Raw genomic sequence first — 64580 nt, forward strand, 5'->3', positions numbered from 1 at the left:
TTCCTTCCTTCCTTCCCTTCCTTCCTTCCTTCCTCTCCTTCCTTCCTCTTCCTTTCCTTCCTTCCTTCCTTCCTCCTCCCTCCCTCCCTCCCTCCCCTCCCTCCCTCCTCTCCCTCCCTCCCTCCCTCCCTCCCTTCCTCCCTTCCTCCCTTCCTCCTTCCTCCCTTCCTCCCTTCCTCCCTCCCTTCCCAATTTTCCCCTTCCCCTTTCCTCCCCTCTGCCTCCCTTCTCCCTTCCCTTCCCATTCCCTTCCCTTCCCTTCCCTTCCCTTCCCTTCCTTCCCTTCCCTTCCCTTCCCTTCCCCTTCCCTTCCCTTCCCCTTCCCTTCCCCTTCCCTTTCCCTTCCCCTTCCCTTTCCCTTCCCTTCCCTTCCTTCCCTTCCCTTCCTTCCCTTCCCTTCCCTTCCCTTCCTCCCTCCCCCTCCCCTCCCCTCCCCTCCCTCCCCTCCCCTCCCCTCCCCTCCCCTCCCTCCCCTCCCCTCCCCTCCTTCCTCCTATTTCCCTTTCTCCATTAAGAAAGGTGTGTGTTGGGGGTACACAACTCTACGAAGATGAGCTCACTCGCACGGCGCTGGAGAGGTAGAAAGTGTTTGCTGCTGACCCCTGTGCACGCCTGGATAATCGCACTTTTCCATTTCAGACAATGCATTTCAATATTCCAGTCGTGTGCCTTTGTCCATTTGTATAAAGAAAAGAGAGCTGAATGACAGGTCCTGTTAGCCTGCATGAACAGATACCAATAAACCCTCCCAAAACCTGGACCTTAAAAAAAAAGAGAGAGAGAAGAAGGAGAGAGAGGGAGAGTGCCACATGCCCATTTGGGCCTCCGGCTTATTATTAAGACACCTTCGCTTCTTAAACACTTAAAAGCAAACCAAATTAAATGGTAATTAAAGGCAAGTTACACCCTCTCCTATCTCCGGGCTTATCATTTGTGGAAGCTAGCCATCAGCAGAGCCAAACCCGGCGGGAAGTGCCATTCGGGTTGGCATCTCCTCGGGGGGGCGGGTGGTTCCCCCCCACGAGCCTCCCCGGCAGCGTGCGGCCCCCTCCGGGCGCGGATCCGCACTGAGTGGTGGGGCCGAGAGCCGCTACCTGGGGACGCGGGGCTGCTCGGGCATCGCTCCTCTCCGCTCCTGGAAACTCCTCGGAGCGGTGTCCCTAAATCAAGGAGTAACGTAACCCTTCTATTTTTTTTTTTTTTTGTATTTTTTTTTTGCCACCCAGTGCATTTCCACCACTCAGAGTTAATCAGCCCCGAGAAACGAAGGGAAAAGCGCTGTCAATGGTCTTGTATTCCCCTTTCTGTAATTTTTCCTCCTCCTGTAGAGATCAATGTAATTCCGTCGGTCTGTATGTAATTTTACGTCTAATTCCATACAATATGCCTCTGCGGTGATGCTCGTGGTCTCACCCTCGTTTTATGGTTGAAAACGCTATTTAAAGAAGCCTGTAAGATAGCATATCAGGCAGATGTAAAAGCAGGTTGGAGTGTGGGGTGGACTTAAATTCAATGTAAATGCAAGAGTAAAAAAAAAAAAAAAAAAGAAGAAGAAGAAAGAAAGAACACCCCAAGCTAAAACAAATCACATCGTTTCCAGTTAGAAAAGAAAAAGAAAAAATACATTTAAACAGACACACATACAAATGTGCAATCTTAAGATTCTGGTCAGTATTTAAAAACAGTATAATCAACAGGAAGGAGCACTTACCTATTGAAAAGGACGATTTAATAATATCTATTAATATATATTAGCTTTGTGTCTTCCCAATAAAATGTATACAAAATAGCCCCTTGCGATCAGATTAGCTCCCATATTAGCCTGGGTAAGAAAAAGCATTCTAAAGAGTGGAGGAAAAATGTATAAAAATGTTGAAAGAACCTACAGTTCCTTATTAGGCGAAGATACAATATTTATTCCTTGTCTCCTGGGATGAAGCTCCTCTATCTATTGTCCTCCCAGTTCTCAGTGCTGATGCTTAATTTTCAAAACTTCTATATTACCAAGGGACCTACGACATCAGCCAAAGAAATACCCAGCAAGATCAAAATCTGATCCAGGGAGCAGCTTTTGTGCAGAGGGAAAATTTTGTTCCTACAGGTTTTTAAGGAGGTGCATGGAAAAGCGAGAGATCTGATCTATGCAGATACATTGCAAATTCTCTCTGTCTGTAGAGATTTTTTCTAAAAAAAAAAAAAAAAAAAAAGAAAGAGCGGGGAGATACATGAACTTCGGATTTTTCACATTTCATTTTATTTTTTAATTTTTTTAATTTGGAGAGGGGGATTTTACGGAGAGTTTGGTGGCTTTTTTTTTTTTTTTTTTGGCTTTTTTTTTTCCTCTTTCTCTCCTTTTATTTTTTTATTTTTTATTTTTTTTATTTTTTTTTCCCGGAGAACCAAAAAAATGTCAACTACCTTTCCAGGTCTCGTCCACGATGCAGAGGTATTTTGTGCGTGTGAGTGTGTGTGTGTGTGTGTGTGTGTGTGTGAGCGCGCGTGTGGGGCTGTGCGTGTGCGTGTCTGTGTGTGTGCATCTGTGTGTGTGTATGCATGTGCTCGTGTGGTTGTTTCCTTTCCTTCCCTTCTTTTTTTTTTTTTTTTTTTTAAATCCATATTGGACCGTTACGTTTAATTATAATCCGGCTTCAGAGATAACTTAAAGAAGTATAGAGAGAAAATTCGTTATGACATCTGTCGCCAGAAAGGGCAACTCATTACCACGTTAAAACCGTTGCCAGAACGAAAATCAGAATAATACCCCTAATAATATAATGAAGTGGAGAGAAATCACTCACCAGCTCGCCAGGAATGGGGAGTTCTCGCTAAAAAAAAAACAGGACTCCCCTTTTCTTTCGAAGCACGGGAAAAGGAGGAGGAGGGGGGGTGGGGGGGGGGATTTGGGATCTGATTCGTTATTTTAAAAAGAAAGAAAAATAGGGGTTCAAAAAAAAAAAAAAAAGAAGAAGAAGAAGAAGAAGGGAAGGAAGGAAGAAAGGAAGGCAAGCAGGCGGCAATGCTTTCTTTACCCTGTAACATAGGGACGGGACTTGTGTGTGTTCTCGGTAGTTTCCTCTGTTTGATGAGTTTTTGTGTCAGCCCCAGATATTACAGCTGTGATCAGGAGGTGGACGGACGGACGGACGGACGGATGGATGGATGGATGGATGGATGGATGGATGGATGGATGGAGGGGTGGATAGAGGGTTGGATGGACAGATACAGCTTCTTTATTTCAGCGCGCAGATCCCTTTCGCGTAGCGGTATTAAGGGCAGGCTGGGCTCTTTCTGGTTTTTGAACAGACCTTTATGGCACCAGCCCAAGGTAGGGAAAGGATCTTTTGTTGCTGGGGGTTACAGCTTGCGGGCTGAGGCGCTTCCGCAGGGGGAGAAGCTATGCAGGACAGCGTGCTTGAAAGAACCGCAGGCTGGGGTTTTAAAATGACAAACCTCCAGTTTTGGGGTCTTCTTTTCACTTCTTCCTTTCAGATACGTCATGACGGATCAAACAGTTACCGTTTGATGCAGCTTGGATGCCTGGAGTCCGTGCCAACTCGACCGTCGCCTATTCTCCTCGTCTCCTCTCACTTACTCTACCACGGGCACCGAGTTCGCCTCCCCGTACTTCTCCACTAACCACCAGTACACCCCACTGCACCACCAGTCCTTCCACTACGAGTTCCAACACAGCCACCCGGCAGTCAACCCCGACGCTTACTCCTTGAACTCTCTCCACCACTCCCAGCAATATTACCAGCAGATCCACCATGGGGAACCCACTGATTTTATCAACCTGCACAATGCGCGGGCGCTCAAGTCCTCCTGCTTGGACGAGCAGAGGAGAGAGTTGGGGTGCTTAGATGCTTACCGCCGCCACGACCTGTCTCTTATGAGCCATGGGTCCCAATATGGGATGCATCCAGATCAAAGACTCCTGCCAGGACCAAGCCTCGGGCTTGCAGCCTCGGGAGCAGACGATTTGCAGGTAAATAGCATGCGATCTCCTTTCGAGGCACCTTCTTCTCCCCTCCCCCTGCCCTGGTCCCCCCCTCACCCTCCCCATTTTCCTCTGCTCAGAGCAGCTCTCATGTAGCTCATATAGCTCATACAAAGGAGGGAAGCTTCATCCCAAAACCCGATGCGGAGCCCGTCCCCTCCAGAAGAGTAGAAGCAAAATGTGGAAACAAAAAAACAAAAAACAAACAAATAAAAAAAACCAAGCGGACTTCCTTGGCCTAACAAACAAACAAAAAAAAAAACCCAAAACAAAACAAAACAACAAAAAAAAAAACCCGCTCTGCGTGTAGGCTGAAAGAGTGCGACTCGTCCGGAGAGTCGTGTGTGTGTGTGCATGCGTGTGCGTGTGTCAGCTCTAACCAAAAGCACCGGCAACACAAACCAAACCGAATCAAAGCCACCTTGCCGCTTTTCCTCAACTTTTCCTTTCCTTCGGTGAAAGGAAGCGTTCAAACAACTTGCACCGGTAGGGCAGGTAGATGCGGTGAGGAATGGATGCAAGAGAAAAAGGGGGAAAAAGCAGGAGAGGGAAAAAAAGGTCGCTTTCCGACGTACATACAAAGAACTCCGAGGCATGAGGTAGGGGAGAAAGAAATGGGAGCAAACGTTCGTCAGAAATATTCAGTAGGTTAAAAATTCCCGATCTATTTGTTATTAGGGAGAGAGAGAGAAGCGTATGAAGTTGCTCTCTAACGATCTATTTAGTCATTCATCTGCTCCCCCTCTGACCGGCACCTTAAGTCACCAAAAATATCTATATCTATATATTTTAACCTCAGCTTTATCCGCTCAGACATCCTTTTCCCTCGAACTAAAAATTCAGCTCCGTTAAATGAAGCTGATACCGAAATGAACATTGTTTCCAAAATTGCCAACAACGCCCTCCTGTATATGACACCCAATTCGAAAACTCCCCCAGATCAAAAGCAAACCTTCCTTCCTCCGACGAGCTGAGGAACTAAAAGTCCCCAAACAGCGGAGAGAGACAAATAGGACCGTATTTACTGTACTTACTTTTCCCCCAAATCTGGCTTCCAGTCATACAAAGCTCACTATGTTGTCCTTTCCAAAAATACGCAGCGGTCAAAAACCCGAAGTCTGTAAGATTAAGAAAGGCTTATTTTCTTCTCTTAAAAATCAAACAAACGGCCATCACCACCTATAACAACAAAAACAATCCCAGAAACTCTATTTACATTGGAGAGAAGAAAAAAAAATCTTTTCTTTCCTTTTTTTTTTTTTTTTTTTTGAAAGGAGGAAAACAATCCAACGACCCAACAACAAAGAACATTATCTTGTATCTCCGAGAAGGAAACCCCTAACTATTTAAACCTGACTTTCTCCATTAAAATTCACTATATAATTTTATCCTCTCTGGTCTTTTTTTGTTTTGTTTTGTTTTGTTTTGTTTACATTTTTCACAAGGATCTCCTTATGTTACCCCCCTTAAAAAAAAAAAGAAAAAAAGAAAAAAAAAAACCTGCCATTCACTTCTCAGCCCAACTAAAACCTATTTACTCCTTTTTATAACCACGTCTGCTGCTGATTTTTTTGTATCTGTACAAATTTTTTTTCATTGGTAGGCACAAAGCCTTGTATTTTTCAAAAGAGGGGATTAGGAACGTTTGCAAGACAGCAGACAATGCCTAAGTCCCGGGCAAAAAAGCACCATAGTTTATCCAATTTTCGACTTAGTGCCATTCAACTGGTCATTTATGCAATGTCATCCGACCAAACAACATGTTTCCCTTAAAAAAAAAAAAAGCGAGAGAGAGAGAGAGAGAGAGAGAGAAGTTGGTTAAGCTGATGGAGGCACATTCTTTGTTGTTGTTGTTGATTTAAAGAAGAAAAAAAAATAAGCAGAATTTCTTTCGGAAACACTGCTCTTTCGATCACACTTTATTTGAGCATAAATATCCTCATTTCCCCATTTAACGTCTTAGTAGCTAACCTTTGCTTTATTTTTCCTCCTCCCTCTTTTCCCGAGCAGATGAGGGAAGCGTATTAGGGTATCGAAAAGCCTGAGCGGTGAGAAGTTGGAAATATTAATATTTATCTTTATGATTTAGCGGATTCAGAACAAACTTAGGCACTCGCGAGTATCACCTTGGGCTTGTGGGAAGCTTTTTGGGGACGGGCAGAAACAGGACTAAACACAGACCTTTTTAAACCAAAACTGTAGCATAACCAGTCTTCTCTCTTTCCTCTTGGTCTTTCTTTTTAAAACGTTCATCAGCATATGCCTCATTTCAGATGCAACAAATGTAAATATACTTTTCCCTGAACAGAATTTTAAGTGAATGTCCAATAGTTTCGAGGGCGGTTTAAGTCAGCCTAACAGATGCAAACAGTCTTGGAGCTGGAGTGGCATCTTTCAGTGCCCTAAAAAGATTTTCCATGGGCAACAAAGAAAACTGTCACACCTTTTCCCATCACCGCTTTAATTTATGCTCAGTCGCCAAGTTTTTTTCATATTGATTTCATAATCACTTTAAGGCAGAACACTTAAAATAAAAAAGAGCCTTGAAAAGGAAGGTCTTACAGGGCCAGCGCCAATATGGTGAAAGTGGGGGAGAGAGCCAGGACTGTAAAGGTTGTTTTGTAAAGTGGGGTTTTTATTATGCACCGACTCTCTCCGCATTTACTTAACTCTTCACGGGCTGTTGAGTAGGTTAACACCCTTAAAGGCCTCTTTCATGTCCAATACCTCGTTTGTTTGTAGAGGAAAATGCGTCTTTAACACATTTCCACTGGGCAAAGATTTAGGTTTGGTTTGTTGTGTTTTTTTTAACCCCCAACATAAGGAAAACCCAAAGAAAACTCAACCTTTTCAAGTCTTTTATGATTCCAATAAAAATATTTATTAAGAAGGGCGAAGATCCCCACATAATAAGACTCATAACAGAGGAATAAAGAAGTGAGATCTCTTCAGATGTGCACCAGAAGCCGTAGACAGGCTATTGGAAAGCTCTTCATGCAACACTCACACATGGGTGCCTGTGTTTGTGCGCACAGATGCATATTCATCCCCACCTATATGCAGACACACGCACTCGATTCCTCAGTCCTATTGTTACACTCATACGACTTTGTATAGCCAGAAAAGCTCAGTAGGTCTTCTGTAGCTCGTGCTCTTTGTGTACTTCCGAGTGCACTTTCTGAGCCGGTATATTTCTGTCACTAAACATACATTCGAATATAGTAGTGTATATGTATATAAATATATGCATAAATGCTATTTATAATGTATGTCTGTGCGTGCAAATGTAGAATATGAGCACAGTATTCTTGCAAGAGTCCTTGTTTGTCCCTCTATTCTGCTCGTGTAACTGCCCATTTACTTCCCAAATGCAGAAGGAAATCCTATTTAAATAGAAGTAAAAGTCATAATTGCTTTGCATTTCGTGGGGTAGGGACAGGCTGCTGGATGTTGATGTGATTTCTCCAGACCACTTGAGTTGGATGAGAAAAACTATGTTTTCCTAGCTCATCCTAACTATTGTTCTTGAGCAAATTGTGTAACAACACAAAAGCTAAGCGATTCGTCTCTGTGTTTCTGTATCTCATTTCTTTCTTTTCTTTCTTTTTTCTTTTATTTTTCCTCTTACTTAAGAGCTCAGTGGAGGCCCAATGTGGACTTGTACTGAATGGACAAGGAGGTGTGATAAGAAGAGGTAAGATGCTACAAATAATTGCGTCTACCAATATTTGAAAGTTGAAACCCTCTCAATTCCTCTCTTCTTCCCTCGTCCGATGTTTAGTTAGTTTTTACTGCCGAAATAGTGAGCAATTGTCCCAAATACGTTCAAAGTAGCTTAGAGCACTTCACAATTCACAGTCCATTTGCACTTTACACGTGATTTGTTCATCAGTAGCTTTCGGATACTCCCGTTGAATGCAGGGCTTTCTTGACTCATTCTCTCATTCCCCATTTAACCGAATTGATCCCTGATAATGAGTTTGAGAAACGTGCTCCCTGGAGCCGGATTTTTAAATAGGCAGTTTCATCTCGTATGGGGAAAGGAAGCTTTTTGGAAACGTCGTTTCAATAGCGCTATGGATCGGTGTGGAACTCGCTTGTGACAGTGTGACTTCGTTTGATAACCATTTGTCAATGAAAGTATCTAAAGTCTAAGTTAGAAGAAAGATTCGAATTCTTGCTAAATACTCATTTCGTCAAACATTTGCGGGATCTGAATGTTCTGGGTGTTTTTTTTTTGTTGTTGTTGTTGTTATTGTTATCACTTATCTTGAAAAGAAACAATAGCAGTCTAAAGGCTTGACGTGGGAACACATTCCAACAAGCCTAAAATCATGCTTTTGTTCATAGTATAGAAGAAATTTTAGAGCCGGAGGGAGTACACTTTGTGACTCAGCCTCTTGGAAAATGCGTTTCTTGTCCCACTATTGTCCTTTGGCAGATATACATATATATTTAGGAGATATTTTAGACGATGTTATACTGCGGTGACAGAACTGACTTTAGCCACTGCTTCCTTCGGCAAACTTTACGCTGAAACAACAGTCGCAAGTGTGCAGAGAGTGAGTGCGCATCGAGAAAGGGCATACACGCCGTTATATCCTTGTGTGAAAGAGAGCCTGACCGAGGACTCAGCAGCATGATTTCGGGGTATGCTCGACTCACGATGGCTGGGACCAGGGAGGAAAAGGACGAGGCAGAGTAGGGTCGCTTTGCCTGGCGGAGAGCCGGGTAGCGGAGGGGCCGGTCCAGCGGCAGCGGCCGGAACGCGGTGGTGCTGAAGGGACAGCTCCCGTCGCTCCGCCCGCCCCGCCTCGCCCCGCCGCGGTCGGAGTAGGGCTTGGGTGGAGGGATTGAGGGGTCTGAGGGGAAAGGGGGACGCAGAGTTCCCCATCCCCTTCCCGGAGAGTGCTGGTGGGTTTGTAAACTCTTGACCAACTCCTGCTGTCGGTGCTTAGGTCTTCGTCTCTCGGATTAATTATTTTCGGATTTGATCTGAGAGTTGATCTTCGAGAAGCAGAGATCGTTAGCTGGAAGAAAGACTGAGTTCCCGTCAGCTGGGGTTTGAGTCTGGAGTGTTTGACGGTGGTTTTTATTTCCCAGTTGAAGGGCGGCACAAATCTCAACTCAGCTCTGCTCCCATTTATTCAGTTTTCCAGCTCCTGTTAAAAAGATTCCAATTACCTGTGCAGATGATTGTAGTCAAGTCTCTCTCTTCCCCTCTCTCTTGCTCTCTTTCTTTTTCAAGCGACCAAATTATTCAAGGATTTAAAGATTGATAGTAAAGGAAATCCAGCATGAAAATGCAAGATTTTCTTTACCCTGATCTGAGTGCTGAACTACTATTGCACTGCTATCTATCTCTTGGCATATTCGGGGAAGATATCAAAGGCAAAAGTATAAGTTTCAAATGTATATTAAAAATACATAATAAATATTTTGTCCAACTTCAAAAAAAGCGATAGGTGTTACTGGTAATCAAAACATCCTGCACCTAAGCGCTATACAGTATCCCATATAAATAAATCACACTTCTTTCTGGTAATACATCAATAAGAATATATTAACTCAAGAGTGGCTTCCCTAATATTTTAAACATCTCGTGTCAGATTTTCTATTTTATTTTTGTCACTAAAATATACATATATTTTTTAAAGGTTGCTTTTGAATGTTTTGGATGCAATAGCAAAAAGGAAAGGGGAAAAAGACAGAAGGAAAAGAAGGAAAGAGACAGGGAAGAAAGAGAAGAAGGGAGTTAGAAAGAGAGGGAGAGAGACAGAGATAGATGGATAGAAAGAAAAAGAAGAAAGAAAGAAAGAAAGAAAGAAAGAAAGAAAGAAAGAAAGAAAGAAAGAAAGAAAGAAAGAAAGAAAGAAAGAAAGAAAGAAAGAAAGAAAGAAAGAAAGAAAGAAAGAAAGAAAGAAAGAAAGAAAGAAAGAAAGAAAGAAAGAAAGAAAGAAAGAAAGAAAGAAAGAAAGAAAGAAAGAAAAAGAAAGAAAGAAAGAAAAAGAAAACTTCTCATGTTCTTTCCTATGGGAATACCCTATACCGTAGTTTTTCCAGAAAAAAGAAAAAAGCAATCTCTAAGAAGTCCTGGTATTAATACTGATAGGAATGACAAACATCACAAACACGGTTCTTCCCTGCTTCCATCTCTGGCTGCCATTACATATATCATCTGCCTTTTAGATTGTTTAGTGCAGTGATATGGTGTTTGCTTTTAATGAGGCTCGGAAAGTAAAAGATTTTTGCAAGGCTTAGGTGCTGGTGAGCTAATTACTAGCTAGAGAAAATATTTGCCACCGATTCCAGGGCAGAGATCCCCATGCTATCACTTTCAGTTAATGGTGTGCAGGATTTAGCCCGGAGCTTCCCTGCTCTAACCATCAGAACCAATAATCTTTACTTTTCCTACTGCTCGTGTATCGATAGCTTCTCTAGCCTCAGGCAGTGGCTTTGATATGTTAATATTTCTGAGTACCAAATTCTGCAGAGATCATATTAATGTTGTACATACAGAGTGGAGCTTTGCCTTAAAGTTGAATATTCAGATCGCTCGTTTCAAAAGAAATCACTTGAAGAAATGAAGCTTCTATTTACAGGAGTCGTCTGTGTTTTTTAATCATTAAAAAAATCCCTCCCCTCTTATACTGTCCTATTAATCGTCTCAGGCTTTTATTACACACCCATTCCCTTTTAATTCCTCTCTAGGTTGCCATTTTAAAAGCAGAAGAATAAGATTTCTGTTTGATTTCTCTTTCTTTCTCCTGCTCTTTCTCTCTCTGCCCCATTTTTTTCTTTCCGGTTTTTTTTTTTTTCCTATTTTCTTTTTCTTTTGATAGAGGCTTCTTTTTCAAACGCCCTCCAAACCCTCTTCCACACCCATCCCTTCCCATCCCTCGGACATGAAGTGTATGAAGGCTTGGTGTCCTCACCTCCATATATTTGGATTAAAAAGACAACACGGTGACATTTGGCCTGCATCGTTTTATGAAATCGAGATGGCAAACTCCAAAAAAAGCTCTTGTTTCGCTTTGTGATCATCCATCGTTCCTGCCCCAGGCTAATTTCAGAAGCTTAAATACTGCTATCGCCTCTGGGCCATGAAGAGAGAAGGGCCAACCTATCGGCAATAGCTCTTTTTCGATTGCCCTTGGCAACATAAAATACAAAATACTTTGAATCAAAACATTTTTGGGGAATTAATATGATCTGAACTCTGCACGTTTTAAGAGATCTTGAGTTTGTCAAATCGCTTAGAGGTGACTGACATCCTAATGCATTAATGCCTAGCTTAGGTACAACCCTCAGATCTTATTTGATTAGATAGAAAATAAAAACAAAAATAAAAGTAAAAGGAAAGAAAGAAAGAATAGAGAAGAAAAAAGGAAGAAAAATAAGAAGAAAGAAAGAAAAAAAAATAAACCAATCCTCTTAAAATCTCAAGCATCAGTCACCACGAAGTCCGCCAATAAAATCCGGGGAACGACGCTCCCCTTTCTTTCCTCTGCCTTTCATGTACTCAGTCGTGGTATCGCCTCTCATTTGAATGGCACTCGCTTAGCCTTGATCCTGTCCCCTCGCCTGATTTTAATTTTTGACGCTCCAAAATTCCTCTTAATGACTCAGACCTTAAGGGCGAGACTTGGGGAAGAGGCTGGAGGAGGAAAATGAAGGCGGGCACTGAGTGCTTTACAACCACTCCCACGGAGAGTCTTCTCCCCTTCCACCTTGGGCATAGACGAGAGGGCGAGAGGAGAGTACTGAGGTGCCGCCACAATCTCATCCAGGCATCTCGGAGTAGGCAAGGTGCAGGAATGAGCAGAGGGGACGCACCTCATTGCTACCCTCCGCACTGGCAATCTGGAGTTGTCAGGCCAGTCTCCGACCCCAGAAGGGTGCCTAAGGGGTCCCTGGCCGCCCCCCCATCACCTCCTGACCCCGCAGCCTGCATGTGTCTGGCCCCACAAGCTCCCAGCCCGTCTGACAGAGACGGAGCTCCGGGCTCAGAGGATGGTGTCCTGGACCCTAGGCAGGGCAGATCCCCTCATTGTCTTCCCTTTGTCGTCCTCTTCCTTCCCTTTTCCCGGCTCTTCTGAACCTTACAAGAGCCTCGGGACCCCCGTAATAGCCCACTATTGTGCTCAGATCCTAATGCACTGTCATTAGCACTGTTGTCTTTTTTCTCCTCTTTTCTTCTCAATTCCAAGGGCCAATTTAAATCGCATTAAAATCCTAAATAGCTGGCTTAATTAATGGCTCTCTCGGCTCCAGCTGAGATAATCTCCAGCCGACTAAAACCACCGCCTTCCCCAAACCGGGCGGTGAGTTTCAGCTCTCGGGGAGTTTCGGGCCGGGGAAGGGGACGAGGGGGGATGAGCACAGAGCTCTGCCCGGACCCCGAGCGTTTCGCCGGCGGATCCCTAAGGAAAGGGTCCTGCTGGGATCAAGACCTTTGGAACAACTGTGGGGAGGGGATGCGAGCATAGGTGTTGGTTTGTTGGTAGTTGGGTATTGTTTTTGTTGTTGAAGTTTTGTTTTTCCTTTTGTTTTCCCTTCTCTTTTGATCTGTAAAGGAATTGTTGCTGGCTGTGGGCAGCCCGTGGTACAGAACACATCCGTTGCGGGGGTCGTGTTGGTTTGTTTTTTTTTCCCTTTAGCTCCACTCTGAGCTCGGGGCTGTTGTAATCTGCACAGTCCCAGCTTGGCTTTCTCTAAAACGTAGCACACAGAGTTTCCTTCAAAGAACCCCGGTATCTTCCAGACTCAGGGCATAAGATGTGGAGAAGCACTCTTGCACACACACACACTTACACAGGCTCAAACTGCCGAAGTACCCCTCACACATCCCCACTGAGGGTGCAACCACTCCCTCCCTCTACACTCTCTCCCTCTCATACAGAAACACATCACTGTTTTCCCAAAGTGATGATAAGTTCTTAGGGGTTGTGTATATGAAGGAAGAATTGAAGTAGATCTCTGTTCTTCTGCTTTTAAATGCTCTATGGGTCATACAAATGCTGCTACACTTACAGAATCATAGACTCACCAAGGTTAGAAAAGACATCCAAGATCATCCAGACCAACCATCCACATACTACCAACATTTCCCCACTAAACCTTGTCCCTCAGTACAACATCTAAACTTGCTCGAGCCCTGAGTGGCTGAGACTTCAGATTTTGCATCTTTATACAATATTCAAAGCTGACTTCCCGGACAAATCTCTCTTATTTATATTATTGTGTTTTGCATAGAAATTCCTTGCTTTTCCCAATGTTGTCTGCATTTAAAACTCTTAATACTCTTTGCAAGCTTAAAAGTCGTATGTGGGTAAGAAGCTGGTCTTAAAAACTACTGATCATCTCCTCAATCCTACTGCTAGTCTATATATGTAGCGTACATATTTATATATGTATACATATATTCATGTATAAATATGCATATAATATGTATATATGTACATAATTTAATATACATACTACATTGTTTAGCGCATGCAGGCATGTGTGTGTTCCCTTAGCAGAAACATTGTAGTGGGAGATACAATCTCAGAGCTGCTCGTGCTGCACTATGTGATGCAAAGTTTATACACATAAGTGAAATAAAGAAACAGAAAAAATGAATAATTTGGTGGAAAAAAATCTACTACATTTTCTTCCTGACGTATGTTGATGAGTCCTAAAATGTTGAGCATTTAGGTCCTGAGTTTAATGATCGGATCATTTGAGGATAATTTGGGGAACATTTACAAGGCTTATAGGCCTTGGGGAGATGAACATTGGATTAAATAATGCTGAGAAGGCCCTGCACAGTTTGCTGCTTGCTAGGGGAAAAAAAAATAGAAAAAAAGAAAAAGGCTGAGGAAAGATAGGTTTTAACATCTTCATTTTGTAACATACTGTAAACCTGCTAGAATTTCAGACCTGAAATACAGTATAAGCTGCAGACTGCCATGAACAGCACCTGTAGATATAAATAATAAACTAATAAAAGGCATAGTGCATAATTAATATTTTATGTAAGACTAATCATTGGGCACTCATGCATGCCTATGCTTAATAACTTACAAAAGCATACACACAAATTTATCCTGAAAAACAAAATAAACAATACTTCTGCATTTTTGTCATTAGTATATTATGATGTTTCTTCCCATTGCTGCATGAGATTTATGAATGAATATCTTGGAGAAGGGGACTACCACTTCTTGAATGAATATGTGTCATATGGCATCTGTTATGATTAACAGATAAGATATAATGTAGCAGAATGCAATTGTGTACATATAAAAATATGGACACATTTAACAAATGTCTGTATCTGAAGTGCAAAAAATCAGTCAGTAACATCAACATTAGTCTCTCATTAGTAATAGAAAATGATTAAGCAAATGAGAATATGGATTTGTCAATGAGAAGCTGCACAAATGCTTGACTCTGAGGGCATCAGGGAGACTTACCCTCATCAGATGCCCAAGTGCATTAATAAACCCAAATTAATCTCATTCTAACAACCCTACTGTCCTGTTTGTCTATACTAAATGAAACCTACAATCAAAACAAACCAAGCTTCTTATTTTTCTTGATTTAGCAGGATTTTCATTACATCAACAAGATTAGAGTATGTAGCTCTTGGGTTAGAACATGTCTCTTTTGTTATTCACACTGTCATCTCCACAACTCTTTGTCAGTGTGTGCTGGCATTTTGCACCAACTATTTGATGGGGATACAGGAATAAGAAAGGAAAACCCTCTCCAAAATGCTTGCTGTGATTATCTTTTTCAGTAACACTTAGCCTTTTTTTGTGTTTTTTTTTTTCATTCTAGATGTAGGTAACAAAGCAAAAGAGCACTTTTCATATAACCAGCCAGCTACAAAAGAATGATGATACAAATTAGTGTAGGCTCTCCTTCCTCCGCTCTCTTAGAACATTTGAAATTAATTTGGATGCATTGTAGCCAAGGAGATTCAGTATGAAGCAGAACCAGGTCTGGGATCTTTCTCCACATGTTGTTTGCTGCACAAAGTGTAACTTTTCCTCTCCCATCCTTTTCCTTTCAAAGCAACTGTATTGGTTGAAATCCACAATAGCATGACAGATCGGAGGGTAAAATTCTGTCAAGAGGAAGTAACTGAATACAGCTGGATAAAAGCCTTGAAGACAGTGGTGTGTGCCTGAAAGTTTCCCTTCTTTTTATTTCCCAGATCTATCAGTTGTAATATAACATATCATGCCTTCATCTAAATAGTGTCTTGCTAGTGCATAACCTCCAGCTGTATCTAGTGCAGTACCTTGTGGCAACAGATGATGTGGGACCATATATTCACTATGGAGATATAATCACTGTAGGGATAAACAATTGTCCTATAAAGAGTCATTTTACCATTCAAAGGCTCAATTCACATTATGCCCATAGCAGGAAATTGTAGAGATGATCTACTAGACAGTTCTACCAGTTCCAGTATTCTTTCTCCTGGCCTTGTATCAGGATCACTTGTGCAGGCAAACTCAGGAAGCAACGGACAGTTTTCCTTTCTTTATGTACACTACCAGGCAGATTTGTTTGTCTTGATTGTGTGCTGGGCTGTTCTCCTGATGAACTGACAACTTCCTATGTATCCTAGCACCAAAATATAGTCTGTAAAGACCTCTAACGAAGTTAAAATCTGCCAAGAAGAATCTCCAGGTTGAACTGCCAGCTTCCTAAAATACATTATTTACGTTTTATTTCTGAGGACATTTATTTCTTCAGCTAGTAGCTGTTAGCATCCCAGATCTCTAACACGGTGTTGCCACAAGACCATCTGAGTGACTGAGCAAGGACTGTTCCTGCCAACAGCACCCACAGCAGCACTGTGTTGATGGGAAGGAAAAGTTTGCTGTTGTCAGTGGTGTTCAGTGCAACATGAACATACTTTGTCCTCCCCTCATTGAGCTGTACTTGCTCACAATATCGTTCCTCCATTCTAACATACGATTGGAGTATGGAGGAAGGAAGAGGCTCAGTGGTGTGCATTTGAAAGGAATAGCCCTTTGTCTTTAAGTGCAGTTGCACCTCGTCTTTCCTTTCACTTCCTAGCATCATCACTCACAGTCACCCCTTTTTCTGTTTACCATCTGATGTAAAGACCAGGATTTTATCCATCTCTTCTCCATGGTGCTGCCTGTGGGAGGAGAGCCTTACTTTTAAAACTGCATGCAGTTTATAGTCAAGACATAGCTTTGTCTGGAAAGCACCATGCTGCTCTCTGTTGTCATGTCAATGAATAATTAATATACTGAAATAATTATATACAACAGATTTTACCTCCTTGTAATTTACAACTTGTTCCCAGTGTTTCTGGAAAGCAAATTGCTTAGACTTGTTTTCTCTTATGTTTAACCCATACTTGACTTACCTGGAATTGCTTTTTTAAGACCATACCATGCAGACAAAATACTCTCAAACACCGTAAGCTGTAAATAACCTACTAAATAATAATGAGATGTGTTCCAGTAAATTCTGGTTAGGGTAGAAGCAGCTGCATGGTAACATGTTTTTGGATTAAAGGAACAATTATTTATCTGGCATAAATGGTACACATAGTGACTCAACCTGGCAATGAGATAATGTTAATATCACACTGATTCCATTACAGACTTGCTCATTTATAAAATTTGCAGTCTTATTGAAGTAAATAAACATGTAATCATTGCTACTGTTTTCTTGACACATACAAGTGAGCATGTGTACATATATATTTGTGCATCAGTGCAGCAAGAGATGCCAAACAAACAAATCTACTTAACGTTAACACTCTTCACAAATGTACCTGGCAGACCAGAGTTTGAAAATGCTGATAGAAAATATTTTTAGGTTTCTGTGCAGCCATGCCTCAGACAAGGGAAAAAAAAATAGAAAAATCTATCAGACATGTAATACCAGATTTCTGTATTTGAGCATCTGAATTCATAAATTGTAATTTTCAGCTGTGCAAAACTGTGCACAGGCACCCTTCATGCCTGTATGTTTTTGCTGATGCACAATTTGTCTCCATATTTTGTCTGAAAATATCTATCCTGTGGTATAATTGCAAAAGTCATAAAATAACCTGCTGTACTGAGTCAGGATCTCACCCATCTGGGATTTATACCAAGAGATGTTCTTTTCTGGTTTTGCTGTCAGCGCAAATGTTTAAATAGACCATCAAGATCTGAAATTTTTGGAGAGAAATTCTGTTTGCTACATGCAAGCAAGCAATAGTCTGCCTTTACCAAAAATCAGTTCTTGTGTTATAATCCTCTATCTCTGCTTAAGCTAGAACTGAAATGATCACCTTGATTTTAAGAATTTTTACAGATGGAAAATGGAGAAAATTGTTAGGATATGGTCTAAACTGAGTGATTCTTATTCTCCTCTCCTCTCCTCTCCTCTCCTCTCCTCTCCTCTCCTCTCCTCTCCTCTCCTCTCCTCTCCTCTCCTCTCCTCTCCTCTCCTCTCCTCTCCTCTCCTCTCCTCTCCTCTCCTCTCCTCTCCTCTCCTCGCCCTCTTCTTCCCCTCTTCCCTTCCCTTCCCTTCCCTTCCCTTCCCTTCCCTTCCCTTCCCTTCCCTTCCCTTCCCTTCCCTTCCCTTCCCTTCCCTTCCCTTCCCTTCCCTTCCCTTCCCTTCCCTTCCCTTCCCTTCCCTTCCCTTCCCTTCCCTTCCCTTCCCTTCCCTTCCCTTCCCTTCCCTTCCCTTCCCTTCCCTTCCTCTTCCCCTCTCTTCTATTTAAAAAATTTGGACAATGAACTGATTTTTTTAAGTCTAACCAAGTGAGTTCTTACAGCACTAAGAGTTCAAGGTGCTCGTTGAAAAAAAAAATGGAATTATAATGGTATTTTTAAAAGCTCAGTGACTATCCTATAAGATGAATGATGAGCACACATTCATTCTGTCTTAAGAAGGTCTTTATATCATCATCTTTGCAGAAACCATCTGTACTCCTTCCAGTAGTGCACTGAGCGATGTAGTATTTTATATCACTGTCACATGCAGCTGATTCTTTTTTCTCATCTTTCCCTCAGGGGAGAATTGTGCATGCAGTGGTAAAATTTATTTCTTCCACAGAATTTTTTGTAGTCAGGATAGAGAAGGCAGGTCACAGAAGAGTGTTTTGTGCTTGGTGATAAAATATCTTCTACTCCTTTAAGATTTTTGTTCTATCGTCTCAGATCAGATCCAGAAAAAGTTTCTTCTCTTGCTTTCTTAGAAATTAGCTCTGACTTAAAAGATCCATTTTACCCAAGGAGTTATTGATCACAGTCTTCTCTGAAAGATTTGGTGAACATTCAGCTGTTTTAGACCTAGTTCAAGTAATTGCCACTTTCAAAAGGTAAACAATTCCAGAACTAATCTGAGATATAGAGATATAGCTCAATAGATTTCAATCATTAATCAACAGTTGAGGATTTGACCCAACTTTAAAAGGACTATATGAGAGTTAAACGGCATAAAAAGCTGTCTGGCTTCAAATTAATTCAAGCCTATAATCCCTTTGCATCTTTGCAACCCTAAACACCTCTATGAGAGTCAAAATGATCATTTCTCATTGGAACCAAAGTCCTTATTTTTTAAACAATTGCATTTTTTAATCATGAGTGACAACTGAATCTTGTTCAATAGTATGTTGTTACCATGCTAGACAAACGAGTCTTTCAATGACATTATGTAATTTTTGTTGAGCATAAAATCTGATGATGTAGCCACAGTGACATATTTTGCCTGTAAAATTTAAGAGATCTAATGGTTTGCTTTTTCTGCACTGAAATAGGTATTCATTCCTCATTCCCAAAGCAAATGATGCAATATTAAAAACAACAACAGCAACAAAACGCTACGCAATTGTTTTTCATGACTGAAATCTGTCAAAATATGGAATTGGAAGATTTCCTCACTCTAACAGTTCATTTATACTACAGGTGGTACCTGCGTTGTTAACCCCACCGACCTGTTCTGCTCTGTACCCGGTCGCTTGTCTCTACTCAGCTCCACCTCAAAGTATAAAGTGACCATTGCAGAGGTGAAGAGACGCCTTTCCCCACCAGAATGCCTCAACGCTTCCCTCTTAGGAGGTATTTTGAGAAGGTAAGGTGAAGGCAAGAATAACAATTACTAGGCATTGCTGTCATTTCTGTCATTTCATGTTCCTCAAGTAAGTGTTGTTCTCTTAACCTGCTTGGGTAGGTGGTCGCAGTTTGGGAAAGCAGGAGACTGATTAGGACTGAAGACAATTTTGGGGGAAAATTTCAATGAAAATAAGGAGAAATTAAGATTTCATTTATTTTCTTCACAGAAAGCTTACATTTTCATTTTATTTTACCCCCTCAGTTCAGTTGCCCATCAGAGACAGAGAGGTCTATCTTGCTGTGTTATATAATAGAAAAAAAAATGCGTATGTGGAAAATCTCATCAGTATTGTGCATCTGACATCTTTAAAAAGCTATTTCAAAGTAAGCTGTTTTACCAAGTGTAAAACAGCAATGACTATAAAAACAAAAACAAAAAAAACCTAAGTCATAGAGGTTTAGGGATGCCTCATTCTTCTATTCACTTTCTCTTGCATGGAAAGTCTACAATTAGCAGAATATGCTGTTTTCACTTTCTTTTCATTGTGAGATGCTGGAGGAGATGCAAGTAATTCGGTACAGTTTTGCCTCTGACCCTTCACTGACCAGAGTAGACATTTGCAGAGAGTAGTATTGGAAAGGAAGAAGGTGGCAGACTCTGCCTCATAATACAAGTGGAAAACAAGGAGGCAACTGTAATTCAGCCAGGCATATGAGAGTCGCAACGTCCCTGAGGCGTCAACTTAGATGGCATAAGCTACTTGAATGCCCTTTGATCAAAACTAGCTGGAAAGTTATTGGCTATTTCACTGCTGTCACTGAAGGCCACACTGATCCTCATACTTACACTGAAAGTCGTTTTATCCGACGTGAAATATTCTAAGATACATAGCAGTCTAATAGCTGTCTCAAGCCATCTTGCAGGGTCAGGACTAGATTGCAAATTTTTTTTTCATGGGCATACAACCCGCTGAACTGCCTTCATTGGCACTGAAATCCAGAATCTACATCTGCAAAAAAATTTCCTCTGCTATTTGCTTTCACCCTGAAGACGCCATCAACCAGGTGTCACAGAAATATTCACTTTAAATACTCATATCACAGACTTCATCAGTAGCATTGCAAGGTATTGAGAATGCAAGGGCACAAGGCTGAGCTTGGTGACTCAGTTCTCCATTTTGTTAAAATGCTAGAATGATCCCCATAAGTATTTGAGCCAGACCAAATATCACTCTTCCAAATCACCCTGGGGCATGATTGGCAATTTAGCCAGAGACTGCTCTGAGCTGGCAGTTTGGATACAGCAATTCTGTTTCACAGGGTAAGAGCGTAATGTATGGATCTGTTCAGGTCTCTCAGAACAGAATCCATTACTGCACGGCCGACAAGCACAGATGTAGTGAAAACAAATACAGTTTATGACTTGTCCAAGGCCTGGCAGAGTTAGTTTTATGTTCTGTTAGTAAATATCATCGAAGTATCTCCCCAGCAAGCTGTACTCAGCACACGTTCTGACATATTATATGTTCAAAACTGTGGTATCTCTTAATGAGTAAAACCAACCATGACAACTGGGGTATTCCAAATTTGGTTCCTCCCTCAGTCTGAAGGAACTTGACCCTAAATCTCAAAACATCTAGGCAGACACTCATCATAGAATCATTAACTCATAGACTCATAGAATCATCAAGGTTGGAAAAGACCTCTAATAACACCTAGTCCAACCATCCACCTACCACCAATGATGCCCACTAAACCACATTCCTTGGTACCACACCTACATGTTTCTTGTACACCTCCACCACCTTCCTGGTCAGTTTGTTCCAATGCAATACCACACGTTTAGAGAATAGGTTTTTCCTAATATCCAACCTGAACCTTCTCTCACACAACTTGAGGACATTCACCCTCATTTTACCTTAATATTCAATAATGGATTATTCTAAGCTAGGAAGCCCTCAGTGTTGTTTTGTGTTAATATTTGTTGGGAAAAGTGAAGGCATAATTGTAGTGGTGATTATATTATCTAATGACCAGATCATTAATTCAGAATAGGAAAGATGTAGGTTCCAGTCACCTCTCTACTCAATATATAAGCATTTTAATAGTTATGCACTTCCAGCTGCCTGCTGTATTCATCTAAAAGGCACAGGTTCAAATTCCCTCAGGCTGAACAAGAAATTGAACCTAAGTCTGCTGCATAAGTGGATAAGCTTGAAATGCTTCCAGTACTCAGTACTGCAGAAATGCAGGTGTGGGATGCACCAGCAACCTTTTTATGAAAACAAAGTGATGTAAGCATCTGGGATAGGGGTACAGTTAGCCAAAGATGACTGCAATTTTAGCTTTAACAATTCCTATTGTCTTATCCCTGTTCTTAGTAGGTGCTGGCCTTCATAGACTCCATTCTTGAGTACTCAGGTCTCTATATAAGTCATATGGGGATAGCTGAATCTGGGTTCCACACTGATTTCTGCATTTGAGTAGTTATCCGGCTTCCTTTTTTAGCCAGGTAGATGAAATTGGCAAAAATTCCTTATTCTGGACTTCTGTTTATTATCACAAGTTGTTTTTTTTTCTTTCAACTGTTTCGAGAGCCCAAGGTGGCTAGGTCAGGTATAACTGACAATGCTGCCATTATTTATATTCCATCCCTGCAATCCCAGGTGCAGTGCCCAAATCAGAGCCATGGGTCCCACTAGGTTGAAAGCTGTCTGAAGATCTGATGCCCCTGTGACAGGCATTAAAATATTTAACTTTCAAAAGAGCAACCTGAAAAGCTCACACACTGTGAGTAAGAACATAACCGTGACAGATTTTCCACTGACATAACCAGAGCTAGCATTACCCCACACATTTGCCAATAGGCTATAATCAATTTGTAGATTAAGAAAGAATACAGTAAATATGAGTTTCTCTCTCCTGACAGAGCGAAATCTAAGAACGGAGGACGCTGCCTGAGAGAAAAATTAGACAGACTGGGACTGAATTTACCTGCAGGAAGAAGAAAAGCAGCAAATGTCACACTCTTGACTTCCTTGGTAGAAGGTAGACTTTATAATTCTGCAATATAGTATAACCATAATTTAAATGTTTTGTGTTAAAACACTTTTCACTGACTGTGTGAAATATCATAATCTGAATTCTGTACAAAGAGGAGAACTGACTTGCCCAAAGCCACAGACAGAACCAGTGGCAACAAGGAAGTTTGTTCTGAGATGTCTTGGCTCCCAGCAAGTTGTTTGGTGATGAAGTTTCCTCAGCATTGATCTGTGCTTTTTGTACTGGGATCTGACTTACTAATCGATGATCCAAATGCTCTTGTGAGAGAGATGAATGTCTTATAACAGCTCTCCAAGTAGGTTTGTTTATCCTTCTTGTGAATTTCCTGGAGCTGATCCAAAAACGTGATATTTTTACTCCCATAAGAAGCATATTATTTAGACAACCCTTTTCCTCCCATACATACTTGAAAAAAAATCTTTTTTTTTTTTCCCAGATAAATTGTAGACAGACCCAGGAGATACTTTCTTGGCTTTTATTCGTAGTTTAAATACCATTCACCAAATACTGACGGGTTCTTCCAACATTCAGCTGGGAGAGGCAGGTTCAAACCCCTCAGGCAAAGAGAGGAAACTTTACCTGAATCTCTTCTATTCCGGGTGAATCCACTAAGTACTCAGTTTGTTGTCTGGCTGCAAGGAGCAGCTCTGGGAATTTCAGATCCCTCTTCCTTGATGTTGAGAGCACTCTGCTCATCCTAAAGGTCAACACCTTCCAGGATTATAACCTGAAAAGTCCATACATATCTAGGGAAGTAGAATGGGGTCTCAACATGTATTACCACAGAATCACAGAACTACAGAGAGGTTGAGGTTGCAAGGGACCTCTGGTGATCTTCTAATTCAGCCCTTCTGTTCAAAGCAGCGTCAACCTGCAGAGGTTGCTTAGGACCTTGTATAGTCAAGGTTTTTAATATCTCCAAGAATGAAGACTCCATCAGATAGGAAAAAAAGAAAAAAAGGTGAATCCACATCTAGGGAGATTTTGTTTCAGAATCTAAGAGAAGAGACTGAGATCTCCATGGGCCACTGAGCGCATAAAACTACAGTTCTGAAATTAAGATACGTCGATATCACACTTTTCTGTAATAAAGTCCTAATTAAGCTGCAGTCTTACAAAAGGTACCACTACAGGGGAGTAAGAGCTGTTCCTTATAGTCCTTAATGAGTCTTGGGCCTTAGCAGGGAAGAATATAGTTATATGGCCAGTTACTCATTCATTACAAGAAGTGGAGAAGGGGGAAACCTTTCAATTGCTGGCCTGGAAGTGATGGCAACGTAATTTTACTGTAAATCACAATTAAACTACTTTTTTCCCAGGGATGAAAATAAGTTTGCTTCCCTGACCTTTGTTCATAGCCATTAGCAAACCTGCTCTCAAGCCTGTGCTATTGCTTCTATTCTTGTATTGTTCTACTGTGAGATTCAAAGTTCTGAAGGTTTGTACGGAGGAGACTGAGTTCATTTTGACACTGTCCAACTTGCTACGATACGCTAAGCATGAATGTAACCAAGTATAAATTTTGGGAAAGGTACTACCATATATGTTCACATTCTAAAAGAAATCAATTTGAAGCAAATTTTCTTCGTAAATAACCTTTGGTCAAAATTTGCAGAATCGTTGATTTCTATGTGGAATAAGATATCCTCACTTTCTACATGCAGATGTGACTTTCAAGTTACTACAGCTTGTGGCTGGATGAGGCGGTAATGGAAATGCACAGGCTTACTACAGGTTTTGGAGGTCATGGAATAAACAGGATTGGATTTTAGCGTCTGATGTTAATGCAGAAATAGGCATCATGATTTTTCAGTCTTAACGAATCCCCAGATCTCAGGTGGAAAGTGTGGACTTCTCATATAGATTCAGGATTGTGTCATTCTTGATTATGGTAGATTATTTTAAGTTTATTTTTACTGAAACTAGTAAGATCCTCATAGTCCTCGCTGGATTGAGGCCATTAGTATCTCTGCAGGGTAAGAATGTGCCTGACCTCTTGAGTATTTGAGCTAAGAAGAAGGAAAGCTAGTTGTATGGTTATTATGTACATTGTCTGAAGTCTTCTCAAAAGCCTCCGACAAGAGTAAGACTTCTCTTTGTCTAAAATAAACTAAAATCACCATTTGGGGAGAGCAAAGATTATCAAGGATAGATTTCTAGGCTGTGGTAGTCATCTGAAGATCCAGGCTTGATGAAAACCGTTCTGTTCTCACTTTTTTGTTTATTTGTTGTTGTTTCTTATGTTTTCCTTTCTAAAAATTTGCTTTTCTTTTGGTTCAGGGTGGCTGCTGGCTATTTAGTGTTGCTGCTGTTTTGATCAAGTTGCATCTTTATTCGCCTTGGCAAGGAATTCTGGGCCCAAAGTACAAATAGCTTGACAAACCAGTTCTGTTCTTTATGTTGTCATCCAAGTAGATCAGCACACTGAGTGGAAAGGTAGACTGAGATGCTGAACACAGCATTGCAACAGTGGAACTGGGCATAGCTTTGCGCAGCCTGTAAGGCGGGGATGCCCTCTAGTGCCTAAGTTAGATGAAGGGAAAGGTCATTTTTCCAACCAGCTCTTAAAACAAACCGACAAACGAGTTAAAAATCCTACACTTCAGCCAGTGCAGTAAAGGCTTCTCCATGAAGTATACACATTGCCAAGTCTAAACCTTACTGTTAGATCGAGGGATTCAGAAGTTTCCCCAATGTGAATAAGGAAACATTTGAGAAGATGGGAGATGTTGACATCTGTTTGGACAGATCACTTATAAATCAGAGACAGCTTAAATATGATTGCAGATGCAGATAAAAGAAATACGTGAATGTATTTTAAAATACCAGAATTTTATACAAAAGTAATAAAAAGAATATTAAAAATCTGGAATTCTTTTCATGACAACTGATTGAAACACTGCCTTCGCTAGACACAAAATTGACTGCATTCATCATCTGGGGACAAAATTCTTGAGAAAATTTGGTCACTTTCTTCACCCTACCAGCAACTGCTACACTTCTCCTCCACCAGCCTTTGTTTTAACATCCTTCCACTTGTTCTTCCTCCCTTCTTATCCTCCAAATAGAAAATTAAAAAAATGCATTCTCTCCACCTCCTTCTTGTCCCTCCTCCCCCTTGGGTTGCATCTCTACTGTCTGGAGGAGGTGAAGCTGAAGAGAGAGCAGGAGGTTCAGATGCCAAGTGTCCCTCTCCTGGGACACTTCTTTTTGCCTTCACTCTGCATAGGAGCATCTCTCAGTCTTGGCAGACCCAGGAGAGGCTCCCGCTGCTCCTTGCACCTGCACACAGAAGCCTGTCAAGGTATGCAGGCTGGTCCCTCCACTGAGGTTTTCCAGAGCTGTCTCTGCCAATTCAGCTTCAGTTACTATCCTTTTCCATCATGCAAAGCTCTCTGGTCAATTGTCGAACCACATAGGAAAGGCAGCACTGCCCATATCTACAGAGCTGTGGGCTGGATTTAAGTAGAAAAAGCCAATAGTCTTCAGCACCCACTCTTTGCCTCTGAGGGAGGAAAGAGATGAAGATATTGCACAGAAAGATTTGATTTTAGGTTGCAGAAAAACAATTAGATGTAATTGCCATGAACTCTAGGGGTTTCTACATCCTTCCTGACATAAGTAATAGCAAAACAGAATAGAGCAAATCTGAGGTGAGTGCAGAGTATCCACTCCATTCTAGTTTCCAATATTCCCACTTTCTCCCCTGTATGTTCATCAACATTTTGTTGTAGAAGTGAAAAGAATATATTTCACAATGTTACGTGCAAACCACTTTCCCCACACTTATTTTTTACTGTGCATTAATGCAAGAGACTTCTATTCACTGAGATTAAACATGAACATATATGGAGGTACATCACAGCCCACTTCTAAATACACCGTTATTTGGTTCCAGTTCAAAATGTTGTATCTACTTGACTATGAAATGTGATAAATCACATTCTGTAGAGTGTTTCCATGACCAGATCGGTAGTTTTACCTGGAATTTGATGTTATAATTTAAAATGTCTATTCCATATATCATTTGGAAGTATGTGCTCATATGCATAGTGTTATAAGTTGCATTCATAATCCGTATCAGTTTTCCCTTTTCAGTACGAGAAGATATTTGGAAATCATTTAAAGTATTTGCAGACTTATTTTTTTCAGACAACCCAACAGTCGTTTTTGAGCCAAATTTCTTTTCCTACCTATGTGCATAGCTGATGCATAAATTCTCCATAGTTTCTTTTTGCTCTGGACTGTTTCTCTTCATATACTATCAGCAGTCAGTCATGATCACAATCTCAGATACCAACAGAATGGGCATATCCTATAATTTTATATAATTTTCTAGTATCATCCAACCACTTTTGCATTTTTGGGTCTACAAAATAACATACACCATCTCTGGAAGTATCCGTCTTAATGACAGTTCATGTTTTCTTCTTCTTTTTTGATATTATGTGAAAACATTCAACTTTCAGTTGGTTTATTGCTGAACGTGTTAAATAAATGCTGACTTTTTATCACATAAAATTTTGTTTTCTTGAAGAAAGCAATTTGTTTCTTTCCAGTGGCTAAATGCTGAAGTGCTTCACTGACTATGTTCTCTGTGTTGTTAGTTGAGGCTGACCGGTATCAAGATAGAGCTGTCTGGAGAGTGGTAATTCCACCTGATGACAGTTTCAAAGGGTTTGATTTTTATCTTCTTTCTACATTGATGTGAAAACAAACTTGTCAAGTGTTCTAATGGAGTTTCACTGAAAAGCAAAACCCGATTTTGCACTTAATTGCACTTCTGCAATGGATTTACTCCTTAAGCATTTATTTAAGGGACAGAACTAGAGTAATTCAAATAAAATTTTTGAAGCTCTTCAATAAAAGTTTACAAGTTGTGGCTTAAATTTTTACACTTTCTCGTTCATGGTGAAGCGAAGGATGGATGTTTTGGATACAAGTCAGGTTATAATGTATGCCAGTTCATTCTGACTGACTGCTTAAATACATCATATTTTCACTGAAAATTTTCTGACTTTAGAAAAGTTTCCAGAAGCTGTCAAACCAGAGTTGGTTGCTAACTTCTTATTCTTCTCAGAGATGCTGAAAATCTATAACTACAAGTATCATTTTCAACTTCTGCATGTAAAACTATTAACATCTGAGGAGGTAGTTGTTGACTGGTGTCAGCAAACAAGTTGCCTGGGAGTAATGCATGTATTGGTATCTGAGTCCAATTAGGTCAAATGCACGAGTACTTTTGTATGAAAACAAAACATATTTTTCTGGTACAGTTCTTGTAAAATGAAAGAAGGGAACAACATTAACTTTGAAAAGGTGGGGAATAGTGTTTGCAATAGAGACCATTGCCTGTGGTCCATTATGCTTCGTGCTGCCTCCAACACAAAACCACTTCTCCCATCAAAATTTTCCATCCCCCTTGTCTTTGCCTGGTCTGTACAGAGCAAACCTAGTCTTGCTGTGGAGAAGACTTGTCTCACCTCATCATCTCTATTGGGATATCTTCTCATGTGCAATTGTAGTCAATAGGGAGAAATTAGTATTTTGGGGGGATTAACAAATAAACTAAAATAAGTTAATTATTAAGTATTGAATTAAATTGCTTAGAACTAAGTTGTGGAATCTCAGTGATTGGAAATATTCAAAACCAGGAGAGAAAAGGTACAGAATAATGTAATCTGAAGCCCTGCTTTCAGCAGGAGATCTCCAGAACTGCAATCCAACCTGGCCTTTTCAATTCATCGTATGATTAATTTGCTTTCTAATTTGATACAGGGTATGTTCTTCAAGTGCTAGCTTCTATCTATTTACTGGAGAGCTTTAGCATAGATACCGATATTCACTTTTAGTCACATAAATCTCACTGCAGGTATTCCCAATAGAAGGTGCTGCACATCTTGCATCACTCCTAATTGTTCATCTGAGGCATGATCTCCAAAGATCCAGGGTCCAGTGTCACCATTCATGATGGCACTCGAGTACACACCCCTGAGAACAAAAAAACCCTAACCCCAAAGTTGTTCCAAAGCTCATCTCTGGTAGTCATTCATACAGATGTGCTTCAGCACACACTTCTGGTAGCTGACCTATTTCTACCTTCTAACTTGAGACAAGCGTGACCTCAAAGTACCTATTTCCCACCAGGGAAAGACTAACTTAGGCACAGATGTTCACACGTCAGTCAGCTGTGTTTGATCAGCTAAATCTCACGCCAAGGTTGTCAGAGTCCCAACATGCGGATCACGGAGCGTTTGGTGCAATCATGAAATTTATTTTTGGATTCCCTGACTTAGTAGAGTGGGACAGATGTTTCCAGAGGCATTTGGCACCCAACCTGGAGTTGAGCATCCAGTCTTTGTAGCTGATACAGGGAGGTCTTCAGTGCCTGCCTTTGTCATGGACTTCTCACAAAGCCTAGTCAAGGTGTATACATTGATTTCCACACCGACAAAACATCAGCTGTGATCTTCGTTGCCTTCCCTTTTTATTTTGTCTGGTCAATTTTGATTGCAAGCTTTTCTGAAAACGAGATCGTTTCTTCTGCTGTACTTCAGTGTGGGGCATGTACTGTGTCTGCTGATTTAACTCCAAGAATTACGCTGAAACGTATATTATTCCCACAGATCTATCTTGGGGTAGAAGGCTATTCTTTGTTCAGAGTTAGAAAAGTGAAGCATCAAGGGTTGAATCCTGGCTCTTCAGGAAGTTTTCTTCCCACTTCTCACCAATTTTCACACCTTAAATATTGATGATATGAGTTTATAAAACTTTCACAGCTACTTGGCATTCTATTGACAAGAGAGGAAGCTGAATCCAGGAGGCTTGACTAGTGTTTTCTCATGACAGGAACATCCTTCCTATCTTCTGGCTGTCACCATCTGATGATTAAGAACAAACAGTTGAAATGGACAGAAATCTGTAACAGAGAGATTGGGAATGGGCATCTCTAAAAGTGTTTTGTTATTTATGTATTTATTTATAATAATAGTAGTAATTGTATAAGGAAGCTAAAATCCTAAAAACAGACTGACCTGTTTTGTTTACCCACAGGGGAAGCATTACATTTGGCCAGAGATTTCGGCTACACCTGTGAAACAGAATTCCCTGCCAAGGCGGTAGGAGAGCACATTGCCAGACAGCACATGGAACAGAAAGAGCAGACAGCAAGGAAAAAGATGATCCTAGCAACAAAGTAAGAAGCGTGGGGGGGGGGGGGGATAATGACAAACTAAGAAAGAAATCTGTTGTTTTTCCATTTTGAATCTGGGGGCTGGAGGAGGGAGGAGTGGGAATAAAGATGTGAGATTGTGGTGACTGCCATCACAACTGCTCAGTGTCAGAAAAGGAGAGCAAGCTTCTTAAGGGGTGCTGTAAGAAGAACCTTGTTCAGCATGAGAAGGTTTTAGTGGTTGCACTCTCATTGCCTGCAGTTAGGGAGATGTGCATCTTCCCATACGAAAATGATGTGATCTGGGAACACAGAGAGAATGTTATCACATGGTAAAAGCTGTAGGACAGATCCTGGCTTTGCCTCCTGTTCATACAACAGCAAATATAAGGATGTGAGAGCAGGAGATCTAAGCTTCTGCTGAACTACTAGTTTCAGTTAGGTAACTATTGTTAGTTTGCTCAGAGAGCGTTCATTTGCAGAGGGGTAGATCCTCTCTGGTTATAAAACTTCAAGGATTTCCCTGAAGTCAAAGGCAATGGAACAATGTATACCAGCAGGGGAGCTTAGCTAAAACCATTAAAGACATACAGAGACACCAGGCTTTACTCTAAACAAGCCACTCACCTCCCTGGAGCAGTAATATCATGTTAGGATAACATTTCATCTAGGTTAATTAGCCTTGAGAAAGGAGGAATTAGGCTTTGTGAGCCATGGGAAACTGGAATGAATAGTCAGCATGGAACAAGTTGGACATACATTAGGTGTGTGGTATACTTGCATGGAGTGGCCTTGAGTATAAACATACTCCTGGGCATGCTGCAGTATTACACAGGGAGACAGCAGGGGAGCTGAGGCCAGAAACCAAGACACTGTAAATCTCTTTCCCAGTATGACCCAGACTGATATGTCCAACAGGAATTGCCCTGCATTATGTGTGACAGATGGCCAGTCACAGGATTGTCTCTTGCATCTCAGTGTCCATATGCTTGGTCTACCTGTGGGGAACAGAATGTATGGCTTTTGTGACTTTCTTGTACCTAGAGCTCTTTGCCCTGAAGGTGACACGGAGGTTACATGCACTGAAACCTCTCAGGTTTGTGAATGCCATGGCTGCAGGTTATATTTCTCAAAGCAGAGCACCATGTGATATGGGCAAATTTTCTTGATGTGAAGTTGAGGAGACCTCTTTAATCATGTTCCTAAACTGGTTATAAGGAGTAATGAAAGAGGAATGTCATCTTACTCTTACTTACATACATTTAAGTGCCCAAGGGGTTCCAGAGACGTGAAAATAGCTAGAGAAGAACAGCTCCTCTCTGCAAGCTATGTCTCTACACTGATACACAGCCCATCAACAGCCTGCATCCTATAACTTTGTAAAAGCTGGATGTACTACTGTGCACTAGGTAAACCAGATTTAAGATTGTAAATTGCCCTAGCTCAAGGGTTTGCCCAACCTATAAAATATTCCACTTTGATGATATAAATCATTTTCTCTCTTCTGGCTCTAAAAAGAGATTACTTTGCTACAGATTGCAATGATCAGAGGATGACTGTCATGTTCTTCCTCCACTGAGAGATGTAATACTCTGACTTCTCTTTCTCATCACTCCATATCTACTTTCCCATTGTCCTCTTCTCTTGAAGTAGGGAGTCATGGGCACAGATTACTCCAAACCTCCATGAACTTTATGCTTGTAGGCTTATTCTGCACTAGTATGGAACAAAACATCTTTTCTTTTCCTCTTTTAATCAGCACGATCGAATTGATCAGTGCTCTGCTGGTAATGTAAGGCCATGACAGAGCCGACTGTAGTCAGAGCACTTGCTAGTAGGGACCGATGGGTCAATGTGTGAGCTACTACTGCCCTCTCCTGTCTGGAAGGAGAACAGTGCTGCACAGACCAGCCCCAGATAGTACAGGACACGCAGGTGCATGACTTACTATTATTAACTTGGCATTTCCCAACCATACTCCCATGTATTTGATAGCAAATAGCTATTTGACAGAACTGTATATTACTCAATCTATGTACAGAAGATCTAGATTTGTAATTTCATTAAATTTGTAATCACTCTGTCTTGTGCTAGTAATTGATACTAGAATATGGAGTCAATTGTTCTTCCCTTACCAAAAATGAAAATGAAATTACAGGGTGGGAAAATCATTCGAAATAAATTCTGTCTACAGAAATAAATCGAGTGCCACTTCCTGTGTGTGTTGCCATTGTCCCACTTGGGACAGTCATAAGTGCATTCCTTTGTCAGAGCAGGCAAGATCTTCCACATTTGGATGCTTAAGGAAAAATAAGAGGAAATAACAGAATGATTTCTGCAATTCCTGGTATATAGATGGAATTCTATTCTGGATTCAGGCATCCAACTTTGGTGGTTTGGGTTAGATTGTCCAAGTATTGATACCTACAGTCATTTGAGACAAACCAGTTATCCAGCTTATCTACCAGCAGCTGCTCCAAAAAGTTCATAGGCATCTTTTCATTACTGTCTTGTATTTGCTATTTCTTATGGATGTCTTACATACTACATATCCACACATGAGTACCTAAAGAGAACCCTTGATAATTACAGTGTAGTAAAGTCACCATTGTCTAGTAGAAGCTCCCCGTGTTAACAAGGGCATCTACATCTTGCATTCATTCAGCCTATCCATCCTGAGCAGATGCAGTTCTTCCATGTACAGAACTGTGGTTAATGTGCTAATAAAGACTACAGAATGCTTCTTTAGACACCAATAGCCCTCTTTAACCCAGACAGGGCACTAAACCTGAAGTAATTCAGTTCACCACCCTGTTTATTCCTACCTGATCTGAGCCTTCATTGACAGTAGCACAATGAATGAGATCAGAGATATCTTCTGCTATGAAACAGATCATTTTTAGCAATCTGTTCTGCTGTGGAACCAAAACCTTAATGGCTCTGTCCATTGTGCTAAACTATTTACCCTTCTAAAACTACCTCTCAAAAATGATTCCTCACGTTTGCTCACAGGGATCTCCTTAGGACAGTGCTAGCTGATGTAACAAGGCAGTGCTATGGCCTATTCTAACAACTTGATGGTCTAGACAATGGTAACTCAGGGCCCTAGGTGACAATTATTATGGGAAGAACAGATGGACTCTGTAGCTGGTATGCAGCACAGAAAACAAGTGACAGCAAGGGCAGAATGAAGCACACTTTGGCTAGGAACTGAAAGGATAAGCTTGTTAGGGACAGAATCATGAGCTAGATGAGCTCTTGGTCTGGCCCAGTACATATTTTTTTTACCTTTTCCTGATCATAAACCAGAACATCCAATTGTCTATCACAAATCATTAGTTGCCTCCCTTGCAGAAGTGTCCAGAATTCTCTATCTTGTTTATTTTTTATTATTTTTTTTTTCCCACTGAGAATGTTGACACAGGCAATCTCTAATCATCTTTCTTTATGCAAAGTCACAGTCCATCATGGTACACAGCTGTCATCTCTTTTCCCTGACACTACCCCAGGTAATGTTTTGTTGGTAGTGGAGGCATTGAGACTCCACTTTGAGTAGAAATCCCCTTGAAAAAGTAGGTTACCACCTTTTAAAGATTTTCATGTATAATGAAAAACTCTTCTCCTTTCCTTTCAGTCTGCAACACTCAGTAAAGACTTTTGACATGTGAAGATGGAAGGGAACTTAATTGCACACTTGGTTCTGACACTTCTCTTTGTCAAAATATAAGAACTTGTAAGATGAACTTTTTCAACAGGTTGAAAGTAGAGGTTGGAGGAAGGAGAGAGGAGCAGTGTTGACAGGGCCGACTGGGGATAGCAGGTTGTTTGGAAGCCAAAATGACTGACTGTTTTCAGTTGTTGAAAGGAACTGTTTTTCCTCTAAGGATCTGATTCATTAAAACTGTATGCCACATTTACATACATTTCTGCTGAATACATCTCTTTGCCTGAAAGGCTAAGACGATGCTGTCTTTTAAGCAGTGTCTAGGTCCATGCTGATGACAAGTGCTTAGAGAAATCAGAATTGGATGAAGTCCAGTGTCACAGTGGGAAATGGCTTTCTGCATTCCCTCTCCTCTTCGGATATAGCCGTGCTTTGTCTGTACCCAAATCTTATAGAACAGTGATATAATGAAGAGTAAAAACACGTAAGCAGAGTTTCCTTGCTTGGAACAGGGCCAAGGAGAGGTGTGTTAAAGAACAAAAAGAGGAGTCTGCCCGCTTAATATTTGTTATGTCCCAGGCCCAAAGGACAAGCATTACAAGGTCACGATGAAGAACTTGAACTCTGTCCAGGAGCAGATATGCAAAGCAAATATATGCTAGCAGCAATCATGGAGCACAGAGATTTTCTTTAGCATTAGAAACTGGGCCCAGGCACACTTGCTATGTCTGTACTAACAAAGTAAGCAATGCACACACTGTGGCATCAAGATGAGATTTAATAATGTATTACTAAAATGTCGAGCTGGTTCCTTGATCTCTGTAGTATCTTCTGTGCATGTTGTGGGAGATAGCCCAAACCAGCATCCATTTTCAGGAAGAAGCTTTGTTGCAGTCACATAGTTTAGGAGGGTAAGAGAGCAAAAACACACAGACCTTATCAGATCATGTTATTATCTGATGTGAGAACAACCCCGACAACACTTAGTTTCCTAGTTTACGTGTAGTCACTGTGATCAGTACAAGATCAAACCAGCTGAGTATTAAACTAGTATCAGGCAACATAGCTGAGAATCCTGATTATCTGGAGGGCATTGTGCCTTCCTGAATTCATGTTATGTGCCTGTGTTCCTGATACACTCAAAGGAAAATGGGCCCATTCAAAGATGTTGTGAGACAGACATCTAGATATCTCTCCTTTTTTAGTTCACATAACTGTATCATAATTGACAGGAAGTTATTTTTTTCCATCCAAGGTCCAGGTAACATTCTTCTGTGAGCATCGATCAGATTGAGCTGGACTGACTTCCTTTCTTTCTTCCTTTTCTCTTTTATAATGAATTAATAGCACATTCATCAAACAGTTTGCAAACTAGCCTAATTAAAAAATATCACAAGCATGAAAATATTGTTAGATCCTATATTAAGATATCCCAAGTGCTGAGGCATCTTGAGAAGGAGATAAATGAGGAGAACAGACTTTCCATCCTCTTTAAAGACCTTAGACTGCTGGGAGATCAGGCAAGACATATCCTGAGCTCCCATTGCCAGATACTGAAACTGGGATCGTAGATTCTACCTATGAAAAGTCTTCATTATTGGGATATATCAATCCTAAAAATGGTTTCAGAGGGGAATTATTCCTCTTCAAGAGATTTCATATGTTGCCTGCACCAGGAATTTTGGACAAGGAGGTGAGGAAGGATTAATTTGTCTTTAATTCCTTTAACACTGCCTCTGCCAAGTATTTGTTAAGAATGAGATCACTGAGTATAAAGTGCCAGTGTTATGGGGATCACCATTTCATAAAGGATTAGCTCTATCTCATTAAGGGTATCTGCTTTCCTTTCAGACAAATATGTAAAGAATTCCAAGACCTTCTGAGTCAAGACAGGTCACCCCTTGGATCCTCCAGACCGACTCCAATACTGGACCTCGACATCCAGAGACATTTAACACATTTCAGGTATGATTTGGAAAAAAGACCAATTACCCAAAATGTGTAAATTTTGAAAATGCTTCATATGAGGTTATAATTGTATTTGTTCCCTTACTGAAGTCTAGATGTCTACATATAGACTACAGTATTTTATACATTCTGTTTGTTATCTATGCCTATTAGAAGCTTATGCTCACCCAGGAAAGTACCTCCAGCTAGTTGTATTCACACTGCTGCAAGGGTATGTGAGTCAGTCATTTTCTATATCTGCTGGTCCAGTCTCCATATCTCTAGATGTAAGCCAAATCACAAGCCAATCAGGAGGGAATGAAGATGGTCCAGAAGTGTAGAAATACACATTTTCATCCACGTTGGCTATACAGTTGAATTAAAATTACAATGAATGGAGGAACAATTTGGCTGCATACTAATTTATTTTCTAAACAGTTCCAGTGCTTCCTCTGTGCTTGTAAATCCATTTGACATTATCTCACCATGATCATCCCATTCTATATAAGATATAGATATTTTAGCCTCCAAACCACACTGGCCTCAAAACAGAGTTTGCTGAGAATGGTCCTTCTACAGTGAACTCCTGAACAGCACCTTGGAATGGTCTGATAGAATAAAAGTTGGATCAGACCTAAATCGTGCCAGAGAGTGCTATAAATATGTAGACTTCATTCTTGTGCCCATGCCCTAGCAGTACTTAATTTATTGGTGTAGACAGCCTAAGAAGCTGCCATGAAATGAATATCTGCTGTATACAAATTCTAATGGCACACTTCATTGGAATTTTATCCAATTTATGAATGGAAGCATGTAGACAGCATAGGATTTGCAAGATTTATTAGCCCAAGTGTTGCTGCACATCTTCACATTTTCACTGTGTGTTGTGTGCTATATACACAAATCATGGGAAAACCCCTTCCCTAGGGCCATGCTGAAATAATGAGATTATGTAAGATATTTATCAAAGATATGAGGTTCTTCTGCCATTGCTTGGATCATGGAGAACAGTATATGATAGTTTGTAAGTCAAAATATTAAGTGGGTTTTTTAATGCTACAAAGCCCTAGGAAGATATTGCATATTCTTCAGTGCAGCCAGATGAGATATATTCTGTTCATTGGATGAGCAGACAGCTTCCGTGCCCCAATGTCCCAACATCTTTTTGTTATTAAGATTCTGATAGAGCCTCAGAAACCTATCAGCAAGGTGATATAGTAGCTAATTTTTAGTCCCTCAGGCTTTGAATGGCACCCAAAACGCCCACCATCCCACTTCTTCCACATGTGTTGCAGCAAGGCTAGCTGGGGTAACGCCTGATCCACAGACATACACATTCCTGTTTTTGCTTACATAGAGCTGTGCTCACCCTACTCATATATGAACACACTAAAACAATCTCTATATTATTCCCATGCAGTGATTTGCACAAACAGGCACACACCACCTACCTCTATGCATGCCATCTCTTTTATTCCAAAATACATAAATACACTTGCACATTAAGGAAAACATACTTATTTACACAGAACATTCAAAGAAGGATCATAGTGGGTTACCTAGGCTGTGGAAAATAGTTAATTCTCCATTACATGCACACAAAGTAAGCAGGATAGAGGATAGCTGATCTCCAAGGATTCCTGCACTTGAAGAAGTAACAGCAGTCAGGGTAAAATGCTTCAGCTACAACAGCTGTCAACTGGTACATCTCCCATCCTTCTTCCTCTGCCTGACTTTCATGATATACCTTTCCAAAAATGAATTTTTCATATTCATTCCTATCTACGCTCCAGAACTGTAGGATTAATCACAATAAATTCTCTATGTCAGTGATGTATAAATCTGCAGACTGAGGCAGAGTCAAACAATTACCTTTGGGAAAGGCAGTGCATAGACTTGCACATCTGATGAAGGTCCTTGAATATTTTGCCATGATTTTGTGTTTTCCAGTCATTATTGAACATGATCTGAATTTCGATCACAAGATCATCAGAAATCCCATGAAGTTTCCTATAGATTTACTGTAAAAATCAGAGGTTAAGATGTTCTGCCTTTAAGCAGAGAAGCTGTTCCCAACAATGTGAAAAGTTGAGATTTTATACATAAATAAATGCTTATGCCATCTGATGTCAGAAAGAAACAGAACAATTTTACGACCAGGAAAAAAAAAATGAGAGGAATCACATAAATCTGTGTTATCAGAACAATCATTAAGCCCTTTCTAAAGGACTATAAAGTCTGATACCTACCAGAATCCAGCATCTCCTACCTTAGGGTAAAATAAAGTTTTCTTTAGGAATAAATTACTCCACCGCCGATAAATGTGGAATCACAATCTCCACATGCTTGCAATGTTACTTGCTCAACATTAATTATTAAGACTAGGGTTGACAGACTGGCACAGGTCAGATACAAGCAAAATCAGTTGTAAATCTACAAGCTCACAGTTCTCTGTGAAATTTTTCCACCAAGTCCCAGTTCTTCAAGATCTTTAAGTATGTGTCTCATCTGAAGCACAGGACAGCCCCACGAAGGGCTCAGAAATGCTGGGTTTGCTCAAACTCCAAACTGAAGTTCATACAAAGCTTAGAACAGGGGAAATCTTCAAAGAAGCTGCCAGTGAGCCTGAAAACTGCTGAGTTTTCACAACTTTACCAAATACACAAAAAAACAGAGGATCATCTACACCCCTGGTGCAACCATGTTTGTGCTGTTGCTCTGAGATTCCCGTCTGACCTGAATACAGAAAACTCAAGGCTGTAGGAAGGATAATTTCTCAGCGTTGTATGACCATGAAGAAGCAATTCTGCAGACCTTCACGTTCATACCAGCAATTATTTTGCATTACCCGTGCCAGGGTCACATTAGTTATGTTTTATTCAAGATTTCTTCTTTTTCAGTGCATCTTGAAGCATCTTAGTGCAGAGATGCTGAATTGATATTAACAAACAAAAATGTGTCAGGTTACAGGCACATACTGTCTGCTTGTGCTGCTTGTTAACAGGATCCTTTGTTTTTTGTTGCCTAATGTAATTAGCATTGTACCAAAGGATTCCTTGTCACAGTGGCATACATATTTCTAATATGTACAATTATTACTAATATATATTATAATAATAGACATAATATTCTATGTATTAATATACACATAGCCTAAGAATTCAGGGAAGCTTCAGCCCTTCCTGTAGCTCAGCTAGGTGCCTTACTGGCACTATATATAACATACTAAGGTGTAGAGAAGTCCAACCTTGTCAGGACTGGATCATAAAGCCCTTTACCTCATGGGCAAAATGTTGAGGCAGCTCAGATTTCTAAGCAGGTACATAAACGTGGACTCACGAAGAGATAATGTGCTATAGGGCTACTCATGCAGTCCTTCAACTCTTTTTTGATTCCACTGTGATAAATGCAGAGGAGCAGGTGGAATAATCCTGTGGGTTGTGTCAAGCCTGAAAGCCATGACTAAAGAGAGAATTAGCATTAAGCCATGGGGCAAACAAGAAAACCCTGAAAAATCCAGTTCCATACTGAGACTTTTTGTCCAGATTCATGACTGTCTCTTCGTTGTCCTCTAAAGGCTAATCTGTGTAAATGCATTTATGAGTCCAAACATCAGAGAGCAAAGTCAGCACATCAGTACTAGAAAAGAAGCTAGATGTTTCCATAACATTAAAGAGAGAAACACATTTCTTCAGCCCCTCACTTTCCAAATGGAGTGAGCGTGAGGAGGGGGAGATGAAGATACTTGAGAGAGAGTGAGAGTGAGAGTGAGAGAAAACAAGTGCAGGGGAGAAGAAAGGGAAAAAATATTCAGATAAACCTCAATTCCTTTTAAAATGCTATTACTTATAATTCTGAGGTTCTTCTTCCAAAAGCCCCACAGAATCAAGTAAAATATTTGTGTACATATGCATAAGTCTGTGTGTGCAAGAGGGAAAAGCTGAGATTTTAATTTATCCTGGAACTAAAACTGTTTTCAAATCCCACTGATGTCAGCAAGGCTGAGATTTCATCTTTCTTTATTTTTTCAAGACAGCAAGGTTATACAAATCTCTCTAGCATTGTAAATTGGTTGTCTTTGGATTCAGAACAGGTAAAAGAGCCTAGTTTCACACTCAGTGAAACTGAAAGACAGCTCTCAATTATCCAGGGTGATGGAAGGAAAAATAGAGGTTGGAATGGTTAGGGAAAGCAGAAACATGGTTGTAAATGCAATACATATGTGGAGTTTTGAGAGTAAGTCACATTAGAAAAGCCTGGAAATAGTGAACTAGGGCAATCAGGAGCTACAGCAGGTGAAGTCAATCCTGCCTGGGGTTCAAGAGCTCTGAAATACATACCCTGAGACCATATGGTGCAGGTTGGTCGTCATGTGAGATGGTGAAGCTTTGCCTAACCCTACAGAACCCTTAATCTTGCCACTAGTTCAGAAGAGCTGACTTCTGGCATTGCAGACCAACAGTTCATTCTGCTGAATCCGGGTCGTTGCTAACCAGCACAATCTGCTAATACAATGCCAGTGGCTCAGTGGCACAGGAGCATGTCAGTATGGGAAATGGTTGGGGTTAACTCCAAAGTCACCTGTCTCTTTGATACCTCTCTGACATTTAGTTCGTCCTGTCACCTCCAGAGCAGAGATCTAGGCCAGATTAACCAGTTACATTCTGTTGCATAGATCCCTGCTGTCAAGAAAGGAAATGCTTCTGTTGTATTTCAGGAACTGAATGTAGAAAATAAGACCCCTCCCAAACACACATACAAGCTAATTCTTTAGACAGTATTGTCATGGTCCAGTTCTGGGCTCCCCAGCACAAGAAAGACAGGGATCACCTGGAAAGAGTCCAGTGGAGGGCTACAAAGATGATAAAGGGCGTGGAACATCTCCCTTATGAGGAAAGGCTGAGAGAGCTGGGGCTGTTCAACCTTGGGAAAAGAAGACTCAGGGGATCTGATCCACATCTATAAATATCTAAGGAGCGGGAGGCAAAGAGACGAGGCCGGACTCTTCTCTGCCGTGTATGGTGATAGGACGAGGGGAAATGGCCACAAACTGAAGCATAGGAGGTTCTGCACAATGTGTGTGGAAACTTCTTCCCAGTGCAGTGATGGAGCACTGGAGCTGCACACAGAAGTGGTGGATCTCCCTCTCTGGAGACATTCAGGACCCACCTGGACACCGAGCTGTGCACCCTGGGCTGGGAGCTGCTTTGGCAGGGGGTTGGACTCCATGATCTCTGGAGGTCCCTTCCAACCTCTGCGATTCTATGACTCTGTGATGGTCCAGGACACTGAGACACTGCTGTCTATAATGCTTGATTGCTACTGTGATTTTTTGTGTGCATTTGGCCTTGACCAACCCTTCCTATCCCAAACAATTCCCAGGCACAACTTAGCTTTAACCCTGTTCCCGTTGGAATTGGAAAAGTTGCCACCACCTTACAGATTAAAATACTTAATGGAGATGAGGCCTGACTGCACTAGACCTCCCCCAGCCAGAAGAGGAGCCTAGACCCTCTACACCTCACCAGCAATGGTATATGTGACTAAAGGCATGCCCTAGATCCAGTTTAGATACTTTGGAATCATTCATTTATCTCACAGGTCTGGAGATCTAGGGTCACTTTAGCAGTGAAAGAACATCCTGTCTCACATGCATCTGCCATTCCATTCAAGAGGTTTTTGTGAGCCCCATGTCACATCCAACAGCCTTACAGTTACACTGCATGTCCTATAGCATCTCTAATTGAATGGGTGAGCTTGAGTGTTCACTTTCCATCCCTCCTTTTGAAGCTGTCCAATTTTGCAGAGAAAAATTTAAGACCTAACTGAGAATTAAAGCCCATGAGTATGTTTATCTAATATAATGGTTTCTGCTCAAAGATAGAATTCTGGACCTAGAATCTGGCTTTACCCATTTCACATTTAAATCAGTTGATAAAGCATTAAGGCAGCCTTCAATATAAAGATAAGTATTTAGAATATCCCTCCAACACAACTAAAAGTTAACACCAAATTAGGATATTTTTTAACTTTATATCTTCTTTGTCTTCTCAGTGGAGAGAGCTTATATCTACTTCTCTTTTCCATCCCACTGCAATACCTGAGCTTCCCACAGATTCATGCACAGATCTGGGAGTCACATTGTGTCTTCTTGTGACATGTGTCTTCCTGTATTTGCATTCATAACCTTCCCTTGCTTCAGAACAGCTCTCCTGTCTGCCCATGACTGCAGCAAAAGAGTGGGTTTACAAGAAGGCATACTTTATTAAATTAAGGTGTATTTCTATTAACTTCATGAGCAGATGTGCATTCTTAAAAATGAGTGGCCTCATCTAGACAATATTAGAAGAAATAACGTTTTACTGAGAAGTAGCTATAAGGGCTTTTGAATTCTTGGGAGACGCCTCTTTCAGCTCCTAAAAATCTCACAAAAACTAGAGTTGCCTGATAATCCACCAAAAATGAGCCATGTTCTGTGTTGAGAAGCCAAAAAAACGTGACACAAAACCTTATAAAGAGAATATTTGCTGAGATTACACTCAAGGGAGCTGTGCACGTTTCTTGGTTTCTGCATGTACAAGCTCTCTGAGCTCATTAGTCAGTCTGTTAGTCCTTCTCCACTTGCAAACGTAGGTTTAAACATACCTTCTTTGTCTGCTTTTGGGCCACTTTCATCTGCAAGGGCTTGAAGTGGACAGAAAGCTCAGCTATCCTACTGATGTCATTCATTACTTACGAAAAGATGAATTACTGGTTACTGAAGTTGGATTCGATCCTGTAAGGTTACATTTCATCAAGGTGCAAAATCACATCTGCATCATCTATTTTATATATAAAAGATGAAAACAGCAAAATAGCAAAGGGAAAACGACTTCCTTGCAAGTGACACTTCTTTCAGTGCAGAAACCTTATATAAACAGACAAAAATAATAGGCTCAGAATACTAAAGCAAGAGAATGAAAGCAGTCATCACCCTCACAAATTATTCTGCATTTTGCCTAGCTATCCAGCTGATATGAAACACCTTTCCCATGAAACTGTTTGAGACAAGAGTTTTGTCGTTTAGTTAGTCTCTGAACCTGAAGCTGTCAGCCTCCTGTGAGTGCCTGGCATCACACTGACAAGGTGACACAAAAAGCGACAGGCAAAAAAGCAGAGGCTCAGACACTGGGAGCAGCAAGGAAGCAACGTCATTCTTTCTGAAGGGTAAACGAGAGCAATGAAATAGGTTTTGAATCTTGGAGCATTTTTGTAAATTGTAGCAAAAAGCTAAGCCCAAATTCTTTCTGCTGGGTTGCAATTACAGATACACATACACACCCTTTTGTACTTTTCTCTCTTTCTAACATTTCTTTTCCTATCAAGAGATAGAGCGTACGCTGTCACAATTCCAGTCATCTTAATCGGTGCTAGCAGCCTCCTGGATGCACTGACTGGAAGGAGCTTGGTGTGAGACGGTGGTGAAATAGCTCTGGTGCCCTCTAGAGTTCCCTGATTGCTACGACCTCTCAAACTGGCTCTCGATTCAGCTGGTTGAGTCGAACCACACCCTTCTAGCTCTGACGTATTCTCAATAAAACCTTTAACCCTAACCCTAATCCCAGCTCTATTCCTTTATTTTTCATTTTGTTCCTTCTTGGATTTACGTTTGTCAAAGTCATTCGAGTTCCTTCCTCTTGTATTTTTCCAGTATTCTTTTTCCAAGGATTCTGTCTTCAATTTTAGAATCATAACCACGAAATCATAGAATGGTTTGGATTGGAAGGGACCTTGAAGATCATCTTCCTTCTTTGCACGGCAGAGATTATGTCATTTCATTCCTCTCTGCTCATAACCAAAATCCCTTTGAAAGGGTTGAGACATTTTTGTGTGTAGAGGATGAATTACTAAAACAGACAAATCATGAATCCTTTTACAGTACTTCTTCACAGAGAGTGAAGCATTGGAACAGGCTGCCCGGGGAAGGGTGGAGTCTCCATACTTGGAGGTTTAAGAAATGTAGGTGTTGCACTAAGGGTCTTGCTTTAGTGGTGAGATTTGGTAGGGTAGGTTGACAGTTGGACTAGATTATCTTGAAGATCTTTACCAACCTAGATGATTCTACGGTTCCTTTAAAGTCACAGTCTATGGGATTAAGAGATATGATAAGAATCAGTTTTCTTTCTCTTCATTAACAAGTAAGTTTACCAAGAAAGGGGCAAACGTGCATTCATCAAAGATTGTGGGGACTACACACTTTTTCAATTCAACATTTCCTCCAGGAAAAGATCTGACATCTCCACATTCCTGAATTACTGGGATGCAATGTTACTTTGACATCAGTGGATTTATAATGCATAGCGCTTTAGTCTTTCTCATCTGAGGAGGGCAATAGTGCTTCTCAGCCATGTTGTCTGTTTCACTGTAGAAATCTACATGTTAGAAAGTTGATTGAATTCCATTTGCTTTATTGCTTTGTTGTAAGGCAGAGATGTGACCAAAGACTAAGTGAAAGGAGAAGCTGAAGGAAGCGTTGTCTGTGGGAGGGACATGCTTATGCCTTCTCAAGATACCCAGTCATCTTGAATCTCTCTATGATCTCACTGGAGTGTTTGACTCCCAGAGTAGTAATGGGCAGCAAGGCCACTTTTCATCCACAAGGCAGAAGCCTGTATTTTTTTCCTTTTTCTCAATGAAAATTAGCAAGTCATGATGCTGCCCAGTGTTTTATTTGGGAGATACAATGCACTGTGCTGGAAACATTTCTTGTCAAACATCCAAGGGCTTTTACAATTGCCGTGTGCACCATAGTTAAATCTTTGGTTTGTTGCTTGAAAACATTATATAGACACAGTCTTGGATATTTCTGAGACATTCCTTGGTTAATTCTCCTGAAGTGTAAACTCATTCAAAATCCACAGATCTGAAATAGAATAATTCAAGAACAGGAAGCACCAGTTGTAGTGCTACTCTCTTACTTTGTTTTTATATGCAGTAAAATAACTATGTGGTTTGGGGAGCACATCCTTAACATGCTTGTTTGGTTCTGAATGGAAAACAAGCATGAGAGCCTATCCTGCAAGGCAGTTTTTGTATATGATATTGTCCACTCTGATCCTACAGACTGTATACCCCTATGGTAGATGCTGGTCATATTCTAGTGTTCACTTTGATTATCAGTCCAACTTGTGTCACAGTTAGAAACACTGACCTTCTGAAGTAAAGTCATCTCAGCTTAGCAATCTAGACAACCCTCTTAAGAGTGACCTTGCTATAAATAGAAAAGAGTAGAGACGCCTCTAACTTAGGAAGTTATTTGTATCAGTGAGACTATTTGAATGTTTTCTGTTTCCTTTACAGCCATTCAAAATGTTTTCAGATTTCACTATTTCTTATCTTCCATGTGTTATTTAATTTTAAGTGTTTCTTCACATTTAAAATGGTGGGAAATTTCATACAATGAGTTTGAGTTTGATTTTTCTTTATTGTTTTAAAGTATTTATTTATTTTAAATGAGGCTGTAAACATTCAGTGCAGATGGCCTCTTGCCCCCCACAGAGAGAGAATCTGTTTCTTTTGCCACATGTCGAAGTCTCACTAGCCTAGGGTATGGATGAGTCCTTGAGGTTGCTGCCAAAAGAGAACCCAAGCCTTCAGGCAGAGCTGGATCTTTTCATTTTTAAGTAAGGCCATCTTTAAAACATGAGCAGACATAATTGCATCGTAGCACCAGGCAGGATTGCAGACAGATCTGGATGTCCTTAAGCATAAGGATTTATAATATTTTGGCCTGCTATTCATTGTCTTCTTTATGAACAGTACCAAAATCAGACATTTTTAGCCTTACATTTCAGAACAATAAAGTTTCTTGCTTATAGAAGTTGCAATGAGATGTACTAGAAAGCTGTGAATACCCAGATGATTCGGTTATAAAACCTTTGTGTTTAATTTCAGGATCTTAAACACAAATGAAAGTCTTACAATGAAAGCAAATCTCTTTGTAGGTGTGAAGCACACCAAAAATTAACTGACTTTGGTGGGAGCTCAGTCAGTCTAAAAATCACACAATTAAATATGACTTTCAGGAAACATTTTAATACTTTGCCATTAGTCTTCTGTCTGTTTTGCCTGGGATTTAAACGTAAAATCAAATTTTCTGCCTGGCTTGAAACTTACTTTTATCAGCAAAGGGATATTATCCAACTTCCTTAGATTTTTCAAAGGCTCGTGGATAAGCAAAGCTCACCAAAATTAGAGTAGTGGGAATTACTCATAAAAATGTAAGATAAAATAGCAGATAGTACCTCATTGCCTTTCTATACTCATTACACAAAGTGGGACTGAAAGAAAATATGCCCTCACAGGAGAGCTGGTCAGAAATTTTCTGTAAAATTGCTGCTTTCAACAAGCATCATGGGAAATTTAAGTTTTGCATATCTCCATCTATGGAGAAGAATACATGCAACTGGAATCAAAACTTGTGTTGTCATTAGATTTCATTGTTATTTCAAGGTTGTTGGGTTTTTCTTGTTTTGTTTTGTTTTGATAAGAAATACAAAGTAATCTCTAAAACAACTGCTTTTTTATCATTATTTGTGGTATATAAGACACTAGAATGCAGATCTATGTAGGAGATAGACTTATAACTAACCCATCAAAATCCTTTTCCTACAAGCATTAGTTTTCAGGCAAGTCCAAGATTCTGCTCAGAGTGAAATACCAATATCAGATACCGATATCAAGGGATCTCCATATCTGTGTGCTTAAGATTCCCAGGTAGACAAGAAACTTGGCTGTCTATGAAAAGATATGGGTCAGGAAACAATACCATGCAACTTCTTTTTAGATATTATGAGGTATACAGTCAGTTCATTGCTTCTTTTAAATGGTGCTATTCTTCATGCGCTCTGCATTATGTGCTTGCTTTCTTGTTATCATAAAGTGTCTGATGTAGCACCAAACACACATTCTTTCTCAGCTTCACAGTGCAGCCAGAAAAACGGAGGAGCTTCTCATAAAGGAGACATCTCCTTTTCGTGTGCAGACTCCAGACTTCTCTGACTGTATCGATTAAAACCCCAGGGCTCAATTCAGTTGCCCAAACATTGCCATCTACTGCCATCATGTAAAGATGGTAAAAGTAACCATGAAAGCCTCTAAACACCTAGAAGCAAGGTGAACTTAAAGAAATTCTGTATCCTGACTGCCAATTCCATGTGGATGTTTCAAGTGCCATAGGGCATCTCAAATCAATGAAGACTCTTTCATGTAGGAAACTGAATTAAGTCTGTTTTATTGTAATCCAAATGTAGTTGGATATAGCTACAAGTTGACACCTTTACTTACACACCTAAATATCAGATTTTGTCCCATTCTGGTGTCTACTACAGCATTTGAGAACATTTTCTACCCTCATTCTTAGCCCTATGGATTTTTTCTCTGTAAGTTTTCACTGTAGTATTCCCACTTCACTCTTCAGGGTGTATTGAGCTATTATATGAGCACAGTACTATTCCTTTTGCTCAAGAGTGGAAATGTTCAAAGACAAAAAGGCCAGGAGAATTCTTTTCTAGTCAATCCTTTGTTAAAATTCCTATTCCTGTCTAACGGAAATGAATGATTGTATGTACTCTTCTAACAGATAAACTGGTTTCTTTAGCACACAAGTTCATAAATATTTTATATATTTCTTGGTTTAGTCAGTTCTCCAAAACATGGCTCAGAAAACCGTACAAGCAACGTAAAAATCACAAAACATTATAACAAGTACTGATACATTTGGACTTTATTTTCCTTACTTTCTGATAATGTTAGCTCCTTCACATTTTCATTTATCCGGACTTCCAGAGGATAGAAATGAAGATAAACTCCAACACAAAATCTTGAAATCACCTGACTCCTTAATATTGGAGCTGAAAGGACTAAAAATACCCTTATATGTATGCTAGAACTGGCACTGGTTTTGCAAACATTAAACAGAGAAGACAATTACACTGATTTATTTTCTTAGTATGGCAGACATTTCTAAAAATATATATATAATAATATCGAAACAAAAAATGATCCTGAAATTAAATCAATTTTTTTAAGGATTCATATATTACTGTAAGTCCAAACTTCAAGAGTCATGTGGTATCATTAATCGATGCCTGTAAAATAGTCCCTGTAAACATTTCATTATCAGTTTCCTCTTGTTACTAGCTGGGGATAAACATAGCTTCCTGCTTAGAAAAGTTCCTGGGATATTGATGGATAGAAAGTGAGCTATTTGTTAATTGCTTTTGGAAGACCATTCATAAAAGTCTGGGCAATTCCCAATATGAAATGGAGAGAGAGTTCCACACTGAGCACTCCTTTTGGTTAGGACTCCCTTAAGCTTGGTATCTTTCTTTGGGTACTGGCATTCCCAGGAAACAAGGTTCCCACATCCAGCAGAGTAAGGAAGATCACCCTGAAAGACATCTTGGAGTCTTTCCCATGCTTGTTTTTGATATGTCCAACATCCTGACAACCATCTATGTCTTATATAACCTTTTTCCCCACACCAGTACTTTTTTACTGTTTTCTAAAAGAGCATTAAAGACTGAGAAGCCAAAACTGAGAGGAATTCTCATTGAAGTGTCCCCATTTCTGACCTACATGTGTGGCTCTGTGTATTAAATTGGAGTCTTTACTGACTTGGTACTTCAGACACCTGCAGTTACCACAGAGGGCAAGACCTTACTAGCATAGGATGAAATAGTTATTGTTTTGTAAGAATCACTGTCATATGATTTTTCTCCTTCACCCAAACTAGTGTAAAGTATCAGTTTCTGAAAAGAATCTGCAGACTCAAGCATCAGCTCCTCATCCTCTCCTTGTTTTCTTCCCTGAGCACAAATGGGATGCATCAAATAAGCATTTTAAAAATGGCAATGGTATTTCAACATTTGAAGTGGTTTTCCACTTTTGTTTTAAACAGAAGATAAATATTTGGAAGGATTAATTTGTTTGCTTTGGGTTTCTTTTGTTTCTCTTGTTGCTCAGTCTTCTTCCTAGAATGTATCAAGATGATTCATTATAAGAATGAAAAGAATTCAGTGGCCCATCTCAAGGTGTCTAGGACCACCTGAGAGGCCCTGGGCCTTACATGAACACCTTACACTACACACACATAATTTAGGCAGACAGAACTGGAGTCAGTTGCTTATAAATTGGTCTCTGGTGCCATTTCTTACATCCTGAAATCCTTGCAGAGCTGGTGGCCAACACAGAAACTATGGAAAAAAGGAATATTTCTGGATCTGCAGATAGAAGCCAAGCTGGGTGCCTAAATGTAGTATATACCTATACGTGCACTGAAATGCATCCTTAGACTTAGATGAGGTTTGTCCACTATGAGACTGCTTGGCAACTCCATTAAGGCTTCATTTCAGTAACGGTTACATGAAAAGCACTACTGAAATTCAGACTCTTGGCAGTGCACAAAACATGAAGAACAGGCTCTGTGTTATCTTCAGAAAACACCTTATGTGGACTGAAGGTGCAATAAGGTAAATCCACCCTAGGAACTTCAACACCACCAGGGCAAGAGTGTTGGAAGCTGGTTATTTTTACAACTCATTTGTCTGTGAGTTTAGCCTGGCTGAACTTGATCTTCATTGTTTGGGCCAAGAATTATTCCCAAAGGGCAGTTTGGAATCCACGCTGTTGGATGCTCAGAGAGCTTAGCAAGCATGGTCATGACAATGCCAACAATGCCAACTGCCCTGGCACCGCTTAATTACCTCCTGTGTATGCAACCATACCTACCTCCACAAAGAATAATCAGAGTTTGTTGCTTATGAGTCTGATCTGTGAGTAAGCTATGCAGACTTGGCTTCATTCACCTAAGGAAAGGGGGAACCAAACCTTCTGGGACTGGAAAAGTAGCAGGGCTGGACAGCCTAAGGCATGGATCCCCTCTTTGGATCTGAAGTCAACAATACCACGTCAATCTGCAATCCGTAGATCTGTCCTTCAGAAGTGATGCTCCTACCAAAAGCAACCTTTGAAGTTGTATGCAGTCTGCTCTCACTGCTCTGTTCTTTTCCTGTTTCTCTCACAGGCAATAAATACTTTAGGGAGTAAGGCTTGATTTTCACTCTAAAATATGTGTACTGTGAACACATCTGCGTATGTGAGTGTATGCGTATTTATGTGTGTGCGTGCATTTCTTTTCTTCTCTTTCCCATCTGCAGTTTGATCACTCATGGCTTTGGAACTCCTGCAATATGTGCTGCCCTAAGCACTTTCCAAACTGTTCTCAGTGAAATGCTGAACTACTTGGAAAAGCACACATCGCACAAAAACGGAGGAGCGGCGGAATCCGGCCAAGGACACGCCAACTCGGAGAAAGCCCCCCTACGGAAAACTTCAGAGGCTGCTGTGAAAGAGGGCAAAACAGAAAAGACAGACTAGCTACATCAAACAGAATCTATTTCAAGAGAGTCTTGCTGCTGATATTTTTTTTAAATATATATATCATTGAGGGCGATTTATCTCCAGTGGACCAAATCCCCCCCAAAACTAAAAATAAAATAAAAAACAAAAACAAAACACAAAAACATGGGGGAGAAAGGAAAAAAAAGGAAAAAGGAAAAAAAAAAAAAGAAAAGAAAAATGAGAAAGATTAAAACAGAGAGAAAGAGAGAGCATGAGAGAGGAAAGTATTCAACCCTAAGAACAGTGTACAGTAATTGTGTGATGAAATTGTCACTTTTTTTAAATTTATGTTGCTCTAAACTACTTTTCGTGCATGTAGTATTTGATTGTTCTGAATGATACACTAACACTGTTTTTTATAAGCACTTCTGGACTTGGCTGAGGTGGCACATGGCATTTGTCGCAGGCAAAACTTGAAGCACTTCCTTCTCTGGCAGCACAGTTAGGGCCAGCACACCAGTTGTGGGACATGCAGTTCCAGCACTTTGTTTTCATGCTGGATAGATTGGAAGAAGGGCTTCCTCTGATCCATCAGAAATGCCTGATCCACTCACCGTTGGGAAGACAATATGGAAACCTGGCAAGAGAGGAATCCACAGGTCATGGGACAGATGAACTGTTTGGTGCTGGGGGCTGTGTCTCCCCACATGGGAATGTACAATAAAGCTGCACTGGAATGAGGCCAGAGCCTGTTAGGAATCTGTCCTGGCTATTCAAGCAGCAACAGAAGCATCTCCTGTGAGCAGAATATGGCAGACTAAATGAAAAACAACACGCCTCGATAGTTTCATTAAGAGCCCTGATCCCCCTGTGAACTTCAGATTATAAGACTGTATGGGCTTCTGTTCTCTGTCTTCTCAGCCCCTGGCCCCACAACACCGCAGTCTGCCATACCCAGGTCTCTATTCAACAGGATCAGTGCAGGCAATCGGAGTCGTCTTTTGTGTTGCCTTCATTTTATGCTACTTTCTTTTCTCCAACAGCTTGTTTCTGCAGCTTTACTGTCTCTAGAAATCCAGCTGAGGTGCAGAGGTCTAACAGAATCCACTCACTTACATAAAAATATGTCTATAAAATAATACCAAAATGACTTATATGTCAGATTGGCGTGGTCCACAGCAGTTAAGTGGTTAATAACCTTACCAATGTACTTCTGAAATATTTCGTTACCACTCAGCACACATCCTCACATTGGAAATATTGGAGACATAGTTTGAACTCAAGCCTCTGAGTACAGAGGCTTTTTGCAGCCACATTCTGGATTCTTCAGTGAGACATTAATACAATTCCTTTACTTGTTTCTCTGATATCATTTTATTGAGAGAATTAGGAAGGATTGATGCCATAGGGTAGAGTTATACTGACCGACTAAACCCTTTCTTAAATCAAAAGAATCAGTTTTTTTCTTCCCAAATATAATTAGTCTCTTTCTACAGCAGGAGAAGAAATGCAATTGTCCACATGTAAGTGTTTAGAATCATTTGAGATGCTTTAGGGAATCTAAGCCAGCCATAGAGTTTTGGAAGAAATGACACAAAACACATATGAGATTGGGACTCCTGGAAAAGAAGCTAGAGGACCCCCTAAGACAGCATTAAAGATGTATGTGTGGCCACCTGACATAGACACCTAGTTTCTAAGACAGACGGAGGGAGTCGGCTGGAAGCTCACACCTTTCTCCACCAATAATAATAATAATGGTGGTGTTTTGTACTGCATATGATTACTATTGGAGTAGTCACCCTCTTCTCCCTGTAATCAATCAGGGAGAAAAAGGTACTTAACATTGTACAGTTCATCCCATCTCAAAATAGTCATGCCCTGAAAGTTTATCTTTTATTTTTAACCAGATACAAAGGAAAACAAGACTAAATTCTATCATATTCTTTGTAGTTGTCTAAAGCTAATTAAGACCTAACATTCTTCATGATCTGCTTTATCAACTTAGAGACTGTAAAAACTCTCCAAAGGCATTTACATATATAGTGTAGGAAACCAGATAATTTACTTGATCAGCCACACCCTTCAAAGGTATGAAAGGAAACAAAACACGGCGTGATACTGTTCCTTTTGAGATCAATAAGGACATTGCCACCAAGGTGAGAAAGCATGCTAAAGCCAGCTGAGTCCCTGTTTCCTTGTGTGAGGAAATCCAAAACAAACAAAAAAAAATCCTATTATTTTACTCAGATTTGTCCTCGCTCAAGTATACAACTTAGTATCTACTTTAATACCATCAATCTATGCTCTCTCTATGTGGAGAAATTAGGGAAATAGATGCATCTCCACGGGATTCAAACTCCTTAGCTCACTAGTATCAGCTAAGTGCTTAACAGAAATTAAACTTTGCTAAATTAGTTTGTTACTCCAGCATCTATATGCTAAAATCAAATGAAAGTTTCTCAGTGATATCTTCAACAGAAACACTGTGGAACCACTCTAGAACATCAAATACTTGAGTGTGGACATGGGTAACCATGGATTAGAAGTGAAAAGGAAATTCATTTTTCTATTGTCCAAACTAAAGGGGAGAAAGAGAAAGGGGAAAAAAATATGCATATTTGGCTGTGTCACTCACTCAGATTTTCCACATGAAAACATACTGTAGTGAAATTGTGGTTCTTTACTTCAAGATGTGAATAAATTCAAATTGTCTTGATGGAGGGAGGAGAGAAGAAAAAATGTTTGAACACCCTTTTCAGTACCACTAAAATACCATCTACCAGTAAAATAACAGTCTTCTGGAGGTGGGAAAATGACTCTGTAGATTATTCTGTAAAACTGCTGAGAAAGCAATGACTTATTACAACCATATTCAAATACTTGATATTGGAAATAACATATACAGAATTATTTGAAATATTCATCTACTTGGGATAGGATCCAAGGATCCAACAAAGAGTTGCTCTTTTTGTTGTCCTTATGACCCTTTGCTCTGCTGGCAATAACTTGGTTTTTTGCATCTTGTTTATCACTTGGTCTATAAATACTAACAAACCTGAATTTTCTTGAAGACCCATTTTTAGCCTTAATGACCTCTGTGGATTTTGGGGAAGGTTTCAGTATGGATCTGGTTTGAGTTGATTGAACTCCTAGAAATTCTTATCAATAAGAACCTTTTTTGCATCTACATCTCCATTTTTTCCTACTTTTCCTTTGGTATCTTACTGTATTGAAAAAAAAAGTGAATCCTCTTTTAAGTTAACTGCAATGTTTGCTATCATTCACAGGCTTTGTTGTTGTTTGTTTGTTTTTTTTTTTTTATCAGTACTTGATTTCACTGAAAGAAAACATATTTTTTACTTTGTTCTCTGCTTAATTATCTATTGAAGTAGTTTGACACCAGAAAGCCTTTGGTTTTTAAAACTGGATCTTCCAGTGTGCTTCTAACTGATTAACACACTGAGTTTCCAGTTAAAACTCAGCCTAAGTTCTCATCCATTTTCCACTCATACATGAATGTTGTTCCCACGGTTTTGTTCTTGTTTTTTCCCCATTTGTAAGACCTTTTCTCTGTGGAAACATCCCCATCTCAAAACACACTCATGAATTAGATCAGCCTGAAGGACAGGCATGGTTTGAAGTTACTGAGTGCTCAGTGGTAACTGATTCAAGTGTATTTGTACCTCTTTGACTTTGAAATAAACCTTATCTGACAAAAAGAAGTACTTCCTTTGTGAGATGATAGAATTGTTTATTCCACACTGGTCAAAACACTGAAATACGAAAAAATGTCCAAACCCATGATTCATTACAATTTTGGAAACGTAGAAATGCTAGATTCATATCTCAAGAGTTGTGTCAGTATTTAGGCCCTGTGGTACTTCAGGCTATTTCCCAGTTTTGTATGCATTGCATTTTTCCCACCATGACTATCAAAACACGTTGCGTACTACAGCTGAGTGACAAAGACCAGCCACTGCTACTTGACTTTATTAGCAACTTAATCATGAAGTAAACACACAGATTAACTACTCTTTTCAGAGTAATGTGTCATTTATTGTGAGTAAGGTGGGCACAAAGAGCTTGTGCATTGGCTAAGTTTAGAAGGTAAGTCTCTGGCAGAGCCACGAGTGATGTTCTCATCTCCAACTTCTGCCATAAGAATTGGATTTCTGTTCACAAAGATTTCCTTTAACACTACAAAATGGCACGCAGCAAAGGGAGAGTTTTACGCAGATGATGAGGACTGGTACAGTATTTATGTGTCCTGTGAAGGAGAGACAAGCAGAAACCTGCCACCGACAACTGAGGACTGCTAAGGGTTCTGTACCTCATTCTGCCATTCTAAACCTTAATTCTTTCTTTCTTAATTTCTTTACCATAGAGAACTGGCACAAGGGGTGAATTCCAAGCTTTCATTTACCTTTTTTTTTAAACAGTCTCCAGTGATCATCGCAAAGACTTTATCTCTCCAGATCTACAAGGAATCTGCCCTTTGAAGCTTCCCTTTAACTGTTCCTAAGCACAACAAAAATTCTGCTACTAAGCAGGTGCAATGTATAGTCCTTCCAAATCTGGGACCTCTGTGTAAATATTTCCTCGCTCACCTCTTCCTTTGAATGTGATTCAGTGGCACATCTGCAACTCACCATTTTGCAACAAGGCTGAAGACAGGCTGCTTAATTGTCCTATGAGCTAATTTCTCTAACTGCCTTTTTGTTTGTTTGTTTCCTAATACCAGTAATCACTTTTGGTCTTAGATATCTTAGGTATCTAGTAGAGCTGCTGATGACTTCCATTGCCATTTGACTTCCCTTTACCTTTTGGAGACAATGTTCTGCTGCTCTAATCTTCATTTTTATGGACAAGAAAAAAAACAACCAGTGGTAACAGAAGACACAAGGGTGCCACACAAGGCAAAAATCAACAAACTTAACTGTACAGAAACTGCAACTGTAAAAATACCATCTGCCTCTGCCCACATTACAGGTTCAACAAGACTTTAAGTACAGCTGTATGGGAAATGAGGGAGAGAGGAAGACAATGTCATTCTCCTTTGCCAGGTGAAGGTCATTTGAGAAGTCTAATCTTTCTTTTTTTTTATTCCTATTCTTTAATTTTCATTATTTTGTATTATTAATTCTGTTCTGTACAGCTGCTGTTGTGATTGTACTTAAATGTGAGTGCACACTTGGTCACCAATAACGTCCTGTTTATTGGTTTAGGGATTTGCTTTTTTTGTTTTATTATTTGTTTTCCTTTCTTTCCACTTAATCTAACTTAATTTATAATTCTGTGGTGAAAAACACGATCTTTTATATTTCTGTTTCCTATACAAGCTACTCGTTTTACATGAGTTTATGAAAATAATGACCACATTTGATTGAACATTTCACGGCAATAAAATCTGTGTTGATTTAGCTCTAATTTGTCTTGTGCTTGAAAGTAATTTCCATCTCTGGATTATCTTCACTTCTGCATTACAAGACCTAGAACTTCTATCTGATACATAAGACATAAAAGTAAAGGAACACCAATAACACCATTCCTGTATTACAGAGAAGAAATCATCTTATACATAGACTATTTCATACAATTGTGACTTAAATATTCATCTCATCTAAAACCTGCTAAACAGATTTTATTATTTGTGTACAGAAAGAAAGAGATAAAGTAGTGCAGTTTGTTCTATCATAACACAGGAACCCAAGCTCAATTGGCTGATTTACATTAGATTAGTCTTTCTCAATTGTCCACAGTAGAAAAATGGCAGAAATTCTTGTCCTTCTCCACTGAAACAAAACTAGAAAACTTAGATACTTAATATATAAATGACCAAAATAGATTGAGATGAACACTCTCAGAATAGTCTTACCCATGACTGCATAGAAGGGCTATGACAATGCTGGCAATCAAATCCATCTGTCCACAGACTCAAACTAATTCTTTAGCTTTCCTCCTGCAACCTTACATCAGTTGAATTCCAAGTCCTGCTTCAGCTAATGATCTGAGTTAATAGTCAGCACTCTCACTCTAAATTTTGGTCCGAGTGTACAGCATTTGACTTTTCCCAGGAAGAAACAATGAGAATCAAAAAACATGTCTTTAGATGTAACTAGCATCCTTCTGCAGGTTTGATGTGAAGGAACTCTAGAAGTTGAACCAAAATTTCCAAAATAAATGGATCTTAAAAGTTTTGCTGAAAAAGGAAATTGAATGGAGATTTCTTTTTAAGCAGTTTCCTAGACATAATGTTTCAAAACTGTTTAGTGAGATGACAACCCTTCTTTCTGTGTTGTTTCACTTCTTGTAGAAATGACATTATGAGTCATTCCAGACAATGACACACCAAGGGCAAAGCTGCAGTGAGAGAAACTTCAGAAAGGTTTCATGTGGAAAAGGAAACGATTTGGAAAGCAACTCCTACACGTTAGAACTCAGTTTATCCAACCTCCACCTCTGCTCCCTGTCAAATGAACTCTCACAAATTAATACTCCTACTAAGTCTTCTGGGAAATATAACTTCCCTGGTGTGATACTGAATTCTTCTAATCAGTTCTGTATACTCTCTTATCCAAAGTCAGAAGAAATACAACTGTGACAAATTCATCAGTATTTTAAATATAGTCACATGAAAGGCTGGCTCTGCCATCTATCTTCACTTTGGTGTGTAAATTTTTCCACTCACTCCATTAAGAAAAAAAAAAAAAAAGAAAAAGAAATCCCCATTGAGATTTGTAAAAGTACACTGCCAAAATGCATGTCAGTGTGCAACAGTAGCTCCTAATTTGTAGACAGTGCAACATGAAAGAAGATGAAAAGCAAAAAGAACAACAAGAAAAAATAATTCACTTCTACCAGATTCCATACGTAAACTACATAAGGAGGGCTTGTACAAATTTGCTTTCTTACATGTACAACAAGGGACTCAATCTGAAAAATTCTGAGTATACTGAAATAGAAGAATTGATCAAGTATATCTGATAACATTAGGATAGGTTCAACTACACAACTCCCACTTATGTTAGAGAGGTTGTGTTTGTTTATACCTTGCTAAAATATACAGCTCATCTTTATGTAGGCACTAGAAGCCAAATCTAACATCTAGTTTCTTACCTGGTATTTGCACTCACCTTGCTGTTGAAAAGACATGACCAAGACATAAGGAGTAACTTCAGGGCTTAATGGATTTAAAGCCATAAATTGTTAGTCTTATGAACAAAGGTTTATGATTTAGGTTCTCTGTTGATGGTTTTATTGGAAATATATTTGAATTAGTGGTGCACGAATGCAACTTCTGAAGGGTTTCACTGAACTGCGGGACAAAGTTCTGCTCATTCAGGATCTCTCTCACTCAGATCTATACAAATCAGGACAAAGATGGTGGTCATGTTATTCTAGCATAAACACTGTCAGCACGATTCATTCACCCACATACAACTGTCTAGCAACATTTTATACATACTTGCCTACCCTTCTTGCCTTCCTATTGTTTCTACTGAGGGACTGAGTTCTCTCACAGCTGCTTCACTAGGTCTATTCTTGTGTACATCTTAGATACCCAAAGATGCCTGAAACAGTGCTAAACATGTCTTTCCAGTAAGCATACAGGTGCAGTACAGCAATAAAGAGTAGTATAGTAACCCAACAAGTACTATTTTGGTTCAGTCACAGTCAACAGCTGTCAATTCAGCAGCCCAGGAGGACTCTGGTTGGTGCCTATCTCTCACTTCTGGAGAGAAGAGCATGGGATTCCCAAAGATCCTGTGGATCTATCTTAGAAATGTATATGAACACCATGCAGTGAGGAGTAAGCTAAACAGAACCAGGCTGTTCATTTGTGTCCAGCGACAGGAAAAGAGGTGATGGGCAAAAACTGAAATATAGGAAATTCTGTTAAAAAGGAAGAAAATCTTGTTTGTTTGTTTGTTCGTTTTGTTCCTGTAAATGTATTTGAACACTAGACCAGGTTTCTTTAAATAACATAGACCAGGACATCCTTAAATAATCTTCAAAGTTGACTAAATAGGTCTACGAGCAACATGTCCAAGATGATGCTGCCCTGAGAAGGGTGGGTGAACTAAGTGATATTGAGATATGCCTTCCAACCTTAACCATTCTGTGATCCTGTGAACCTCTAGGCTGAGTTCAGTTACTCCCACACAAGTTCTACCCTCTTTTGAAACAAATAAGTTATCCTGTCTAGACTGTGCTCACTTTTTCAGACAGAGCATATGTTATATTTTCCATCCCTCACATTTATATATTTTCCATTTCATATATTTTCCATTTCCATCACATTTGATTTAGTAGTTGGGTAGGGATAGTGATAGGAGGATGGTTGGACTAGATGATCTTGTCCTTTCCAACCTTATGAACCTATGAACCTATGAATCCCTGCTCAAATTCCTTAGATACTCTTCTCCATAAATGCATGAAACTGTGAAAAGAGAAGCCTGGCAGCAATTATTAGTTACGTCTTGGTACCTGAGCCAACACAAGCCTACTTGTGTTGTACTGGTGTCATATACACAAGCGATTTCAACACCTTATGAAACTCAGTTTCTCCATCTAAAACCTTGGATTGGACATGAAAGGGCAAGAAGATGAGTCCCATTACTGTACCTATCCAAAGCCATCCAGTTTTCACACATTTTTGTTAATACACATTTAACACACATATTAATGAACTATCCTGGGGCATCATTACAGTCAGCTAAATTAAGCAGCTATCGAAGCATTGAGCCTCTGTCAGTTAATTTACAGTGTAAAGCAAGTAATAAAAATGCACAGAAAATTAGGAATGGTCAGCAGAGAGCAAATTAGTGAAATTGGACACTCAGTGAATAAACTGCTGGAAGTATACCAAGATAATTGGGTCTGAGAAATGAGCAGCCAAATTTTTCATTTAAAATTTCCTAAGATTTGAATATAAAAAGGAAAAGCAAGTAAAATAAGTGAACAATCCTTCATTCACCAGAAAAAGAAGAGCACTGCACCATGGTCTAGAGAAAGGTATACTGAAGAGAGGGAGTTTTGCTGATTGACCTCTGCTTACTTTTTATTGCTATCACAACATTTTTCTATCTGTCTTAAATCTGTCTTTCACTCATCCCCTCACAGCTTTGCATAGGTCTCTGAGTTTTGATGTTAAGTCGGGCATATATATAAACTGTTTGCTTAACACATCTTCACTGAATGTGGAGGAAGCCTAGCTTGACTAAGAACTTGGATTCTGGACAGGAAAGGAAAAATACTGATCCTGTCCTCGGTTAAAAATAAATGAGAGAATATTTTAATCATTATTAGCTTGTTTCAGAATTGAATTGGTGCTCTTGAAGAGAGAGAAGTGATCTTTGTAATCCACACAGTCCTTCAGTTATGCAGGTTTGATACATCCAACCGACTGGGTGATTATTTAAATTTTAGTTAGCTGGTATTACAGCTTTGACTCCAGATTGCTGACTTTTGTTAATCTGCTGAGGTAGATTCATGATCACTGCCTTCAGGCCAGATGTCACAATGTGGCCATATCCATACAATTAAACTTCCAAATATTCTAAACTAGAAGATTCTGCATTCAAACCAGTAGACACAAACCAAACAGAGAGGTCACTAACTTGAGTTAAAAAATTTTCATGAGGTATCCAAGGAAGTGATGGATTCCCTCTCACTTTTTGCCTTCATAGCAATGCTGGATGCCCCACTGCACGACACACAGGCAGCAGGACACAGGGTCTGTGAATTCCTCCCTCTACTTCAAGCAGCAGGAAAATATATTTGGGGCAGTGAATATGTTTCAGCCTGTGTTTTTTCGTACATCCATTTGCAGACCGTGGAATTTTGTTTTAATAATGGCACAACAAATTTTTAGCTGGATTCTATTCAGTACTTCTTCAGTTAAAACGGTAAGGGAGAGATTTTGACTATCCAGTCTAAGTTGATATTAATACCTCAAATTTCATAAGTTTCTCCTTTCAGCTGTTTGTTTAGAGGAGTTTAATATATTTTATTATGTAAAATGTTGACATTTGTCACCTCTGACATATAGATAATCTGAAACTTTGTGTAAGAGTGCCATAAAGATACTTGAGTCCCTGAAGAATCATTAAAACTTTCTGTAAAATTAAAAGTCCCTGACTCATTAGCTTTTGAAGAGAGATGCATACATCTTTTTATTTTATATATAATAAATAATATTATATAATATATAATATTGTATGAAATAGAATAAAATTGGAATGGAATGGAATGGAAGAAAAGAGAAAGAAGAGAAGAAGGAGAGAGAGAGAGAGAGAGAGAGAGAGGAGAGGAGAGGAGAGAGGAGAGGAGAGGGAGAGGAGAGGAGAGGAGAGGAGAGGAGAGGAGAGGAGAGGAGAGGAGAGGAGAGGAGAGGAGAGGAGAGGAGAGGAGAGGAGAGGAGAGGAGAGGAGAGGAGAGGAGAGGAGAGGAGAGGAGAGGAGAGGAGAGGAGAGGAGAGGAGAGGAGAGGAGAGGAGAGGAGAGGAGAGGAGAGGAGAGGAGAGGAGAGGAGAGGAGAGGAGAGGAGAGGAGAGGAGAGGAGAGGAGAGGAGAGGAGAGGAGAGGAAACAATAAATTACAAGGTGAATCTCTTGTAGGTCCTATGTCACATCTTTCACTCCCATACTTTGTGGCTTCTGAAGGCATTTTGATGTGGACGTAAACAAGTTGTAAAGTATTCATGTGAACTGCATCTGCTGTATCTGTTGTCTAACCTCAAGACTGATGTAAAAGAACTCCATCTCATAGGCAAACTGAACTTTTACATCAGGTCAAACAGAACCCACGTATTTCTTGCTTTGAACAAGTTACAGAATATCCCAAAAGAGAGAGAATGCCATCCTATACCCTTGAATTCTAGTACTCAGAGCCTTGGGGCTATCTTCATGACCATATTTAATACTCATTTCATAAGTTCATAAGTTCATAAGGTTGGACAGGACCTATAAGATCATCTAGTCCAACCATCATTGAGTCAAATAAAAAATATTTATGGATTTTGGTAACATGGGGGTTAATTTCAGACATCTCCAGTATTTTTTGGCCCTTGTTCTATAGGGCTACTTCCTGAACTCCACACAGATGTGAAGTCTGAAGAGCAAATACAACCAAGAAACAAGAATAATGAATGGACCAGACAATGACAGCATTCAGGACAACAGCAAAACCAAATTCTCTGCAGTGCCTAGAAACCAAAGTGACCCTTCCCAAAGGTCTTTTTTAGCAGAGTCATGTCATGTGACCACATTGTACATGTACTGCATGATTTAGCATGGTTCAGCCTGCTCCAAGGACAAATATCATGTTTCATATGAATGGATATGTAATTAGTAAGCTACAGATTCCTGCTTGTATCACTAGCACATTTTAGATGAGATGTGTATTAGCTGCATAGTCTATTCATGAGGGCTTTTTTTTCTGTTTCAGATTCCATTTTGCAGAAAATAATTAAGGTCAACATGAACAGATGTGATTTCATAGTCAGCTGGTGAGGACTTGGTGGCAAAAGAAGTGGAAGCATTTCACATTTTCTATCAAATGCCACATTTGGAATCACAGAAAGTCATTTTTTTTCCTTTAAGGTTCACAGAGCTTCAAGAATAGGGGGGAAAAATGTCCTGTTTATTCTGTTAAATTTTCATTTAAAAGTGCTGTTTTTGCTCTGTGCATGAGTACATAGATGAAGAGTATAGGATTTTGTATGAGACCAGTGTAAGAACAGTACCAAACCAGACACTGGGTTCAGCAACTTGTCTCTGATAGCAATTTTTATTAATGCCTCAGAAAAAGATAACAGAAGCACCATGAATAAGAACTAATGATGAATAAGAACTAACTTCACCTGTGGTCGCCCAATATCTTAGCATAAGACAATTAGAGGAGTTTTCAAGTGAATAATCAACTGTGTGAAAATAAATATTTCTTTTTTATGACTTGGTGAAGCACAGAGGCAAATTTGTTGACAAAATTCTGGAAAGACAAACAGAAAAGCCTACATAATTAGATGCTTAATAATATGGTATCAGTTCTGTGCCCATTGATGTATTATCTGAGGACTCAGTCAATGAAAAATTAAAGAGGAATAATATTTTTAATACTGATCAGTATGGGGTTTACAGGAAATGGATGCTGTCAAATGAATTGTTTTTCTTCCATTTAATGAGATTACAAACTTGATTGACTCCAAGAGAACATTTAACCAGGAAATGTGGGGATATTGGCTACAATTACAACAAGTAGACAAAATACTCCATGCGTCTGATGAATCTAAACATATTTTGAACCTGGAAAGGAATGATGAAGAGAAGATTATGACTAAGCATGTAAATTCTTAATTGAGATACAAATACCAAATCCTGCCATGAAACTACTTTGTGTTCTTACCGATCTGAGAAGAAAATACGTCTCTCTTCCCTTGGAGAAGGTACTCTCTGTTTCAGAAAGCACCAGCTCTGAAAGGAAATTGATAGTTATAAATGACACTTCACTAAGTACAAGGTCAAACTCTGCCAATGCTCTGCTGTTCAGTACTGTTGAGATCACACGTGGAGTGCTGGCTCCATCTCTGGGCTTTTCAGTTCAGAAAGGACATGGACATACTGGAGACAGTCCAATGAAAGGTCATAAAGATGATGAAGGAACTGGAGCACCTGTCTTATGAGAAGAGGATGAGAGAGCTAGGGTTGCTCTGCTTGGAGAAGAAGAGGCTCAAGGGGATCTTATCCCTGTCTTTGAATACGTGGAGGGAGTGGAAAGAAAATGGGGGCCAGGGTCTTTTCAGTAGTGCCCAGTGACAGGACAAGAGGCAACAGGCACAGAGTAGAGAGCCAGAGGCTCCCTCTGAGTATCAGAAATTAACTTTTTATTTATTTATTTATTTATTTATTTCTGTAGAGGTGATTAAGCACTGAAATGGGTTTCCCAGAGAGCCTGTGAGATATCTATCTGTGGAGATGTTCAGAAGCTCTGGTCTTTGGAAACCTGCTTTGATGGCCCTGTTTAAGCAGGAAGACTGGACTAGCTGATCTTCAGAGTTCCCTTCCAAACAACCATACTGTGATTCTATGATATGTGAAAAGGGGTTTTGATGTTACAGGGTATTTTGATGAATGTCCTTCTTGATGCTCCAACATCATTCCATCTTTTTTTTGCTAGTCAAACATCTTTCTGACGTGATCAGGTTCCTTTTAATTAACGGTGGGATGAGAACTGATGAAGGCTGGAAAGGAGCTTCAATAGAGAAGCAGATTTGAACAAAGGCCAAGGAGAGTGAAGTAATGTAGGTAGGGCTGGGGAGATGGAACTGTACACCCAAATTCCAGCCCCCTCTCTACCACCCTGACTCAGACCATTATTTTATATTCCATGTGCTTTAAATCTCTCTTTTATGTCCTCAGTGAATTCAAACAGATTGATCACATATTTAGAAATAATACTAGTTATCAATTATCTAAAATATTAGATTGCAACAAAACTGGTCATTTGGTGAAGCTGTGAAACTGGTAATGTGATTTCTATATGTGATAAAGCCCAGCCTAAGCTTCTTGACCCAAACTGTGCTGTCTGAAACGTTTAAATGCCTGTTTGGGAGAAAAAATGGTGGTGATGAACTTGAGTAGGGAAGACTGAAAACATAAAAATGAAACAGTGAAGTGATTCTGTGAGACTTTTATTAAAGGAACATTTGTAGCCACATTTGCAGGAGGTTGTTCTGAAGCTATGTAAAACAAGCCTGATTATCAAAGGGTGGGTGCCTGGAAGTTTTTGCAACATGGGTTCAAGTGGTCAAATATAATCATAAGGGAATGTTTGCTCCACAAACTGGGGGAAAACAACATTTAAAATTCCAAATTTCAACTCCCTTATTTTGAAACTGAACAAACAAAATGCTTAATTTCTGAGCTGTAAAAATGATAAATTTATACTTGCTCATTCCTATGCCTTTTAGGTAGGAAATATTGATTTGTATTGTGCTTGTGCATTTATAATAATGAGAGCAATGATATACAATTACCTTAGGATTACAACTCCAAATGGCATGTTTATGTTAATATTAATATCACATTCCATCACTAGAATTAATATGGCATGGAAAGCAATGAAGAACCAGTTAATTCAGACGACAACATGTTTGTGCCTAAATATTTAGACTGTATCTGAATTTTGTGCTGTGAATCCAAAAAGGGAGGGAAGGTAAGGAAGGGGGAAGGGGAAGGGGAAGGGGAAGGAGGGAAGGGGAAGGGAGGAAGGGAAGGGGAAAGGGTAAGGGAAGGGGAAGGGGAAGGGGAAGGGGAAGGGGAAGGGGAAGGGGAAGGGGAGGGAAGGGGGAAGGGGAAGGGGATGGGAAGGGGAAGGGGAAGGGGAAGGGGAAGGGAAGGGAAGGGAAGGGAAGGGAATGGGAAGGGAAGGGAAGGGAAGGGGAAGGGAAGGGGAAGGGAAGGGGAAGGGAAGGGAAGGGAAGGGAAGGGAAGGGAAGGGAAGGGAAGGGAAGAGGGAAGGGAAGGAAGGGAAGGGAAGGGAAGGGAAGGAAGGGAAGGGAAGGGAACCAGCTAACATGAAACTGTAGCTTAAGTCTCTACTGTTGCTTGGGTTGAAGTCCCTGATGGGCTACATTTACCACAGTGCAATACAGGAGTGAGCTGAACAGAACATCTGGGGAATTATTTGACTCTTGATATATTATAAGCAATTTTGGGAGCCTGAAATATGTTTCCCCTAAAGAAAGAATTTCCTGGCTTTGCTATGTATCCTTTCATGTACCCAGAAAGTTTTTAACTCCCTGAAGCATTGCCTATGGCCATACCATTTGAGTGCCTACTTCCATAAAGCAAGTTTAGAGAGTGGAGGGAGAAAAAAAGGAAGTAGGAAAACGAAGTACCAAACAGAATTCAGGTAACAGGCCAGATCTCAGTTTTTTATCTCTTTCCTTAAACTTATCAATTCTCCCCTGACAGAAATGTATATACTATATTTTGAGCATAGATAATCCACTCTGCATTCTATGTCTGAAATGTGGTGGATGTACTTCTGGTATTAATACAGCTTAAATCTTGTTTTTCAACAAAATCACATACCAATTGTAACCATGCAAACATAGTTGAATTAAATTAAAGGAATAAAAGTGGAATCTCTGACTTTCTGTCATATTAAGCATTCAGTAAAACTGAGACCTTCCTTTAATGACTACAGTGTGCATGTCCTTGACTATGTGCCTCTTTTCATAAGTACAGAATTTGTTGTTGTTGTT

General features: G+C 40.0%; 1 protein-coding gene across 1 annotated transcript; it reads left to right on the forward strand.

Moving 5' to 3' along the window:
- Nucleotides 1–3441: 3441 nt before the first annotated feature.
- TFAP2D (transcription factor AP-2 delta) lies at nucleotides 3442–49445 on the forward strand. Its single transcript, XM_065730460.1, is given in 9 exon segments — nucleotides 3442–3544; nucleotides 3547–3567; nucleotides 3570–3985; nucleotides 7631–7691; nucleotides 18937–19102; nucleotides 22013–22131; nucleotides 29200–29341; nucleotides 34833–34946; nucleotides 49127–49445. Coding segments are annotated over 9 exon segments (1362 nt in total). The 3' UTR covers nucleotides 49347–49445.
- Nucleotides 49446–64580: the final 15135 nt, after the last annotated feature.

This window comes from Cyrtonyx montezumae, unplaced genomic scaffold (assembly GCF_038088225.1).
Source record: "Cyrtonyx montezumae isolate F1298 unplaced genomic scaffold, pur_monq_1.0 scaffold_13, whole genome shotgun sequence".
NCBI classification, from domain to species: Eukaryota; Metazoa; Chordata; class Aves; order Galliformes; family Odontophoridae; genus Cyrtonyx; species Cyrtonyx montezumae.